The sequence below is a fragment of the Moschus berezovskii genome, chromosome X (genome assembly GCF_049115385.1).
Source record: "Moschus berezovskii isolate FMDL1 chromosome X, NW_MosBer_1.0, whole genome shotgun sequence".
NCBI classification, from domain to species: Eukaryota; Metazoa; Chordata; class Mammalia; order Artiodactyla; family Moschidae; genus Moschus; species Moschus berezovskii.
In genome coordinates this window covers 81,739,158-81,811,246 of record NC_142488.1, presented here as the reverse complement: position 1 = coordinate 81,811,246, position 72,089 = coordinate 81,739,158, and the positions used below count along the sequence as shown (strand labels likewise).

General features: G+C 37.5%; 1 non-coding gene and 1 pseudogene across 1 annotated transcript; one reads left to right on the top strand and one right to left on the bottom strand.

Moving 5' to 3' along the window:
* Positions 1 to 21,001: 21,001 nt before the first annotated feature.
* LOC129535381 (U6 spliceosomal RNA) lies at positions 21,002 to 21,109 on the bottom strand. Its single transcript, XR_008681643.2, has one exon. It is a non-coding gene; the product is annotated as a U6 spliceosomal RNA (small nuclear RNA).
* Positions 21,110 to 28,291: 7,182 nt separating this feature from the next.
* On the top strand, positions 28,292 to 29,505 carry LOC129564640 (UAP56-interacting factor pseudogene; annotated as a pseudogene).
* Positions 29,506 to 72,089: the final 42,584 nt, after the last annotated feature.

Genomic DNA, 72,089 nt, shown 5'->3' with positions numbered 1-72,089 from the left:
AAAGTGAAAGTTGCTCAGTTGTGTCCAACTCTGTGTAACACCATGGACTATACAGTCCATGAAATTCTCCAGGTCAGAATACCTGGAGTCGGTAGCCTATCCCTTCTCCAGGGAAACTTCCCAACTCAAGGATTGAACCCAAGTCTCTCACATTGCAGGCGGATTCTTTACCAGCTGAGCCACCAGGGAAGCCCAAGAATATTTTGGGGGGGATTTATTCATTTTCTTCTTACTAGTATTACCAGATTAATTAATCATCTGAAAAATCAGTATGTCTATTTGTTGCTGTGGTTGATCATATTCATTAGAAATAACCATGCAAAAAATAATTTTCTCCGAAAGCATATTTATATTGGAATCAGTGATACAATGTTTAGCTGGTGGTTTTATTTTATGTATGTATTGTTCTTTAACTGCAGCTCACATGTGCATTATGCCCATTGTCAATTGGTAGCAATTAATTAATTTTAAGCCAAATTTATTGTAGAAGCATCTAAAATGCAAAAGAAATTAAATCATAAACTTATTTGTTTCCCTAGAACCAAGTGACGGAGAAGGCAATGGCACCCAATTCTAGTACTCTTGCCTGGAAAATCCCATGGGTGGAGGAGCCTGGTGGGCTGCAGTCCATGGGGTTGCTAAGAGTCCGACACAACTGAGCGACTTCACTTTCATATTTCACATTCATGTATTGGAGACGGAAATGGCAACTCACTCCAGTGTTCTTGCCTGGAGAATCCCAGGGACGGGGCAGCCTGGTGGGCTGCTGTCTATGGGGTCACACAGAGTCAGACATGACTGATGAGACTTAGCAGCAGCAGCAGCGGCAGAACTAAGTGAACCATAAAAATATTGCTCAGATTGCTAAAAGTCTGCCAGACATCAACATTTAGAATTAAGCTCGACATTTCCGTCCTTTACTCATTAAATTTCTAGCCATGCATTTTATATGGAATAGACAGTGAGTCATTGTGAAGTATCAAGCCAAACATTAAAAGTGTAATAGTCTTCTGAAGTGAAGAAAATTCAATCTCCCATGGGAAAGAATAAAATAGGATGCCCCAAAAACAGATAAAGAAAAAGAGACCACAATAGATATTATAAATAATTTGGAGCTCTGCCAAGTTCAGTGAAGGAATTAATAGGAAAATATAAAAAATCCTAAAGTTAAAACAACTGTATAATAGATTGAGTTTATTCTAAAAGGTATGTCAAATAATTTAACTTCAAAAGAATAAAAATTTATGGATTAGGGTTTCAAATTGTGATTTTTATCTTCTATCATTAACTCTATTATTTTTCTAAATAATAATTTAGAATGAAAAGTATACTACTGGAATTTAATATTCACATTAAGAAAGTTTTTTTATGTAAAAACTATATTATTTACTAATTTTTCTATATTAATATAAGATTTCCCCCCTCAAAATCCAGGTTTGCTTGGTTGTGGTAGGGTCATTAATGATCAAAACAGTAAGTGTGCTGGAGACACTGCTATAGAAATGATCCCTGATATTCTCCATGCTTGTTCAGTTCAGTTCAGTTCAGTTCCATCGCTCAGTCGTGTCCGACTCTCCGCGACCCCATGAATCACAGCACGCCAGGCCTCCCTGTCCATCACCAGTCCCGGAGTTCACTCAAACTCATGTCCATCGAGTCGGTGATGCCATCCAGCCATATCATTCTCTGCCATCCCCTTCTCCCCCAACCCTCAGTCCTTCCCAGCATCAGAGTCTTTTCCAGTGAGTCAACTCGTCACATGAGGTGGCCAAAGTATTGGAGTTTCAGCTTTAGCATCAGTCCTTCCAATGAACACCCAGGATTGATCTCCTTTAGAATGGACTGGTTGGATCTCCTTGCAGTCCAAGGGACTCTCAAGAGTCTTCTGAAACACCAGTAATAAATACTTCTTTCTTCTGAAAAAAAAAAATCCTTAATCATTGAATATGTTGGAAAACACTTTCTTTTTTTTCTAGATTGGAATCTATTGCTGATGTAATTCAATGTCATAGATCGGATTAACGTCAAGACATTTGACAATCCTGTGAGGAAAATAAGCTTAATTTTGAATCAAGCTTTCCTCTGGCAAAGTGAATATTCTTTCATATGAGGTAAGACTTAAACAATAAATGTGAGTTTATTTCCATTCCCTTTGCCTAAAATAATATCAACTACCATAACCATCACTGTTACAGAAATAAGAAAGGTAAGCAGAGGTTAATCCTTCTATAGTGGCTAAGGTTGGTGTTATATACTTATTTATACATTTCCTAGATTTGGAAAATTGTCTCGCTGTAGGTACACACACAAAGGTTTTGGGAAGTCCCTTCAGTAAGTCACTATGAAAGTGCAGCTCTTATGGAAAGTCATATGTAATTTTCATTTCCCTAGCTTAAGTATAAGCTTTAGTGAAGATATGAAAAATGAAAATATCTAGTGAAGGAAGTTTCTGCTTTGGCAAATTATGTCACCCAGTGACAAGGAGCAAGGTAAATTTGCTATACAAAAAATGAAGAAGAAAGTAGTATAATGTCTATGATTTGTGGCAACTTTTAGACGTCTATTGTTAAATTAATGCAGTCTATCTTATATTTTAAAGTTCCATCTGTGGCAAATACTGAAAGATACAGAATAAAGGAGAGCAATGATGTTGACCTGTAGAATCAAAGCATGACTAATAAATCAATACAGTCATTTTTTCTTAGTGTATCATCTTAAATTGCACATTGAGTCATAGTAGCTGAGATATGATCCAACTCAGATGGTCAGACAGTCCAAAACACCAGATCAACAGATTCCTGAACCAGTATTGTTCATCATACAAGCATAGTCATTAGACCAATGAGACATGAAGCTTATATTTACAGAATGAAAAAAGTTCCAAATGAAAGCTGTAAGAATTTGATCTGACTCACAGATGTTTTGCTTATTTGACAGACATCTGGATATTTTAAACATCCAAATGATTATATTCTTTAGTTTCTTTGCTACTCTTCTGTGTCATATAAACAGTCTTAAGGCCTTCCTTAAGTTCAGACATCCCCTATAATTTACAAATATGCATGAATATAATACAGTAAAACAAGGAGCAGTATCTTCCAAGGGGAAATTTGGCAATGTCTGAAGATATTTTAGTAGTCATACTTGGAGGATGTTACTGGCTTCTAGTGCTGGAGGCAAGGGATGCTGCTAAATATCCTACAATGCACAGGACAGCTCCCCACAGCAAAGAATATTAGCTGAGAAGCCAGTTATTTTAAATTAATTGATAGTTTTAAATAAGTTTTCAGATTATAAATCAAAGTGCAAACAATAGAGAGCAAACTGTATTGTAGATTGCTGTTTGATAGCCACAGTATTAAACTAAACAGTTAGAAAAAAGTCAGCTGAATCAAAGGTCAAGTTGTACCTGGACTAGAATGAGTGATGAGCTGGAGTCAATTGGTATTGGCTAGTACTGTTGAATTTTCAGGAATTTTGCAAGCCAATTGATATCACATTGATATCATGAAATTGTCTCTCCACGTTGAGAATATTTCAATTCAGTTCAGTTAAGTCGCTCAGTCGTGTGTGACTCTTTGCGACCCCATGAATCACAGCACACCAGGCCTCCCTGTCCATCACCAACTCCCAGAGTTCACTCAAACTCATGTCCATTGAGTCGGTGATGCCATCCAACCATCTCATTCTCTGTCGTCCCCTTCTCCTCCTGCCCCCAATCCCTCCCAGCATCAGAGTCTTTTCCAGTGAGTCAACTCTTCCCATGAGGTGGCCAAAGGACTGGAGCTTCAGCTTTAGCATCATTCCTTCTAATGAACATCCAGGACTGATCTCCTTTAGAATGGACTGGTTGGATCTCCTTGCAGTCCAAGGGACTCTCAAGAGTCTTCTCCAGCACCACAGTTCAAAAGCATCAATTCTTCAGCGATCAGCTTTCTTCACAGTCCAACTGTCACATCCATACATGACCACGGGAAAAACCATAGCCTTGACTAAATGGACTTTTGTTGGCAAAGTAATGTCTCTGGTTTTTAATATGCTATCTCAGTTGGTCATAACTTTTCTTTCAAGGAGTAAGTGTCTTTTAACTTCCTGGCTGCAATCAGCATCCACAGTGATTTTGTAGCCCCCCAAAATAAAGTCTGACACTGTTTCCACTGTTTCCCCATCTATTTCCCATGAAGTGATGGGACCAGATGCCATGATCTTATTTTCTGAATGTTGAGCTTCAAGCCAACTTTTTCACTCTCCTCTTTCACTTTCATCAAGAGGTTTTTTAGTTCTTCTTCACTTTCTGCCATACGGGTGGTGTCATTACATGGGGGCAAATCAGCAAACACTTTAACCAGGACTTTCTTCACACCCCCCAGGGAGGTAGTTGTCAGTCATTTGCCAGCATACCAACAGTTTTGAATACAGAGCGTGATTGATGCCGTAATATTATTCACCATCTACTTAACTGTATGAAAAATCACTTTTTTACAAGGCCAATTAAAATATTATTAGTGTTTTTAGAATAATCTCTTCTACTCATGCTTTATATTTACATATAAAATATCAGTGTATTCCATTTGGCAATGCCAACCTCCCATTATACCATAAATCCTAACAGAAGCTTTAATTGATCACTTTTTGCAAAATAAGGCTAATGAAAGTGTTCTGCTTTTTAGTCAAAGGCTACTTGTATAAATGCATACCTTTAAATGACATGATCAGAGTCTTGGAAAAGTGAGGATGAATTTTAGTTAAGAAAAAAGATTACTATTAAAAAGCTCAAAGTTGACATATTCAAGAGATAAATGAGGTTTTGATGTAGCTAAATTAATTTTCTCCCTAAAGGAAAGGTCAGAAGCATTAGAATGACAAATTTACTCAAGAAATTAAAGCTCTATTTATCTGGTTTGGGGATGAATAGAGTAAAATCATAACTTTCTCTCCTAATGTGCCTTATTAGCTTCTTTTGTTTCAGGCAGATATTAATTACCAAATTTCATAACACATCTGTGAAATAGAAAGTCATCATTATTTAAAGAGATTTTATTAATTTCAGATAACTTTTTGAGAATTTGCTGCAGAGTAGTCACTTGATCATATAGCACATTTTAAAGAGTCAGACACGACTGAGTGACTGAACTGAACTGAGCCTAAAATATTTTGTGTTTTATGATTAACTTGGCACTTTGAGGTCAAAGAAACAATTGTGTAGTCATCTTCATTATTCTAATAGAATGTGAAATAAAAAAAGATTACCCTCATCAGTCTAACTTTTCACTCCTAGTGATTAAAAGTGAATAAAAAAAGCTTATTTTAAAATAAATTTCAAAATGTTAGTTGAAAGAGTTAAGGTGCTAGATAACTTATAAACTGTACAATTTTAACCCTCACCACTACCCACAAAACATAGAGCAACTCACTGACCCACTTGGGTTATGTCAGTCCTTGAAATGATAAACCACTATATAAATCATCAACAACTTCTGACAATCTTTGTGACAACATAGAAAATAATTTATTTTGTGGATTTACTTCTGTCAGCTCTAATAATAAATCTCAGTGTATCTAAGAGATCTCTTGGATCCTACACTGAATTCTATGTACAAAAGGTCAAAGACTGATCCAATTATATCATCGAGACCAGAGATGCTCAATTGGGAATCCTGAGAAGGTAGGCAGAGAGGTTAAGAATTTCTGTACAACTGATGTTCCTTTATTTTCTACCATAAAGGAAGAGTAACTGATATCAAAATTAGAAATCAAGCAAGGATATGGTCAGCAATATAGTATAGTGGTTCCATTCCGTCGCTCAGTCATGTCCAACTCTATGCGACCCTGTGGACTGTAGCCTACCAGGCTTCTCCATTCATGGGATTCTCCAGGAAAGAATTCTGGAGTGGGTTACTGTTTCCTTCTCCAGGGGATCTTCCCGACCCAGGGATCGAACCCGGGTCTCCCGCATTGGAGGCAGACACTTTAACCTCTGAGCCACCAGGGAAGTCTAGTGGGTTAGCAGTTTAAATTTCCATATTATATCTTCATGATTTTGAATATTATCTTTAGCCCCTCTCTAAGATGCTGCCCACTTCAAGATGCATCAATATTTCATGTACCACTAAGAAAGAAAGAAAGAAAATAGACAAGCATACTTGTTGGAAGCCAAAGACTTTAAAGATGTACCCCAATTTCAGAGATGTTAAAATATGTTTTTAAAATGGGGAAATTGACTAAGATGGTGGAGCAGAAGATCATGGAAATCGCTTCCTCTTATAAATACATTAAAAAAATACTTCTACTGATACATGTGGAAAAATTTTCACTGAAAACTAACTGGTAACTGACTCCTGTATAACGAAAACTGACACATGAATTGGGTAGTAAAGGAAGAAAAGCAGTTGGGTTAAGAACCTGTGACTCTCCTTGACCTAATTGCCTATGCCCTAATCTTCCAATACTGAAGCAAAAGCCATCATGCCAGAAGTAGAACTTTAGCCAGATTCAGAGTATGGAGACATTCCATAGATACTTGGGCCAATTATTGGCATTTCTAAGGTCATTCACTCCCAGGTGGCTCAGTGGAAAGAATACACTTGCCAATGCAGGAGACATGGGTTCGATACCTGGGTGAGGAAGATCCCTGAGTGAGGAAGATCCCCTGGAAAAGGAAATGGAAACCCACTCAAGTATTGTTGCCTGGAGAATCCCATGGACAGAAGCGCCACATGGTCTACAGTCCATGTGGTCACAAGACTTGGGGACTACTGAGCAACTGAGCACACAGCACAAGGTATTTCACTGTTTCAGTCTTACAAAATTGATTTTCCACTACCACTGGAAACCTACCTATTGTCCCATTTCCCTTGTGGAACTGCTATACTTCTGTAAGCTGAACATATTTTCAGATCTGTGGTTATCAAGTAGCTCCTTTTTTTGTTGTTGTTTTATGTCGTTAAAATAATCTGTTTTAGTGTGTTTTAGATTTCTTACATTCAAGGTGTTTTGTATGAAAATATGGACCTTTAGATGAAGAAACTTAGAGTTAGGTATTTTAAGAAATCTATTTTCATACAACGTTTTTAAAGAAATATTCATTTCATATTATTAATAGGTCAGGATTAAAAATGTCCTACAACTTTTTCTTTCAATCTAGGTATAGGGTGATAAGTTACCTAGTGAATATGATTATTTCAGTTGGCATTAAACAATTGATAGAGATTTACCCAAATCCAAGACTATCATTTGGTCAAATGCAACTGCAAATATACTTTGTTTTCATTTATTGGTTGATTAGTTATTATAGTTGGAGTTTTTACAGAAATTTTTGTAGTTGAATTTCCATATGAAATTTGTTCATTATAACATTTTTTGTAGTAGCAAAAGATTGTAAATAACTCAAGTATTTTTTAACCAAGTAAGAATTAAAGAAATTATGCTAAACCACACATTGCAGCACTATGAAGCTGTAAAAGTAGTAAAGGATATGTCAGTATACACTTAAGGAGCAATCTCCAGGATATAATGTTGTATTTTTATCTTATATATTTACTTTAATTGAGCATAGTTGATTTACAACATTGTGTTAATTTCTGTTGTACAGCAAAGTGATTCAGTTATACAGACACACACATGCACATTCTTTCTCAAATGCTTTTCCATTATAGATTATTACAAGATATTGAATGGACCATTAAGCCAGTACATGCTGTTTATCTATGTTATATATAACAGTGTGCATCTGTTAATCAAAAACTCCTAATTTAACCCCATTCCAACCTTTAGTGACCATAAATTTGCTTTCAATGCCTATGAATCTGCTTCTGTTTTGTAAATATTTTCAATTGTATCATTTTTTTAGATTCTTCATATAAGTGATATCATATAAAATTAATATTTGCCTTTAATTTACTTCAGCTAGTATGATAATCTCTAGGTCCATCCATGTTGCTGCAAAAGGTAATTTTCATTCTTGTTTATGACCAAGTATTACAATATTCATATATATACCACATCTTGTCCTCTGTTGATGGACACTTCAGTTGCTTCCATGTCTTGGCTATTGTAAGTAGTGCTTCTATGAACATTGTGATGAATATACCTTTTTTGAATTAGAGTTTTTATCTTTTCCTAATACATGCCCAGGAGTGGCATTATAGGATCATATGGTAAGTTTATCTTTAGATTTTTTATGGAATTTTCCTAAATTTACTTTCCAACCAATGATGTAGGAGGGTTCTTTTTTCTCCAGAGCCTCTCCAGCATTTTCCATTTGTAGACTTTTTGGTAATAGCCATTCTGAATGGTGTGAGGTAATATCCTCACTGTAGTTTTGATTTTCATTTTTAATTAGCAATGTTTAACATCTTTTCATGTGCCTGTTGGGCATCTGTGTTTCTTCTATGCAGCAATGTCTACTTAGGTCTTCTGCCCATCTAGGTGGCTCTAGTGGTAAAGAACTCACCTGCCAACACAGGAGACATAAGAGATGCTGTCTTGATCCCTGAGTTTGGAAGATCTCCCGGAGGAAGGCATGACAACCCAGTCCAATATTCATGCCTGGAGAATCCTATGGACAGAGGAGCCTAGTGGGCTACTATCCATAGGGTCACAAAGAGTCAGACACTACTGAAAATAATTAGCATGCCCATCTTTTTATTGGGTTGTTTGGGTTTTTTGATATTGATCTGTATGAACTATTTGTATATTTTGGAGATTAATCACTTGTCAGTCGCATCATTTGCTAATATTTTCTCCTAATGTGTAAGTTGTGTTTTTGCTTTGCTTCTAATTTCTTTCACTATGCAAAAGTTTATAAGATTGATTAGGTCCCATTTGTTTATTTTGGTGTCTCTCTCCATTTTTTTTTTTTTTTTGCTTTGGGAGAGTGATTTAAAAAAAATATTGCTATGATTTATATCAGAACTATTCTGCCTACGTTTTTTTCTAGGAGTTTTATGATGTAATATATTATGGGCTTTGCAGATGGTGCTAGTAGTAAAGAACCTGCCTGCTAATGCAGGAGATGTAAAGGACATGGGTTTGATCCCTGGGTCAGGAAGATGCCCTGGAGGAGGGAATGGCTCTTCACTCCAGTATTCTTGCCTGGAGAATTCAATGGACAGAGGAGCCTGGTGGGCTACAGTTCATGGGGTCACAAAGAGTTGGACATGACTTAGCGACTGAGTACACAATATGCTAATTAATATTTGCTCTTGATTTTATAAAATGTATTAATATATATGTAAAGAGGAAGAGACAGAGAGAACAAGCAAAGAGAGAACCCTAAAACAGCATCTTAATATAATTTCACTTAAAAAAACCAAAACTATGTTGAACATAGCTGCATTCCAGATATTTTTCTATATACTTGGGATATAATGATGATAAGTGAAAATACAAATCTTCATGGTGGTAGGGTTTTTGGTCTGTTTTGTCCCATGATATATTCCTAGTACCTACAATAGTACACAGAACATGGTAGTCACTCAATATAGATTTGTTCAAAATATAAACATAGCTCTTGCCTTCAAAGAGCTAGAAATAACTGTAGAAACAGAGAGGCAATCATGTTATCATACTGTATGATAATGAAAAGACACATGCTCCTTGGAAGAAAAGCTATGACCAACCTAGGCAGCATATAAAAAGCAGACACATTACTTTGCTGACAAAGGTTAGTCTGGTCAAAGCTGTGGCTTTTCCAGTAGTCACGTACGGATGTGAGTTGGACCATAAAGAAAGCTGAGTGCCTAAGGATTGATGCTTTTGAACTGTGGTGTTATATAAGACTCTTGAGAGTCCCCTGGACTGCAAGGAGATCAAACCAGTCCATTCTAAAGGAAATCAGTCCTGAATATTCATTGGAAGGACTGATGTTTAAGCTGAAACTCCAATATTTTGACCACCTCATGCGACGAGCTGACTCACTGGAAAAGACCGTAAAGCTGGGAAAGAATGAAGGCAGGAGGAAAAGGGGTTGACTGAGAGTGAGATGATTGGATGGCATCACCGACTCTATGGACATGAGTTTGAGCAAGCTCCGGAAGTTGGTGATGGGCAGGGAAGCCTAGCGTGCTGCAGTCCATGGTGTGGTAGAGTCGGGCATGACTGAGCAACTGAACTGAACTGATTGAAAGGAATTGTCTGTCTTCCAAACATAACAGAGATCGGTGTGGGTTAGAAACTGCCTATCTCATTTTTCTAAGTGGCTCTTTATTACTTGAGGTTCTTTAAAAAGAACCTTTGTTGATGAGGTAACACATGTGTTGGTTGATAACTTTTCCTATTAGCTTAAGGTTTCATCAAAAGAAATAGACCTTGTATATATGAGAAATATATATGACTTAGGTGTCTCTTTCTTAAAGTATACTTTAGGACACTATAAATAACCAAGAATAAAACATATGCACTTGAGTTGTAAATCACCAGAAATGAAAATAAGCATCAGTTCAGTTCAGTCACTCAGTCGTGTCCAACTCTTTGCGACCCCATGAATCACAGCACGCCAGGCCTCCCTGTCCATCACCAACTCCCGGAGATCACTCAAACTCATGTCCATAGAGTCGATGATGCCATCCTGCCATCTCATTCTTTGTCGCCCCCGTCCCCTCCCACCCCCAATTCTTCCTAGCATCAGACTCTTTTACAGTGAGTCAACTCGTCGCATGAGGTGGTCAAAGAATTGGAGTTTCAGCTTTAGCATCAGTCCTTCCAATGAACATCCAGGACTGATCTCCTTTAGAATGGACTGGTTGGATCTCCTTGCAGTCCAAGGGACTCTCAAGAGTCTTCTCCAGCACCACAGTTCAAAAGCATCAATTCTTCAGCGATCAGCTTTCTTCACAGTCCAACACTCACATCCATACATGACCACGGGAAAAACCATAGCCTTGACTAGATGGACCTTGGTTAGCAAAGTAATGTCTCTGCTTTTTAATATGCTATCTAGGCTGGTCATAACATTCCTTCCAAGGAGTAAGCGACATTTAATTTCATGGCTGCAATCAGAATCTGCAGAGATTTTGGAGCCCCAAAAAATAAAGTCTGACAATGTATCCACTGTTTCCTCATCTATTTCCCATGAAGTGATGGGACCAGATGCCATGATCTTTGTTTTCTGAATGTTGAGCTTCAAGCCAAACTTTTCACTCTCCTCTTTCACTTTCATCAAGAGGCGTTTTAGTTCCTCTTCACTTTCTGCCATAAGGGTGGTGTCATCTGCATATCTGAGGTTATTGATATATCTCCCTGCAATCTTGATTCCAGCTTATGCTTCTTCCAGCCCAGCGTTCCTCATGATGTACTCCGCATATAAGTTAAAAAAGCAGGGTGACAATATACAACCTTGACCTACTCCCTTTCCTATTTGGAACCAGTCTGTTGTTCCATGCCCAGTTCTAACTGTTGCTTCCTGACCTGCATACAGATTTCTCAAGAGGCAGGTCAGGTGGGCTGGTATTCCCATCTCTTTCAGAATTTTCCACATTTTATTGTGATCCACACAGTCAAAGGCTTTGGCATAGTCCATGAAGCAGAAGTAGATGTTTTTCTGGATCTCTCTTGCTTTCTCCATGATCCAGCGGATGTTTGCAATTTGATCTCTGGTGCCTCTGCCTTTTCTAAAACCTGCTTGAACATCTGGAAGTTCACAGTTCACATGTTGCTGAAGCCTGGCTTGGAGAATTTTGAGCATGACTTTAGTAGCGAGTGAGATGAGTGCAATTGTGCGGTAGTTTGAGCATTCTTTGGCATTGCCTTTCTTTGGGATTGGAATGAAGACTGACCTTTTCCAGTCCTGCGGCCACTGCTGAGTTTTCCAAATTTGCTGGCAGATTGAGTGCAGCACTTTCACAGCATCATCTTTCAGGATTTGAAATAGCTCAACTGGAATTCCATCACCTCCACTAGCTTTGTTCCTAGTGATGCTCTCTAAGACCCACTTGACTTCACATTCAAAGATGTCTGGCTCCATGTGAGTGATCACACCATCGTGATTATCTTCGTTGTGAAGATCTTTTTTGTACAGTTCTTCTGTGTATTCTTGCCACCTCTTCTTAATATCTTCTGCTTCTGTTATGTCCATACCATCTCTGTCCTTTATCGAGTCCATCTTTGCATGAAATGCTCCCTTGATATCTCTAATTTTCTTGAAAAAAATCTCTTGTTTTTCCTATTCTGTTGTTTTCCTCTTTTTCTTTGCCTTGATCGCTGAGGAAGGCTTTTTTATCTCTCCTTGCTATTCTTTGGAACTCTGCGCTACAGACGCCGGCTCCGACGGTTCAGACACGAGAGACTCCAGCTAGGCTCAACTGACCACACGGAATAGCATTGCAAAGAGAAGCTACCCCACGTCCAAGGTAAGGTACAGCGGCTGCGCTTTGCTGGAGCAGCTGTGAAGAGATATTCCACGACCAAAGTAAGAGAAACCCAAATAAGACAGTAGGTATTGCAACGGGGCATTTGAGCGCAGACACACTGAAATCATAATCCCATAAAACTAGTTGATCTGATCATATGGACCATAGCCCTGTCTAACTCAATGAAATTAAGCCATGCCATGTGGGGCCACCCAAGATGGCCGGGTCATGGTGGAGATGTCTGACAGAATGTTGTCCACTGGAGAAGGGAATGGCAAAACACTTCACTATACTTGCTTTGAGAACCCCATGAGCAGTATCAAAAGGCAAAGTGATAGAATACTGAATGAGGAATTCCCCAGGACGGTAGGTGCCCAGTATGCTACTGGAGATCAGTGGGAATTAACTCCAGAAAGAATGAAGGGATGGAGCCAAAGTGAAACAAATACCCAGTTGTGGATGTGACTTATGATAGAAGCAAGGTCCAATGCTGTAAAGAGCAATACTGCATAGGAACCTGGAATTTTAGGTCCATGAATCAAGGCAAATTGGAAGTGGTCAGACAGGAGTTGACAAGAGTGAGCATAGACATTCTAGGAATCAGTGAACTAAAATGGACTGGAATGGGTGAATTTAACTCAAATGACCATTATATCTACTACTGTGGGCAGAAATCCCTTAGAAGAAATGGAGTAGCCATTATGGTCAACAAAAGAGTCCGAAATGCAGTACTTGGATGGAAGTACTTAAAAACGACAGAATGATTTCTGTTCGTTTCCAAGGCAAACCATTCAATATTACAGTAATCCAAGTCTATGCTCCAACCAGTAATGCTGAAGAAGCCAAAGTTGAACAGTTCTATGAAGACCTACAAGACCTTTTAGAACTAACACCCAAAAAAGATGTCCTTTTCATTATAGGGGACTGGAATGCCAAAGTAGGAAATCAAGAAACACCTGGAGTAACAGGCAGATTTGGCCTTGGAGCACAGAATGAATCAGGACAAAGTCTAATAGAGTTTTGTCAAGAGAACTCACTGGTCATAGCAAACACCCTCTTCTAACAACACAGGAGAAGACTCTACACATGGACATCACCAGATGGTCAACACCGAAATCAGATTGAGTATATTCTTTGCAGCCAAAGATGGAGAAGCTCTATACAGTTAGCAAAAACAAGACTAGGTGCTGACTGTGGCTCAGATCATGAACTCCTTATTGCCAAATTCAGACTGAAATTGAAGAAAGTAGGGAAAACCACTAGACCATTCAGATATGACCTAAATCAAATCCCTCATGATTATACAGTGGAAGAAAGAAATAGATTTAAGGGTCTAGATCTGATAGATACAGTGCATGATGAACTCTGGATAGAGGTTCGTGACATTGTACAGGAGACAGGGACCAAGACCATCCCCATGGAAAATAAATGCAAAAAAGCAAAATGGCTGTCTGAGGAGGCCTTACAAATAGCTTTGAAAAGAAGAGAAGTGAAAATAAGCATACAGAATGTAAATAATCTGTTCCAGTGCTGGGATATAACTTAAAACTAATACGTTTTGTACCATCTGCCCCTGCATAATTCACTGTCCACCAGCAAGCTTATGAATTGAATCCTGAATTTGATCTTTCTCTTTTAAAGTGAAAAGACCTCCTAGCAGGGCTACCATGCATAGCCAATATGTAAATTAAGTCAAACATGTAAGAAACAAGAAAAAATGCATCCTTTTCCTTCACAATGGAATTTCTACAAATACACTGGTAAGAAAGGCTTTCATGTCATAAGGGAGATCCATAATTACTAATAATTTCTCAAGTCACTTATGAATTTTGGAATTATTTTAATTAAAATCATTATACCAAACAACAAAAGTGTAATTCGACAGTTCATCCTAGGCATTTAAGGAAAGTTTAAAACAAAACCTATAGATATGTGATAATTTAATATTTTGTTAGCAGAACAGAAGACACTTTCTTTTCAGTTTTAGTCTGGGCTAGCATATTTTGGAGATAGCAGGCTTTATTGTCTTTTCATGCTTTTGGAGGGAGGTGTGGGGCTGGGGAACAGCAAAGTATGGAGAATAATAATAATAACAAATCCACAGTCTTTACCCATATAACATAAGTAACATGACCCAGTATTTGAGCATAGAATTTCTTTCAACATTTTCATCAGGGTTTGGTCAGAAGGCATGCTATATAATAAATGTTTTCATAATAGAGAGAGTAATTACCAACTTATAACTTTCTTAGCTTATTAACTGCCAGTTTTCATTTTAACCATCCTCTTACTCACAAGGAACACCACCAAGTACACCACCACCTGCGGAATCAGATACTGCTTTGGTTATTTATTTTTCTCAAGTCCTTTAAAGTTATATTTTTATAGATTTGTTCACTTTTTATCTAAGATAAATGATATTTATGTTTGCCCACACAGAAACTTGTACATGAATATTTATACCATCATCATGCACAATAAGCAATTTTGGAAAAGACCAAAATGTCCATCAACTGATGAATGGGTAAGCAGAATATATACATACAACGATATGCTGTGAGACAATAAAAAGGAAATAAACACATATATGCTTACAACACTCATTAACCTTGTAAATTCTATGCTAAATTAAAACAGCCAAACACAAGAGGCCACATTTATTTAAAAAAAAAAATCTCAGAGAAATATGTAGGGACAATGAATATAGTAACGGCTATCTGGAGGCTGGAGGGGATGAGGAGTCGGAGAAATGATGGCTAAAGGGTACTCAATTTCTTTTTAAGATGATGAAATATTCTAAAAGTGATTGTGGACATGGCAGTCATTAAATTGTATAGTTTAAATGAGTGAATTGTATGATATATAAATATGTATCAATAAAACTTGCTACATGTATATATATATTTTTTTCTTGCTACATGTATATATATATATATATTTGTTTTTTTATTTTTAATTTTTATTTAATAAATGGTACAGAGCACAATGCCAAAAACATTAACACTTAAAATTTCACCAAATGAAAAAAATACTATAGAATACACAGTTGCAAAAAGCTACATTAAGTTATTTTAAAACTGCCTCAAGCTGCATAAAGAAAAAAAACCCAGTGCCATACCTAAGTTATACCTCTCTCAAAATAATGCCATTTATATTACAAACCACGAGCTCCCTATCAAAAACGGGAACTGCTTTTGTTAATTTATATATATATATATATATATAACTGTATCACTTTGCTATACACCTGAAACAAACACAACACTGTAAATAAAATATAGTACAATATAAAATAAAAATAAGTAACAGATCTTTGGGGCTTTACACTGAGTTAGAGTTCCTATCAGAGGGATAACAGCACCACAGCCTCACTGAATCCTCATGAAGGAGGCACACAAATGACTGGGTTACAAGAGTTACAGGAATGAGAGCTGCTCATTTCCCAGAAACGACAGCTCACAAAAAAGAAGGGGACGACCGAGGATGAGATGGCTGGATGGCATCACCGACTCTGTGGACTTTAGTCTGAGTGAACTCCGGGAGTTGGTGATGAACAGGGAGGCCTGGCGTGCTGTGATTCATGGGGTCATGGAGAGTCGGACACAACTGAGCGACTGAACTGAACTGAACAGCTCACAAAAAACCAACAAAGGCACGAGATACAGACCATTCACTTATGAATGTGTAAAACTCAAGAAAGTCCACATCACTCCTACAACATGTCGAAAGTGCCTCAGAATTCACACAATACCAACTTTCTCATGGTTCTGGTTAAATTATATATAACAGTTTATAACAAATGGCAAAATCTGTAACTCCGTTCAAAATTTTAAAAGATTACTTAAAAATAGTTTCTTGTATTTCTATGCCACCTTTATAGTTCTGGTTTCTCATTTCTTAATTAGTAAATTCAGCGTGCAGGTTCTGTCCCAGGTTAATTTATACACTTCCGGAAGGAGCGGCCTCTTAAATCCACAGAGTGTTGAGGTGGGGAGCCCCCAACCACATCAGATTCATTTCATATATGATAATATACATTTTTCAATTCATTCTCCCAAATTATCCCAACCTCGCCCTCTCCCACAGAGTTCAAAAGACTGCTCCACACATCCAAGTCTCTGCTGTTGTCTCATATACAGGGTTATCGTTATCCTTTTGCTATATTCCATAAATTTTTTGTAATCTCTAAAATATGCATGACACATAATCCATCAAATGGTTGTCAAATGCATTTCCATTTTTTAACAGTAAGTGTTTTGATCATCAGAATGTATTTATTGATGCTTTACTTCATTCTATAAGAACTTGAAGTAGCTTACTAGGTGAAGTCATAGAATAATGGTAAAATGTAAATATGAATAAGTAAAAAGTCAAAGCACTACACTACTCCAATAAATGTAACCATCAGCTCTCAGTCATATCATAATGAACCATTCAGCAGCTTTATTCCCTTTCATTATTTCTTCTTTCTTGGGATATTTTCTTCACTTGGCTTTTAGGACACTATTTTACTTCACTAGCCACTGTTGCCCTAGCCATTATTACACAGGTCACATTGACAGTTTCTTATACTCTCAATGGGAAAAATTAGGAATCTCTTCAAGACTTTGGAGAGATCAAGGGAGCATTTCATGGAAGGATAGGCATGATAAAGGACAGAAACAGTAAGGACCTAACAGAAATAGAAGAGATTAAGAAGTGGCAAGAATACACAGAAGAAGTACACAAATAATAATAATGTCTTAATGAACATGATAAACATGATGGTGTGGTCATTCACTTAGAGCTAGACATCCTGGAGTGTGAAGTCAAGTGGGTCTTAGGAAGCATTACTACGAACAAAGCTAGTGGAGGTGACAGAATTCCAGCTGAGCTACTTAAAATCCTAGAAGGTGATGCTAAGATTCTGCACGCGATTTGTCAGCAAATTTGAAATACTCAGCAATGGCCACAGGACTGAAAAAAGTCAGCTTTAATTTCAATACCAAAGAAGAGCAATTCCAAAGAATGTTCAAGCTACTTTACAATTGTGCTCATTTCACAAGCTAGCAAGTTTTTGTAAAAAATCTTTCAAGATAGGATTCAGCAGTATGTGAACCCAGAACTTCCATATGTACAAGCTGGGTTTAGAAAAGGCAGAAGAACCAGAAATTAAACTGAGAACGTTCACTGGACCATAGAGAAAGCAAGAGAATTTCAGGGGAAAAAAAATCTATTTCTGATTCATCGACTACGAGAATGCTTCTTTTGATTGTGTGGATAACCACAAATTATGAAAAATTATTTTTTTAATTTATTTTAATTGGAGGCTAATTACATTATGTATTGGTTTCACCATACATTGACATGAATCTGCCCCGGGTGTACATGTGTTCCCCATCTGGAACCCCCCTCCCTCCTCCCTCCCCATCCCATCCCTCTGGGTCATCCCTGTATACCAACCTCGAACATCCTGTATCATGCATGAACCTGGACTGGTGATTCGTTTCACATATGATAATATACATGTTTCAATGCCATTCTTCCATATCATCCCACCCTCTCCCTCTCCAACAGAGTTCAAAAGACTGTTCTATACATCTGTTTCTGTTTTGCTGTCTCGTATACAGGGTTATCGGTATCATCTTTCTAAATTCCATATATATGCGTTAGTATACTGTAGTCAGAGAAGGCAATGGCAAGCCACTCCAGTACTATTGCCTAGAAAATCCTATGCATGGAGGAGCCTGGTAGGCTGCAGTCCGTGGGGTCGCTAAGGGTCGGACACGACTGAGTGACTTCACTTTCACTTTTCACTTTCACACGTTGGAGAAGGAAATGGCAACCCACCCCAGTGTTCTTGCCTGGAGAATCCCAGGGATGGGGGAGCCTGGTGTGCTTCCGTCTATGGGGTCACACAGAGTCGGACATGACTGAAGTGACTTAGCAGTAGCAGTAGCAGTAGCATACTCTATTGGTATTTTTCTTTCTGGCTTACTTCACTCTGTATAATATGCTTCAGTTTCATCCACCTCATTAGAACTGATTCAAATGTATTCTTTTTAATGGCTGAGTAATACTCCATTGTGTATATACACCACAGCTTTCTTATCCATTCGTCTTCAGATGGACATCTAGGTTGCTTCCATGTCCTGGCTATTATAAACAGTGCTGCGATGAACATTGGAGTACATGTGTCTCTTTCAATTCTGGTTTCCTCGGTGTGTATGCCCAGGAGTGGGATTGCTGGGTCATATGGCAGTTCTATTTCCAGTTTTTTAAGGTATCTCCACACTGTTCTCCATAGTGGTTGTACTAGTTTGCATTCCCACCAACAGTGTAAGAGTGTTCCCTTTTCTCCACACCCTCTCCAGCATTTATTGCAGAGATGAGAGTACCACACCACCTTACCTGTCTCCTGAGAAACTTGTATGTGGGTCAAGAAGCAACAGTTAGAACCGGACATGGAACAATGGACTGGATCAAATTTGGGAAAGGAGTACAAAAAGGTTGTATATTTCACCTTGCTTATTTAACTAACATGCAGAGTACATGATATGAAAGGCCAGGCTCAATGAATCACAAGCTGAAATCAAGATTGCAAGGAGAAATATTAACAGTCTCAGATAGGCAGACACCACTCTAATAGCAAATGAAGAGGAACTATAGAACTTCTTGATGAGCATATAAGAGCAGAGTGAAAAAACTGTCTTGAAACTCAACATTAAGGAAACTAAGATCATGGCATCTGGTCCCATCACTTCATGCAAATTGACAGGGAAAAGGTAGAAGTAGTGACATTGTATTTTTTTGGACTCCAGTTTCACAGTGGATGGTTATTGCAGCAGTGAAATTTTAACTTGCTCCTTGGAAGGAGAGCTATGACAAACCTAGACAGTGTATTATTAATAAAAAGCAGAGACATCACTTTGCCAGCAAAGGTTAGTAGAGTCAAAGCTATGGTTTTACCAGTAGTTATGTGTGGATGTGTGGAGAAGGCAATGGCAAGCCACTCCGGTACTCTTGCCTAGAAAATCCCATGGATGGAGGAGCCTGGTAGGCTGCAGTCCGTGGGGTCGCTAAGGGTCGGATACTACTGAGCAACTTCACTTTCACTTTTCACTTTCACACATTGGAGAAGGAAACGGCAACCCACTCCAGTGTTCTTGCCTGGAGAATCCCAGGGATGGGGGAGCCTGGTGGGCTGCCGTCTATGGGGTCACACAGAGTCGGACACGACTGAAGTGACTTAGCAGCAGCAGCAGCATGTGTGGATGTGAGTTGGCCCATAAAGAAGACTGAGCACTGAAGAATTGATGCTTTCAAATTATGGTGCTGGAGAAGGTTCTTGAGAGTCCCTTGGACTGCAAAGAGATCAAGCTAATGAATCTTAAAATAAATCAACCCTGAATATTCATTGGAAGGACTGATGCTGAAGCTGAAGCTCCAATATTTGGCCACATGATGCAAACAGTCAACACATTGGAAAAGACCCTGATGCTGGGAAAGACTGAAGGCAAAACGAGAAGGGGGTGGCAGAGAATGAGATTGTTAGATAGCATCATGGGCTCGATGAACATGAATTTAAGCAAATTCCAGGAGAGAGTGAAGGACAGGGAAGTCTGGTGTGCTGCATTCCATGGGGTTGCAAAGAGTCAGACAGGTATTAGCTACTGAAGAACAACTACTTATTCCCAAACTAAAAATAATGAAGTGCCTCATGGCTCAGTACTGGGCCTCTTCTCTTCTCTACTCTGAGTACACTCATATTAATATAAGCAATTGCTTAGACAATACTAATACTTGAAACAAAATCTCCAAAGTTAAACTTTTAATTTCTGCCCTCTGCACTTCCAGTCAAAACTTGATTCTTGTCTGATTTTCCCTATCTTAGTAAATAACACCACCATTTGCTCAGTTTGTTGTTGTTCAATTGCTAGGTTGTGTCTGACTCTGAAACTCCATGGACAGACAGTACATGCAAGGCTCCTTTGTCCTCCATTATCTCCTGGAGTTTGCTGAAATTCATGTCCATTGAGCCCATGATGCTATCTAACCATCTTATCTTCTGCTGCCCCCTTCTCCTTTTGCCTTCAATCTTTCCCAGTATCAAGGTCTTTACCAATGAGTTGGCACTTTGCATCAGGTAGCCAAAGTATTGGAGCTTCAGCTTCAGCATCAATCCTTCCAATGAATATTTAGGACTGATTTCCTTTAGGATTGACTGATTTGATCTCTTTGTAATCCAACGGATTCTCAAGAGTCTTCTCCAGCATCACAGTTCAAAAGCATTGATTATTCAGTCCTCAGATTTCTTTATGGTCCAATTCTCACATCTGTACATGACTACTGGAAAAAAACATAGCTTTGACTATAGAGAACTTTGTTGGCAATGTGATGACTCTGCTATTTATTAATAATAAAGTCTAGGTTTGTCAGAGCTTTCCTTCCAAGGAGGAAGGGTCTTTTAATTTCATGACTGCAGTTACCATTCAGTGTTTTTGGAGCCCAAGAAAAAAAATCTATCACTACTTCCAATTTTTCCCCTTCTATTGGCTCGAAGAGATGGGACCGGATGCCATGATATTAGTTTCTTTATTTATTTATTTTTCTAATGTTTCTCTCTTTATTCTTTCTTTCTTTATTTTTTTATGTATAGTTTTTTTTTTTCTTTTAAAAATATGGAACGCTTCACGAATTTCCGTGTCATCCTTGCGCAGGGGCCATGCTAATCTTCTCTGTATCGTTCCAATTTTTAGTATATGTGCTGCCGAAGCGAGAACCTTAGTTTCTTTAATGTTGAGTTTCTAACCAGCTTTTTCATTCTCCTTTTCACCCTCATCAGAGTCTCTTTGGTTCCTCTTCACTGTTTGCCATTAGTGTGGTGTTGTCTGGATATCTGAGGTTGTTGATATTTCTCCCAGCAATATTGATTCCATCTCTTGTTTCATCCTGCCTGGCCTTTCACATAATATGTTCTTCATTTAAGTTAAATTAAAGGACTGATGTTAAAGCTGAAACTCCAATACTTTGGCCATCTCATGAGAAGAGTTGACTCACTGGAAAAGTCTCTGATGCTGGAAGTGATTGGGGGCAGGAGGAGAAGGGGACGACAGAGAATGAGATGGCTGGATTGCATCACCGACTCAATGGACATGAGTTTGAGTGAACTCCAGGAGTTGGTGATGGACAGGGAGGCCTGGCGTGCTGTGATTCATGGGGTCACAGAGAGTCGGACACGACTGAAAGACTGAACTGAACTGAACTGAATAGGATGATAATATACAACCTCGTGGTACTCCTTTCCCAACTTTGAATCAGCCCATTGTTCTATGTCCAGTTCTAACTGTTGCTTCTTGACCCACATGAACGCTTCTCAGAAGATAGGTAAGGTGGCCTGGTGCTTCCATCTCTTAAGGAATTTTACACTTTGTTGTGATCCACACATTCAATATTTTAGTATATTCAATGAAGCAAATGCAGATGTCTTTCAGGAGCTCCCTTGCTTTCTCCACCAGGGAAGTCTATATTTGGATGGCATCATCGACTCAATGGTCATGAATTTGAGCAAACTCTGGGAGACAGGAAAGGACATGGAAGCCTGGTGTGCTTCAGTCCATGGGATCACAAAGAGCCAGACATGACTGAGTAACTAAGGACCAACAACTTGCTTTCTCCATGATTCAAAGAATGTTGGCATTTTGATCTCTGGTTCCTCTGCCTTTTCTAAAGCTAGTTTGTACATCTGGAAGTTCTGGGTTCATGTACTGTTGAAGTCTAGCTTGAAGGATGAATTTGCTTAGTTGCTCAGACCTAAATCGTTAAAAGTTTTCCTTGATTTATTTCTTTCCCATCAATATTTATTAGTACTTCCTGCTGACTCTACCCTCAAACTCTTTTATTTTTTTTCAGGTTGTCTAATTCTATTTTTTAAATTTATTTATTTTAATTGGAGACTAATTACTTATATTATTGTATTGGTTTTGCCATACATTGACATGAATCTACCCAAGGTGTACATATGTTCCCCATCTTGAACCTCCCTCCCACCTCCCTCCCCATCCCATCCCTCTGGTTCATCCCAGTACACTAGTCCCAAGCATGCTGTATCATGCATCGAACCTGGACTGGAGATTCGTTTCACATATGATGATATACATGTTTCAATGCCATTCTCCCAAATCATCCCACCCTCGCCCTCTTCCACAGAGTCCAAAAGACTAAAGATGATACCCTCAAACTTTTTCTTAAATCTGAACACTACTCACCATCTTCACTATTACTACCCTGGCCTCAGTCGCTATTAGTTCTTGCATATATTTAGGCAACATCTCTGTTTCTACCATTATTTATTATTATTTGTTTTCTTTGCAGTAGCTAGAGTAGTCACAGAAGCTAAAGCCTCAGTTAGACATGCCACTTCTTGCATCAAAACATCCAAAGCTTTATTGTCATATATAAAGTGACACCCCGGGTTCTTGTCATGGACATCAAGTCCCTGTATACCTACCTCTCTGACCTCAGTTTAGTCTTCCCCACTTCTCACTCACTCAACTGTACTTGCTTGCTTTGTTGTTCCTGTAACATGCATGCAAGATCCTCCTTTAGTGTCTTTGTACTTGTCCTTCTCTATGTTTGGAAAACTCTATCCCAAAAGACCCTTGACTAGTTCCCTTAATTCATTTAAGTCTCTGCTCAAATATTGCCTCCTCAAATAGGACTTGGTTGACTATTCTATCTAAAATAGCACTCCTGTCCCTCTCTTTCCCTCTACCTTACTTCATATCCCATCATAACACTTGTTACTTACATTATACTACATATTTGCTTACTGTTTGCTCTCCACCAGAAATAAGTTCAGTGAGGACAGAGAGTTTATCTGTTATGGTCACTGCTATGACTCCATTGCCTACAATAGTACCTAGCACATAGTATGTACTCCAAAATATTTTTGAAAAAAATCAGTTAGGATACTGCAAACAGTTTGCTAGTTTTTAATAGCAGAGAATGTATTGATTATAAATAAAATACTGTCCCTATCATTTTCTTAGTAATTATGTTTTAATAACTTATGACAAAATCCTGCCATTTAACTTGTGTCCATTACTTATTCCTTCTTTTCTTGCAGCATTCTGCATTTCAAAAAGAAAGTTACTGGCAGATAACTTCAGGGACACCAGACCCAATTGCTGAGTTGCCTGATGGCAGTTGTGGCCATTTTGAAATTTTGCAAAAGAACACAAATGCAAGACAGTGATTAGGATATAAAACCTCTCCCTATTCCTCAAAAGATGGGGAAAAAGTTCTGGAGGTATTGGCCTATTGTGTTTCCCCTTTGTCTAGCAAGGAATAAAGCTACTCTTTTCTACTTTTTGCAAACTCTGTCCCTGTATTTCTGTTTGGCATCAGTGGACAGGGAGTGAAGATTTGGCATCACTTTCAATGTTAACATAAAGAAAACAAGATTTCAGAACTTTGCACTCATCATACTGTTGATACTACCTTAACTGTGCAGGAATATTAGGCTGGTGACAACAAAAACTATTAAAATTGGAACTGATAAACAGAAGCTTAGGAAACTTTTTCAGCAAATGATGTCTGATTCTAATGTTGATTACCTTCAGCTGTATGACTTAATGGACTACTAGATATGAAATTTCTAAAGAGAATATATGACTGTGATTTAGATAACCAACATCTAGATGTTCTATGTAAATATAGCTGAATGAATATTTCCTTGTCAGTTTCAATCCTGATAAATGAGGTAACCAATTTGAGTATTTTCAAGTGGTTCATTACAGCTCTACTGAAGACCTGAAATATATATACATATATATGTATATATTCACCTTCTAAGTCACTTCAGTTGTGTCGTTTTGTGCAACACTATGGACGATATTCAGAAAACGAAGATCATGGCATCTGGTCCCATCATTTCATGGGAAATAGATGGGGAAACAGTAGAAACAGTGTCAGACTTTATTTTTGGGGGCTCCAAAATCACTGCAGATGCTGATTGCAGCCAGGAAATTAAAAGACGCTTACTCTTTGGAAGGAAAGTTATGACCAACCTAGATAGCATATTAAGCAGAGACATTACTTTGCCAACCCAGGTCCGTTTAGTCAAGGCTATGGTTTTTTCCCGTGGTCATGTATGGATGTGAGAGTTGGACTGTGAAGAAAGCTGATTGCTGAAGAATTGATGCTTTTGAACTGTGGTGATGGAGAAGACTCTTGAGAGTCCCTTGCACTGCAAGGAGATCCAACCAGTCCATTCTAAAGGAGATCAATCCTGGGTGTTCATTGGAAGGACTGATGCTAAAGCTGAAACTCCAATACTTTGGCCACCTCATGGGACAAATTGACTCACTGGAAAAGACTCTGATGCTGGGAGGGATTGGGGGTGGGAGGAGACGGGATGACAGAGAATGAGATGGCTGGATGGCATCACCGACTTGATGGACATGAGTTTGAATGAACTCTGGGAGTTGGTGATGGACAGGGAGGCCTGGCGTGCTGTGATTCATGGGGTCGCAAAGAGTCAGACATAGATGAGCAACTAAACTGAACTGAATTGATGGACTGTAGCCCATCAGGCCCCTCTGTCCATGCGATTTTCCAGACAAGAATACTGCAGTGGGGGAGACAGGAAGATGGCGGAGGAATAGGACAGGGCAACCACTTTCTCCCCCCAGAATTCAGCAAAAGAACACTTGAACGCCGAGTAAATCCCACAAAACAACTTCGAATGCCGGCAGAGGACATCAGGCACCCAGAAAAGCAAACCATTGTCTTTGAGAGGAGGTAGAAAATAGTATAAAAGATAAAAAGAGAGACAAATGACGGAGGGACAGAGCCCCATCCCGGGAAGGGAGGCTTAAAAAAAAAAAAAAAAGAGAGAGAGAGAGAGAGAAGGTTCCAAACACCTGGAAACACTCACTGGCGAGTCTGTGGTGAGCAGTGGAACCTCAGAGGGCCACATAACAAGGGAGAAAAAAGAAATAAATAATTAAAACCCACACACTAAGTGCCCAGAGGTAACTCTCAGCGGAGAAGCCACACAGCTGCCTGTACCCCCACTAGCAAGCAATCCCCAGTGTAGCTGAGACATTGCGAGCACTCCCCACAGACGCCAGGGATATTTGTTAGCAGCGTTCCTCCCTCCCCACAGCATGACTGAACAGGTGAGCCTATAAAAGTGTCCCCACAACGCCCCCTTGTGTCAAGACAGGAATTAGACACTGAAGAGACCAGCAAACAGAAGAGCTTTAACAGAAGGAATTGCCTTGGAAGTGACAGATCGAGAAGTATTGAACCTACTGCAAGAATAAGACTGAAAACCAGAGGCAGAGGCTTAAGTCCAAAGCCTGAGAACACCAGAGATCTCCTGTTCCAGGGAACATTAATTGATAGGAGCTCAACAAATGCCTCCATACCTATACTGAAACCAGGCACCACCCAAGGGTCAACAAGTTTCAGAGAAAGACATACCATGCAAATTTGCCAGCAACACAGGAGAATAGCCCTGAACTTCAATATACAGGCTGCCCAAAGCCACTCCAAACTCACTGACATCTCAAACTCATTACTGGACACTTCATTTCACTCCAGAGAGAAGAAATCCAGCTCCACTCACAAGAACTCAGACACAAGCTTCCCTAATCAGGGATCCTTGACAAGCCACCCATTCAACCCCACACACAACGAGGTAACTACATAATAAAGAGAACTCCACAAACTGTCAGAAGTCGGAAAGACCACCCCAAGCACAACAATATAAGCGAGATGAAGAGGCAGAGAAATACCCAGAAAGTAAAGGAACAAGATAAATGCCCACCAACACAAACAAAAGAGGAAAATATAGGGAATCTACCTGATAAAAAATTTTGAATTTTAATGGTGAAAATGATTCAAAATTTTAAAAGCAAAATGGAGGTACAGATAAATAACCTGGAGAAAAGAATTGAAAAGATGCTAGAAAGGTTTAATAAGGATTTAGAGGAAATAAAAAAGAGTCAATATACAATGAATAATGCAATAGATGAGATAAAAAACACTCTGGAGGGAATAAACAGTAGAATAACAGAGGCAGAAGACAGGAAAAGCGACTTAGAAGATAGAATGGTAAAAATAAATGAAACAGAGAGGAAAAAAGAAAAACGAATTAAAAGAAATGAGTACAATATTAGAGACCACTGGGACAAGGTTAAACGAACCAACATTCAAATCATAGGAATCCCAGAAGAAGAAGACATAAAGAAAGACCATGAGAGAATACTTGAGGAGATAATAGTTGAAAACTTCCCTAAAATGGGGAAGGAAATAATCACCCAAGTCCAAGAAACCCAGAGAGTCCCAAACAGTATAAACCCAAGGCGAAATACTCCAAGACACATATTAATCAAATTAACAAAGATCAAACACAAAGATCAAATATTAAAAGCAGCAAGGGAAAAGCAACAAATAAAACGCAAGGGGATTCCCATAAGGATAACAGCTGATCTTTCAACAGAAATTCTTCAGGCCAAGAGGGAATGGCAAGCCGTACTTAGAGTGATGAAAGAAAATAACTTACAGCCCAGATTACTGTACCCAGCAAGGATCTCATTCAAACATGAAGGAGAAATCAAAAGCTTTACAGACAAGCAAAAGCTGAGAGAATTCAGCATCACCAAACCAGGTCTCCAACAAATGCTAAAGGATCTTCCCTAGACAGGAAACACAGAAAGCGTCTATAAACTTGAACCAAAAACAATAAAGAAAATGGCAATAGGATCATGCTTATCAATAATTACCTTAAACTTAAATGGGCTGAATGCCTCAACCAAAAGACAAAGGCTGGTTGAATGGATACAAAAACAAAACCCCCATATATGTTGTCTACAAGAGACCCACCTCAAAATGAGGGACACATGCAAACTGAAAGTGAAGGGCTGCAAAAAGATATTCCACTCAAATAGAGACCAAAAGAAAGCAGGAGTAGCAATACTCATATCAGATAAAATAGACTTTAAAACAAAGGCTGTGAAAAGAGACAAAGAAGGAAACTACATAATGATCAAAGGATCAATCCAAGAAAAAGATATAGCAATTATAAATATTTATGCACCCAACATAGGAGCACCGCAATATGTAAGGCAATTACTAACAAGTATGAAAGCGGAAATTAACAACAACGCAAAAATAGTGGGAGACTTTAATACCCCACTCACACTTATGGATAGATCAACCAAACAGAAAATTAAAGAAACACAAACGTTAAATGATACAATAGACCAGTTAGACCTAATAGATCTCTATAGGACATTTCACCCCAAAACAATGAATTTCACCTTTTTGTCAAGCACACATGGAAACTTTTCCAGGATAGATCACATTCTGGGCCATAAATCTAGCCTTGGTAAATTAAAAAAAAATTGAAATCGTTCCTAGCATATTTTGTGACAACAATGCAGTAAGATTAGATCTCAATTATAGGAGAAAAACTATTAAAAATGCCAATATATGGAGGCTGAACAACACACTGCTGAATAACGAACAAATCATAGAAGAAATCAAAAGATAAATCAAAATATGCATAGAAATGAATGAAAACGAAAACACAAAAACCCAAAGCCTCTGGCACACGGTAAAACAGTGCTAAAGGGAAGGTTCATAGCAAAAGAGGCACACCTCAAGAAACAAGAAAAAATTCAACTAAATAACCTAACTCTACACCTAAAGAAACTAGGAAAGGAAGCAATGAAGAACCCCAGGGTTAGTAAAAGAAAATAAATCTTAAAAATTAGGGCAGAAATAAATGCAAAAGTAACAAAAGAGACCATAGCAAAAATCAACAAAGCCAAAAGCTGGTTCTTTGAGAAGGTAAATAAAATTGACAAACCACTAGCCAGACTGATCAAGAAACAAAGGGAGCTCAGCCTCTGGCCTTTGCGTCTGACTGTTCTAGCTCGATGTCTCCAGCCATGAACCGGTTTAGTACCTGGTTAATGGGAGCCACCGCAACCCCGCCGCCTGCACCACCGAAAGCTCGGACCTGGACAAAATTGATATGTCTTTGGATGATATCATCAAATTGAATCGAAAGGAAGGAAGGAAGCAGAATTTCCCGAGATTAAATAGAAGACTTCAGCAAAGTGGTGCCAGGCAATTCAGGATGAAAGTAAGATGGGGTATTCAACAGAATTCTGGTTTTGGTAAGAATGATCTGAGCTGTAGAGGAAGAGTGATGCCTGGGAAGAGACGTCCTTATGGAGTACTGGCCTTGCAGCTAGGAAAGCAACTGGAATTCGAAAAGGAATTAGTCCTATGAATCGACCACCTCTAAGTGACAAGAATATAGAACGGTATTTTCCAGCATTAAAAAGGAAGGCAAACCTTCTGAGACAAAATGAAGTGCAGAGAAAACCAGTTGTAGCTCTCAAGAGACCTAACCAGTTAAATAGAAAAAATAACATTCCAAATAATTTTATCAGGAGTGGAAATAAATTAAGTCATCAGAAAGACACTCGTCAGGCAACTTTTCTTTTCAGAAGAGGCCTGAAGGTTCAGGCCCAGTTGAACTCAGAACAACTGCTAGACAATGTAGTAGCAAAGAGAACTCGTCATTGGCGAACTTCCACCAAAAATGGAGGAATTTTGACTATAGCCATTGATAATCCAGGAGCGGTGCAGTGCCCAGTAACTCAGAAACGACGATAAACTCGTACTGCTGTGCCCTCATTCTTGACAAAACGGGATCAGTCTGATGTAAAGAAAGTTCCTAAAGATGTCCCCCCCACAATTTGACATAAACAGTGTTGGCAAACAGACAAGGATGACTTTGAATGAGCAATTTGGGATCCTGATGGAACAGAGAGCCACTCTCACTTTCAACAAAGGAGGAAGCCGCTTTGTAACCGTGGGATATATCCCATGTCAAAGGAACTTTTCAGTGATGACTCTTAAAAATTTAATTGCTTGAAGAGTTCATCACAGAAATTCAAGAAACTTTATTTCAAAATATTCACAAGGCTAAATAACTCTTATTTTTATTTTTTAAGTTTTTTTAAACATGTATAAATAATGCCCTGAAAGAATAACAGGGAATATACCTATATGTTCTTAAAGATTTCATGGTTGGCCCAGACAGAACAATTCTCTATTTGACTTTTTTGATTCCTCATGCAGCAGAAAGAATGTGGAAAGAGAGAAATTAATTATTTTATGACAGTGGTGTTTGGGATCTCATTGCCTTTGTCCATTTTTTACACCTTGCCATGGTAAATCTTGGTCTCCAAGATTTGAAGTAGGTCCCTTTGTTGCTGTCACTCATACATTAATAGTGTTGGTGTAATAAATACAGTTGACTTTTCTTCATTAGGGATATAAAAAATTATTAGAATTTCAGTTTGGGGGTTTAAGATTTATGGGGATATCTGGAACTTGGTTCATTTTTCAAATAACGTTAGGTTAATCCTACAGAGTTGTAAATCTTTAATGCTGAACTTTTTTTTTAAACAAGAAATGTGACTCCAGGCATTAGCTTCTGTTTAAAATATTGGTGTTTAAAGGCTGTAAATGGGTGTTTACAAAGTTATCTGATAGAGCCTAATTGGAGAAAGTCCAGAGTAAAAATCTGGTAATTTGTGTGGAGAGAAAGTAGCAGGTGGAAGATGGTAACTGAGATGAAGACTTTAAAACTTAGGTCATAGGTGTACTGTTTGGATTTAGTATAGTTTTGAGTCTAGTGTGCACAAAGTATTCTTCAGATGATATTTGGAATAATTATAATTAAAATGCATTGAGTTCCGTAGATATTTTGATAGGAAAATTAGCCATAAAGTCCTGAACTTCTTATTTGAAAAAGTTAAATTTTAAGTTTACTAACTTGAACAGTATACATACAGCTCTTAAAAAAAATGTATATGTCACAAGGAAAAAGTGCAAAATTATAATAGAGTTAACATTATTACTACCTTGTTCTCTACTTTTGCTTCTGATATCTTGTGTAAAGTTCAGGCATTTGTGGTAAGAAAAGGATTTCTCCCCCTCACACTCTGGAGGGTTAGGAGGAGTTAATTTGTTGTGCCAAGCTAGTGCTGAAAGTCCTCAGATGGTTGTAAATTTTAAGTAATGATATAATACCAAAATGCAGCAAAATATTCAAACTACAGGTTACAAGTTTGTTTATTTTGAAGCTTAACTTTTTGATTTGCTGTAATGTTAAAACCTCTAAGTAGGTGTTAGTTTTACTTGCAGTGTATTATTTGTTTTTATTTTTCCTGTTAAAACACAAAACATTGTTATGGCTCCTGCCTGCATTGCAGGGTATACTAGACTTCATTGTTGTTTCTCATGGTCCTTTGGTTACTTGGTTTATACTAGCCACGGAAAGCTATCAAAAACAGTTTCATGCTTATACCAAAGAATTAAATCTGATCCTTAATATTTGGTATTTTGCTTGTAAGTCTACTCATAAGGGATTATTGGAAGCCAGTCATACAATTTGAAAGTAAACTCCAGTCTCTCTGTAGGCCAAGGACTCATTGAAAAACATTTTTGCAAGTATGAATGCTTAGATTTGATTCATGAACAATACATTTTAGACTGGTTTAGAGTTATTGATAACTTATTTTAAAACAAAGGAAAAACAACTGAGCACGAGTTTGCTGTCTTTAGAGCAGTTTGTGAAAATACAATGTAAAGATGTTTTCATTTTCTTGTTCTTTTAAATATTATTGTACAGACCTATTATTAATGTCTTCTTTTTAAATCTTAAAAATCGCTACAAATATTGATATCAAAGTGCATCAAACAAAATGTCTTTGGTATATTAAACTTTTGCTCTTCATGCAAAAAAAAAAAATAGAAACAAAGGGAGAAAAACCAAATCAATAAAATTAGAAATGAAAAGGGAGAGATCACAACTGACAACACAGAAGCACAAAGGATCATTAGAGAATACTATAAGCAATTAAATGGCAATAAAATGAAAAACTTGGAAGAAATGCACAAATTCTTAGAAAAGTACAACATTCCAAAACTGAGCCAGGAAGAAATAGAAAATCTTAATAGACCTATCACAAGCATGGAAATAGAAGATGTAATCAGAAATCTTCCAGCAAACAAAAGCCAAGGTCCAGATGGATTAACAGCTGAATTCTTCCAACAATTTAGAGAAGAGCTAACACCTATTCTCGGAGAAGGCAATGGCAAGCCACTCCAGTACTCTTGCCTAGAAAATCCCATGGATGGAGGAGCCTGGTAGGCTGCAGTCCGTGGGGTCGCTAAGGGTCGGGGACACGACTGAGCGACTTCACTTTCACTTTTCACTTTCCACTTTCACACATTGGAGAAGGAAATGGCAACCCACTCCAGTGTTCTTGCCTGGAGAATCCCAGGGAAGGGGGAGCCTGGTGGGCTTCCGTCTATGGGGTCACACAGAGTCGGACACGACTGAAGTGACCTAGCAGCAGCAGCAGCAGCAACACCTATTCTACTCAAACTCTTGCAGAAGATTGTTGAGGAAGATAAACTTCCTAACTCATTCTTTGAGGCCACCATCACCTTAATCCCCAAACCTGGTAAAGATCCCACAAAAAAAAAGAAAACTACAGACCAATATCACTGATGAACATAGATGCAAAAATCCTTAACAAAATTCTAGCAATCAGAATCCAACAACATATTAAGAAGATCATATATCACGACCAAGTGGGTTTTACTCCAGGAATGCAAGGATTCTTCAATATCCACAAATCAATCAATGTAATACACCACATTAACAAACTGAAAAAAAAATCATATGATTATCTCAATAGATGCAGAGAAAGCCTTTGACAAAATTCAATATCCATTTATGATAAAAACCCTCCAGAAGGCAGGAATAGAAGGATCATAACTCAACATAATAAAAGCTATATATGACAAAAATACAGCAAACTTTATCCTCAATAGTGAGAAATTGAAAGAGTTTCCCCTAAAGTCAGGAACAAGACAAGGGTGCCCACTCTCACCACTACTATTCAACATAGTTCTGGAAGTTTTGATCACAGCAGTCAGAGCAGAAAAAGACATATAAGGAATACAAATTGGAAAAGAAGAAGTAAAACTTTCACTGTTTGCTGATGACATGATCGTCTACACAGAAAACCCTAAAGACTCTACCAGAAAACTACTAGAGCTAATCAATGAATACAGTAAAGTTGCAGGATATAAAATCAACACACAGAAATCCTTTGCATTCCTATACACTAATAATGAGAAAATAGAGAAATTAAGGAAACTATTTCATTCACTGTTTCAACAAAAAGAATAAAATACTTAGGAATATATCTACCTAAAGAAACAAAAGAATTGTACATAGAAAACTATAAAACACAGGTGAACGTAATCAAAGAGGACACTCATACATGGAGAAATATATCATGTTCATGGATTGGAAGAATAACTATTGTGAAAATGAGTATACTATCCAAAGTAATTTATACATTCAATGTAATCCCTATCAAGCTACCAAAAAGAATGGAACTGGGGAATCAACCTGCCGGACTTCAGACTCTACTAAAAAGCCACAGTCATCAAGACAGTATGGTACTGGCATAAATACAGAAATATAGATCAATGGAACAAAATAGAAAGCCCAGAGATAAATCCACGCACCTATGGACACCTTATCTTTGACAAAGGAGGCAAGAATCTAAAATGGAGAAAAGACAGTCTCTTTAACAAGTGGTGCTGGGAAAACTGGTCAGCCACTTGTAAAAGAATGAAACTAGAACACTGCCTAACACCATACACCAAAATAAACTCAAAATGAATTAAAGATTTAAATGTAAGACCAGAAACTATAAAACTCCTAGAGGAGAACATAGGCAAAACACTCTCCATCATAAATCACAGCAGGATCCTCCATGATCCACCTCTCAGAATATTGGAAATAAAAGCAAAACTAAACAAATGGGACCTAATTAAAATAAAAACTTCTGCACAGCAAAGGAAATTATAAGCGAGGTGAAAAGACAGCCTTCAGAATGGGAGAAAATCATAGCAAATGAAACAACTGACAAAGAATTAATCTCAAAAATGTACAAGCAGCTCATGCAGCTCAATTCCAGAAAAATAAATAACCCAATCAAAAAATGGGTCAAAGAAAATAAACAGACATTTCTCCAAAGAAGACATACAGATGGCTAACAAACACATGAAATGATGCTCAACATCCCTCACAATCAGAGAAATGCAAATCAAAAGCACAATGAGATACCATTTCACACCAGTCAGAATGGCTTCTATCCAAAAGTCTACAAGCAATAAATGCTGGAGAGCGTGTGGATAAAAGGGAACCCTCTTTCACTGTTGGTGGGAATGTAAACTAGTACAGCCACTATGGAGAACAAGGTGGAGATTCCTTAAAAAACTGGAAATAGGACTGCCATATGATCCAACAATCGCACTCCTGTGCATACACACCGAGGAAACCAGAATTGAAAGAGACACATATACTCCAATGTTCATCGCAGCACTGTTTATAATAGCCAGGACATGGAAGCAACCTAGATGTCCATCTGCAGAAGAATGGATAAGAAAGCTTTGGTACATTTACACAATGGAGTATTACTCAGCCATTAAAAAGAATACATTTGAATCACTTCTAATGAGGTGGATGAAACTGGAGCCTATTATACAGAGTTAAGTAAGCCAGAAAGAAAAACAATACAGTATGCTAACACATATATTTGGAATTTAGAAAGATGCAAATGATAACCCTGTATACGAGACAGCAAAAGAGACACAGGTGTACAGAACAGTCTTTGGGACTCTGTGGGAGAGGGTGAGGGTGTGATGATTTGGGAGAATGGCATTGAAACATGTATATTATGATATGTGAAATGAATCAAGAGTCCAGGTTCGAGGCATGATACACGATGCTCGGGGCTGGTGCATGGGGATGACTCGGAGGGAGGATAAGGCAAGGAAGGAGGTGGGAAGGTGGTTCAAGAAGGGGAACACATGTACACCAGGGGTGGATTCATGTCAATGTATGGCAAAACCAACCAATATAATATTGTAAAGTAATTAGCCTCCAATAAAAAATTAAAAAAAAAATGCTGGAGTGGCTTGCCATACCATCCTCCAAGGGATCTTCCCTGACCTAGAGATCAAACCCGCATCTCTTATGTCTCCATCACTGGCAGATGTGTTCTTTACAACTATTTCCACCTGAGAAGCCCAAATATTACATATATATAACTTCCCACATTTCATATCCATGATATGAAACCTAAAGCAACTGTTTATGCAATAAGCACTGTGTATGTTCACTCATTTGCAGTTTCGTTTTTTTAAAACTAAAACAATGAATAATAGTTGCTAAGAGTCAAAGTATATTATTAGCATACTGTATACTGAAAAGCATTGCTTCAAGTTTAGAAACAAGCTATTGTGCTACAATAATAATTAAAAGACTTTCTGTTTGTCAGATAAATTGACAGACCAATGGCACTGATATGGGAGTACCAATACATACACTCACAGAAAACAAAACTTAGTTCAAATCAGTGGGGAAATTAACTTATAAATAATGCTAGCATAATTGTCTTACAACAGAGAAAACCAGATTGAGAACCATATTTTCTATCTGATATAAAACCAATCCCAAATAAAGAAAAGGTTACACTGTAAAAGACAATACTATGAAATTGTTAGTAGGAAATAAGTAAATATTTTTTAACATTGGCTTGGAAAATAATTTCTTAAATGAAATGTAAATACTTTGGCCACCTCATGCGACGAGTTGACTCACTGGAAAAGACTCTGATGCTGGGAAAGTTTGGGGGCGGGAGAAGAAGGGGACGACTGAAAATGAGATGGCTGGATGGCATCACCGACTCTGTGGACATGGGTTTGAGTGAGCTCCGGGAGTTGGTGATGGACAGGGAGGCCTGGTGTGCTGTGATTCATGGGGTTGTGAGAGTTGGACACGACTGAGTGACTGAACTGAACTGAACTGAAAGAATGGAAAACTTTATTGGGATACTTGGTTTATTTAACCGTATCAAAATTAAATGTTTGTTCAATGCAAAATACCATAAAACAAAGTCATTAAGCAGTTGAAAAAACTGGGAAAATATGTTATTAGAATATTTAGTAAACGAAAACATAATCTCTAGAATATATAAGGAGTGAATCAGCAAGGACAAGACCAGAATCCCAGTAAAATTGGGCAAGCAATATAAATAAGTAATTCCCATGAGGAGAAATCCAATGGCTAATAATGAAAAAGACTTGCATAATTTCACAAATGAACTAAGAAATGCAACTTAAAAAAAGGATAGAACACTATATGCGTGCATGTATGCTAAGTTGTTTCAGTTATTTCCAACTCTTTGTGACCCCATGGACTGTAGTCTACCAGGTTCCTCTGTCCATGGGGATTCTTCAGGCAAGAATACTGGAGTGGGTTGTCGTGCCCTCCTCCAGAGGATCTTCCCAACCCAGGAACAAATCCACATCTCTTGCCTTTCCTGCATTAGCAGGCAGGTTCTTTACCATTAACGCCACCTGGGAAGTCTCTCTCTATATATATAGTCCATATGTAAAAGAACAATAAAAATGTCAGATACTGTCAAGCATTTGCAAAAATGTGGAGGATAGGAATCTTCATGCCATGATGGTAGGCATATGAACTAATGTAGTCATTATGGGGAGCAGTCTGTAAATTTAGGGAAATTAAGCTTTCACATAACATTCCTGGGTATATCTCCAAGAAAAACTCTTATGTAAAGATACGTATAGAGGGTCATCAGTGAGGATGTTCACCATAGAACTGTTTGCAATAAATTACTAGCAACAACTAAATTATTAAATAACAACTAATAATTGTTAAAACATTTTGCTGCTTATTTCTTACAAACAATCCTGAGTAATAGCCTCTTGACCTTCTTGACTATCTTCTTCCTATATAGAACTTTGAAGAGCAACCTCTCACCTGTCTATCCATGTCTTTGATGAAAATCTTCAATAAAAATTTGTCTGACACACAACCCTAGTGTGTCCTGCAAGATTGTTACATTTCAAGCTGAAAAAGGCACTCCATTATAGGCATAGAAATATGCTTATGCTATGTTCTAGAAGTGCTTTGCAACAGCATAACTGTGTACTAATACATAACTACCACTATTTTCTAAATCAACAGAAATGGCAGACACACTTGCTGAAAAAGACTATTTTTTGCTTACTTGCTTTTGTGTTTGTTTGGCATGTTGATGACTCAGATTATTGTTGAAAAGGAGCCAAAGCACCTGTAGAGAGACCACAATTGGGGTACTTAACAAACCACTCCCAAACTCAGTATTTTAAAGCAAATATATATTTATTCCCATGGATCCAAAGTATCTAAGGGAATAGGATTTTGCTTCAAGCTGTAATGGCTAAAACAGTAATGCTGACCTTAGCTGAGCTCTCCATATATATGAATTGATTGGAAATTAGCAGATCTAGACTGTGACTGACTGGGCTCAGCAAGATGGCTCTCTAAGCTGCAGTTCACCAGGTCCACTGTACATCTCTTTACCATATATTCCTCACCTTCCTTGGATCAGTAGGTTAGGTGGGCAAGTTATCTTCATGGTGCTAAGAAAATATACAAATATATACTGACTAAATCATGCAAACACGTTCCAAATGTATTCTTGCATCATGCATCTAACATCAAAGCAAGTCACAAGGTCAAACCCAAAGTCAAGGGGCAAGGAAACACACAATAAAGTCATCGCCAAGATGTAGATTCAGGGGACAGGTGAATAACTGGGCCCAATAATTCAATCTGTTAATACCACAGCAACCTATATATGGCAAATCATAAGGTGATTTAAAAGCTGGAATAATATATAATGGCTACCAGTTCTGGAATAACATATGTTGAGCACATTATAAAAATGATTTATTTTAATGCATGCAAGGAACCTGCAAGGTAAACAATACCATATTCAGTTCATGTTGGGGTTTGAACCCAGGTCTATCTGACACCAAAATCCATGCATATTTTTCACTCTACCATACTGTCTTTAAATAAACAAAACTGTAATAGAACCCAAAACATGAATCCAATTGTTTGGAAGTATTATGATGTACAGGGAGCACCTATACTGCAGGGTATTTATTAGATGCATTTATCTGGGCTGAATGAATAGACAATTGATCTGCAAACCTTGCTAGGCCTCAAAATTACCTGGAATGGTATTTTTCTTTCTCATTCTTTCTTTTAAAACAGCATCCTGACCACACTGTGCTGCTACTGCTGCTGCTGCTGCTGCTAAGTCGCTTCAGTCGTGTCCGACTCTGTGCGACCCCATAGACGGAAGCCCACCAGGCTCCCCCGTCCCTGGGATTCTACAGGCAAGAACACTGGAGTGGGTTGCCATTTCCTTCTCCAATGCGTGAAAGTGAAAAGTGAAAGTGAGGTCGCTCAGTCGTGTCCGACTGAGTGACCCCATGGACTGCAGCCTACCAGGCCTCTCCATCCATGGGATTTTCTAGGCAAGAGTACTGGAGTGGCTTGCCATTGCCTTCTCTGGACCCCACTGTAGACATACTTAATTAAAATATCTGAGGCTGGAACCAGGAATGTATTTATAACAAGCTTCAGTTTTTTTTCAGGCAGACCTCTCAGCACTGCTATTTGAAAACAGCTGCAATTTCATTTTAAAATCAGAATTATATAAACAATGTTTGTGTGTACATCTACTCCATAACAAGAAGTAACCTCAAACAAGAAGCTAAATATTAGAGATACTCAGAGAGATACTCAGACAGATAATTTCTCAATAAATTTCCAGGGAATCAGGTGGGAAATATGTGTTAAAGATTTAGGACTTGATCATCAGATGAGAGAGAGGCCAAGGCCTAAGTAGCAATCCAAAAGAAATAATCAAATATGAAGAGACAAAATGGAATGTTGGACAGAGTGATGCTTTGGGTAAGAAGGAAAAATGATGAAAATTATAGAAAAAATAAATAAATATCACAAAAATATCACCTACTATTGTATTGGGCTTCCCTGGTAGCTCAGTGGTAAAGAATCTGCCTGCCAATGTTGGAGATGTGGGTTTAGTCCCTGGGTCAGGAAAACCCCCTGGAGAAGGACATGTCAATCCATTCTAGTATTCTTATCTGGGAAATCCCATGGACAGTGGAGCCTGATGGGGCTACAGTTCATGGGGTCACACAAGACTCAGGCACAACTTAGTGACTAAAAAAGAAAAAAACAAGTGATAAGTGTTTATCATGTGTGCATGCAATATCTCATTTTATTTCTTATAACCATCTTAGATTGCTAATTTTATCTTTAATATAAAAATAAAGAAACAGAGACTCATAAAGTTTCTGTAACAAGATCACACAATTAGAAAAAGCTGGAATTTGAAATAAGGTCCTTCTGTCTCTAAAGTTTGTGCACTTTAAAAAGTGGTTAAGGTCACTTAAAGAAAAAAAAGATGCAAATATTCAGGAGATGTGAGAGAAATAAACAGCATTATGTCAAGTAGCTGTTTCACTCAAATGTGATGGAAAACTTTTTCTCATAAATGTATCAATTATGCAAACATTAACTTTGTACTGGTATACTTTATAGCTATATTGAAATATAAATATTACCTTTGGCTCACTTTGAGACTATCTCATATGCTTAAATGGTTTCCTAAAGAATCATTTCTGAAAATAGAATTCAGTCTCTCTTATGACGTTACCTGCAGTGATTTATCCATGCATGCATTCAGTTACTCATTTATTTATGCATTCCAAAAAAAGTTAAGATAAAAAAAATCTATGATCACTTATTATGAACCAGACATTGGGATGCTAAATTTTTCTTAGCAATATATCAGATGGTAAAATAAAAATAACTTTGGTACCCTCTAAACTTTTCCAGATCTAGCAAGGCACACATTACTGAAATAAAGAACTTGAAGGTGCTCCCTCAAAATACTGACTATGACAGGTAAGAATAAAAGATGTTATAACACAGTGGAAACTATAATATGCAGTACTGAAATAACAGTATAAAATATTGATATGTACAGAATAAGATCATCAAAGTCAAGAAAGAGAAGCTAGAAGAAAATAAATAGTTTGACTTACAGAGGTATTTTAACTTAATCCTTTCTAAAATGTGTGCATATTTGTCTTATTTATACATATTTCTTCAAAGTTTGTCACATATGTCAACCTTCATTGCTCTTCTCTCCTTATACGAAAGTACTATCTTAAGATACTGAATGACTTTACAGTTTTTGTTTTTAAGAAGTGTGATGAGATTATGCCTTGAACTACCTTTTCAATGCAGTCTTTTTCATTATGTGGGGTAAACTATTTGGGGAATTTTTATAAGTTCTTCAGTAAACTAGTACAATCACTATGGAGAACAGTGTGGAGATTACTTAAAAAACTGGAAATAGAACTGCCATACGACCCAGCAATCACACTCCTGGGCATACACACCGAGGAAACCAGAATTGAAAGAGACACATGTATTCCAATGTTCATCGCAGCACTGTTTATAATAGCCAGGACATGGAAGCAACCTAGATGTCCATCTGCAGACGAATGGATAAGAAAGCTGTGGTATATATACACAATGGAGTATTACTCAGCCATTAAAAAGAATACACTTGAGTAAGTTCTAATGAGGTGGATGAAACTGGAGCCTATTTTACAGAGTGAAGTAAGCCAGAAAGAAAAACACCAATACAGTATGCTAACACATATATATGGAATTTAGAAAGATGATACTGATAACCCTGTATACGAGACAGCAAAAGAGACACAGATGTATAGAAGTCTTTTGGACTCTCTGGGAGAGGGCGAGGGTAGGATGATTTGGGAGAATGACATTGAAACATGTATATTATCATATGTGAAATGAATCGCCAGTCTAGGTTCAATGCATGATACAGGATGCTCAGGGCTGGTGTACTGGGATGACCCAGAGGGATGGGATGGGGAGGGAGGTGGGAGGGGGCTTCAAGATGGGGAACACATGTACACCCGGGGCAGATTCATGTCAATGTATGGCAAAACCAATATAATAATGTAAAGTAATTAGCCTCCAATTAAGATAAATAAGTTAAAAAAAATACGTTTAAACCAAATTGTGAATAGCAATCCCATGACTGAGATCTTAAATAAATTAAATCATGCCAGTGTGTGTGGGTGCTCTTAAAATTTAATATTTATCAATTTAATGTCTTTCTCTGGTCAATGGTGAATACATAAATGTGAGCTTATTTTACCTCAATAACATCTGATTTAAAGAATAAAGCAAGACAACTTTAAACAATAGTCAGCTAAAAATATGTGTTCTAAGCCATGTCTTCTGTTATCTTCTTTCAGAGTTGCTCAAGATTTTGGAGTCTTTTTCTTTGTCCATGCAAGCCATTTCTATTGGTATGATGTAGAGTAGTTCTGTGCCTTAGTTGAGTATAAAGAAATAAAAAAGTTCCATCACAAGCCAGTTCAAAATACAAGATGTAAATGATAGGGGATAGGGGAAAAGGAAGTGAGATCTGTGTTTTATAATCATTTTTTACTTAAAACTAAAACTGCTCCAAAATTTAAGTACATCAATTTTTAGAAGTAGAATAAAGTAGAGAGAATATATCAATGAAAGTTAAGAAGTCTTATTCATGTCATACTATCAAACTGTATGATCCTGGGCAAATACTACTCTCCATGAGTTTGTTTCATCATATCCCCAAAACAAAAGACTAATCTGAGATTTAAGTTCCCCAAAACCTAAAGTTATTATAAGTAAGAAAACAATAAAGATCAGAGCAAAAGCAATGAAATAGAGACTGGAAAAACAATACATATGATCCAGCAATCGCACTCCTGGGCATATACACCGAGGAAACCAGAATTGAAAGATACACGTGTACTCCAATGTTCATCGCAGAACTGTTTATAATAGTGAGGACATGGAAGCAACCTAGATGTCCATCTGCAGACGAATGGATAAGAAAGCTTTGGTACATATACACAATGGAGTATTATTCAGCCATTAAAAAGAATACATTTGAATCAGTTCTAATGAGGTGGATGAAACTGGAGCCTATTATACAGAGTGAAGTAAGCCAGAAAGAAAAACACCAATACAGTATACTAATGCATATATATGGAATTTAGAAAGTTGCAAATGATAACCCTGTATACGAGACAGCAAAAGAGACACGGATGTATAGAACAGTCTTTGGAACTCTATGGGAGAGGGTGAGGGTGGGATGATTTGGGAGAACGGCATTGAAACATGTATGTTGTCATATGTGAAACGAATCACTAGTTCAGGGTCAATGCATGTTATAGGATGCTCGGGGCTGGCATGCGGGGATGACCCAGAGGGAGGATAAAGGGAGGAGGGAGGTGGGAGGGGGGTTCAGGAGGGGGAACTTATGTAAACCCAGGGAGAATTCATGTCAATGTATGGCAAAACCAACCAATATAATATTGTAAAATAATTTGCCTCCAATAAAAAATAAATTAATTACCAAAAAAAAAAAAAAAAAGAAATGCACCACAAAAAAATAAAAATAAAAAAATAAAAACCAATGAAACTGAGAACTGGTTCTTTGAAAAGATAACAAAGCTGATAAACCTTTAGCCAGATACATTGAGAGGGAGACAGAGAGAGACAGAGAAAAAGAGCCCAAATAAATAAAATCAGAAATGAAAGAGGAGAACTTACACCAAAGCTACAGAAATACAAAGAATCATAAGAGATTACTATGAACAATTTTATGCCAATAAATTTGACAATCTAGAAGAAGTGGATAAGTTCCTAGGAACATGCAGCTTCCCAAGACTGAGTCAGGAAGAAACGTAAAATATGAATAGATCGATTATTAACAATGAAATTGAATCAGTAATAAAAAAAAAATCCCAAGAATCATAATTACAGGACTAAACTGCTTCACAGATACATTCTGCCTAACATTTAAAGAATTAATACCTGTAATCCTCAAACTATTCCAAAAATTGAAGGAGAAGTATTACTCCAAATTTATTCTATGAGGCCAGCATTACCCAAAACCAAAGACAAGGCAAAATACGAAAATTACAGGCCAATTTTCCTGATGAACGTAGATATAAAAACCCTCAACAAAATACTAGTGAACTGAATTCAGCAACATGTTACAAGGATCATATGCCGTAATCAACTGGGATTTATCCTGGGGGTGCAAAAATGGTTCAATATCTGCAATTCAATCAATATGATACACTGTGTTAACAAGACTAAAGATAAATATGATCGTTTCACTAGATGAAGAAAAATAATTTAACAAAACGCATCAACCATTTATGACCAGAAAAAAAAAAAAAAACAAACCTCTCTACAAAGTGGGTATGGAGGAAACATATATCAACATAATAAAGGTCATTTATGACAACCCACGACTAAGATCATACTCAATGGAGAAAAGCTGAAAACTTTTCCTCTTAAATCAGAAACAACACAAAGATGCCCACTCCTTCCACTTTTATTCAACATAGTATATGAAGATCTAGCCACAGCAATCAGACTAGAGAAAGAAACAAAGAACATACAAATTGGAAAAGAAGAAGTAAAGCTATTGTTATTTGCAAATATGATGCTGTTAAAAGAAAACCTTAAAGATACCAGCAAAAAAATTATTAGAACTAATAAATTCAATAAAGTTTCAGGAAACAAATTCATACAGTTGTCTGCTGCATTTCTACACATTGATAATGAACTATCAGAAAAAAATTAAAAACAATGCCAGTTTTAATTGAATAAAAAATGATAAAATACCTAGGAATAGATTTAACCAAGGAGGCAGAAAACCTGTACTCTTAAAAACTAGAAGACGTTGATGAAAGAAACTGCTGCTGCTAAGTCACTTCAGTCGTGTCCGACTCTGTGTGACCCCATAGACGGCAGCCCATCAGGCTCCCCCGTCCCTGGGATTCTCCAGGCAAGAACACTGGAGTGGGTTGCCATTTCCTTCCCCAATGTGTGAAAGTGAAAAGGGAAAGTGAAGTCGCTCAGTCATGTCTGACTCGTAGTGACCGCATGGACTGCAGCCTACCAGGCTCCTCCGTCCATGGGATTTTCTAGGCAAGAGTACTGGAGTGGCTTGCCGTTGCCTTCTCCGGAAGAAACTGAAGAAGACACAAATAAACAGAGAGGTATATTGTGCTCATGGATTGAAAGAATTAATATTGTTAAAACAACCATACTGCCCAAAGCAATACAGAGATTCAGTGCAATCCCTAACAAAATATCAATAACATTTTTCTCACAGAATCAGAACAAATAATCCTAAAATTCATACTGAACCACGATAGACCCTAAATAGCCAAAGCAATCGAGAAAAAACAAAACTGGAAATATCATGCTCTCTGATTACAATCAATATCACAAAGCTATAGTAATCAAGACAGTATGGTAATCATACAAATATAGACACATAGATCAATGGAACAGAATAGAGAGCCCAGAACTAAGCTTTTGCTTCTGTGATCAATTAATCTATGACAAAATAAGTAAGAATATAAAGTGAGAAAAAAGACAATCTCTTTAATAATGGGAAAACTGGACAGATATACACAAAAGAATAAATGTGGACCATTTTCTTATACAGTATATAAAAATAAATTCAAAATAGGTTAAAGACTTAAAATATAAGACCTGAAATCATAAAAGTCCTAGAAAAAACATAGGCAATAAACTCTTTGACATTGGTCTTAGCAATATCTTTTTGGATCTGTTGCCTCAAACAAGGGAAACAAAAGCCAAAATAAACAATAGTACTATATCAAGCTGAAAAATCTTTGCATAGCAAAGGAAACCCTTAATGAAATGAAAAAACAACTTACTAAGTGGAAGAAGATATATAAAAATGACATATCTGGTAAGGGGTTAATATGAACTCTTGAAACTCAATTTCAAAAAAGCAAGCAATCTGTTTAAAAATGGTCTGAAAACCTGAATAGACATTCTTGCAAAGAAGACACACACATGGTCAAAAGACACAAAAAAAGATTCTTAATGTCACTAATTATCAGGGAACTGCAAATTGAAACCATAATGAAATACCACCTCACACCTGTCAGAATGGTTATTATCAAAAAGACAACAAATAAGGTGTTGGTGTGCTTGTGGAGAAAAAGGAACCCTCGTATGTAAGTTGGTGTAGCCACTATAGAAAATGGTATGGAGTTTCCTTTAAAAATTAGAAGTAAAACTACTGTATGATCCAGCATTTCCACTCCTTGCAATGTATCTGAAGAAAACACACACTAATTTGAAGTGGCATTTGCATACCTTTGTTCATTTCAACATTATTTACAGCAGTCAAGATATGGAAGGAACCTAAGTGTCCATCAACAGATGAATAGATAAAGAAGATGTTGTTATATATATAAATATACATATATATATATATATATATTGATTTGTTGTTTAGTAGCTAAGTTGTGTCCGACTCTTGCAACCACATGGACTGTAGCCTGACTGGCTCCTCTGTCCATGGAATTCTCCAGGCAAGACTACTGGAATGGGTTGCCATTTCCTTCTCCAGGAATATATATTTGTATGTGTATATATACATAAGTATTTATATATTCATATATATAATATATATTTATATATATATTTCCTTTATATATAAAAACTATTCAGCCATGAAAAAAATGAAATCTTTCCACTTGCAACAACATGGATGGATATAGAGGGTATTATGATAGTGAAATAATCAGACACAGAGAGATAAATAAAATACTATTTCACTTACATGTAGAATCTAGAAAAAGCAAAAGAAATTAACAAACATAATAAAACAGAAACTGAGTCATAGATATAGAGAACAAACTGGTGGCTGCTAGAGGGGATGGTAATGGGGAAATAGAAGGGATTAAAATGTACAAACTTCCAGTCATAGAATAAATAAATCACAAGTTATGTAAGGTACAATATAGAGAATTTAGGCAACAATATAGTAACATTTTATAGTGACAGATGGTTACTATACATCACAGAGATGATTTCCTGTTGTATATAAATATTAAAATATCGTGTTATACACTCAAAATCAATATGGCATGTCACCTATGCTTCAATAAAATATAAAAAGCTCATATTTATTTTGCTATTAAAGGCAGGTTGTAATTATAATACTAGCTCAAATTTGCAATTAAAATTATTTTTATATGCATAGTAAAATATGTATAAACCTACATCAAAATGCTAATATTGTCTATATCTAGACTGAAAAATTTAAAGCTATTTTTATTTTCTTCTTAGTGATTTTATTACTTGTTAGTTTTCAATAATGTTCATGTAATATTTCCATAATCTGAAAATTTACACTTAACAAAAAAGAAAAAAAAATTGCATGGGAACTCTGTGATCTTTTGGATGAATGTTGTTTTTCTCAATGTTTTCTGCATTTATTTCACAGATTTTATTTGTGCCTTTTGTGTGCCCAACATCAGTGTATAAACACTTAGAAACAATATATAGGCAATAATTTCCCCACTTTCCTTCATTCCTCCCTCTTATTCTCACTTTCTTTCTTTTTTTTATCTCTTTTTTCCTTTCTTCCTAGCCAATGCCAGACACTGTGCAAGGTACTAGAAATACAAAAGATAATAACATTGAAGGTTCTGTTTGCTTATAAATCACAGCTGGTAACAAACACAAGTATTGATATTTATAATACACATGATATTTGAAAGTACTGTAGAGACTGACATTCTTCCAGTAATGAGTAATGAACTTGGAGAAGAAAGACAAGAACATGCATAAATAATTGCTGTTGTTGTTCAGTCATTAAGTAATGTCTGACTCTTTGTGATCCCATGAACTGCAGCATGCCGAGGGGTTCCTTATCTCCGGGAGCTCAAGCTCATGTCCATGGAGTCTGTGATGCCGTCCAACCATATCATCCTCTGTCACCGCTCTCTCCTCCTGCCCTCAATCTTTCCAGCATCAGGGACTTTTCCAATGAGTCAACTGTTTGCATCAAATGGCCAAAGAATTGGAGATTCAGCATCAGTCCTTTCAATGCATATACAGGATTGATTTCCTTAAGAATTGACTGATTTGATTTCCTGGCTGTCCAAGGGACTCTCAAGAGTTTTCTTCAGCACCACAGTTCAAAAGCAGCAATTCCTTGGCCCTCAGCCTTCTTTAGTATCCAACTCTCACATTCACTCACGACTACCAGAAAAACCGTAGCTTTGACTAGACGGACCTTTGCTGGCAAAGTGATGTCTCTGCTTTTTAATACGCTGTCTAAGTTTGTCATAGCTTTTCTTCCAAGGAGCAAATGTCTTTTAATTTTGTGGCTTCAGTCACCATCTCCAGTGATTTTGGCACCCAAGAATATAAAGTCTGTCACAGTTTCCATTGTTTTCCCATCTATTTGCCATAAAGTGATGGGACAGATGCCATGATCTTGGTTTTTTGAACGTTGAGCTTTAAGCCAGCATTTTCACTCTCATCTGCCATTAGAGTGGTGTCATCTGCATATCTTGATTCCAGTTTTTGATTAAGCCAGCCAGGAATTTTGCATGATGTACTTTGCATGTAAGTTACATAAGCAGGGTGACAATATACAACCTTGATGTACTCCTTTCCCAATTTTGAACCAGTCCATTTTTCCACGTCCGGTTCTAACTGTTGCTTCTTGACCTGCATACAGGTTTCTCAGGAAGCAGGTAAAATGATCTGGCATTTCCCATATCTACAAGAATTTTCCACAGTTTGTTGTGATCCATACAGTCAAAGGCTTTAGTGTAGTCGATGAAGCAGAAGTAGATGATTTCTGGAATCCCCTTGCTATTTCTATGATCCAATGGATGTTGGTATTTTAATCTCTTGTTCCTCTGCCTTTTCAAAATCTAGCTTGTACATCTGGAATTTCTTGGCTTATGTACTCTTGAGGCCTAGCTTGAAGGATTTTAAACATTACTTTGCTAGCATGTGAAATGACTGCAATTGTGCAGTAGTTTGAATATTCATTGGCATTGCCTTTCTTTGGGATTAGAATGAAAACCGACCTTTTCCAGTCCTGTGGCCATTTCTGAGTTTTCCATATTTGGTGGCATTTTGAGTGCAGCACTTTAACATCATGGTCATTGGTATTTTACATAGCTCAGCTGGAATTCCATAACCTCCATTAACCTTGTTTGTAGTAATGCTTCCTAAAGCCCACTTAACTTCACACTCTAGGATGTTTGGCTCTAGGAGAGTGACCACAACATCATGTCTATATGAGTCACTTTTTTATGCAATTCTTCTGTGTATTCTTGCCACCACTTCTTAATCTCTTTTCTGTCCATTAGGTCCGTGTCATTTCTGCTTTTTATTGTGCCCATTATTGCATGAAATATTCCGTTGGTATCTCCAATTTTCTTGAAGAGATTCTGGTGTTTTCCATTCTACTGTTTTTCGCTATTTCTTTGCATTGTTCACTTAAGAAGGCTTTCTTCTTTCTCTTCTCTGGAACTTCACATTCAGTTGGGTATATCTTTCCCCTTCTCCTTTGCCTTTCACTTATCTTCTTTTCTAACCTAATTGTAAGGTCTCCTCAGGCAACCATTTTTCCTTCTCTCACTTCTTTTTCTCTGGAATGGTTTTGAACACTATATCCTGTACAATAAATAATTGAGCACATCTATTCCACACCAAGTAATGTGCTAAATGCTGTAGCTGTATTTAACTGAAGCTTCTATCCACCTGATTCAAGACACCAGATTTTCTTTAATTCCTGTTTTCCTTATACTTCTCTCTTCTTTCCACACATCAAACTACCAACAACCCCATTAACCTGACTTCTAAAATATAACTCAAATCTATTCCCTTCTTTCACTGTCATAACTACCACTTTAGTCCAATGCGTCATCATCTTTCACCTGGGTAGCTACGGTATCTCCCATCTGTTCTCTTTGCACTCTTCACCCACCTCCAATTAATTCTCCATATAGTAGTCAGTCATCTCTTAAAATGCAAAGTAGATCATGTCCTTTACTGCTTGAAATCCCTCTAGTGACTTTCCATTATTCAATATGTTCTGGCCTTAACATACCTCTTCAACCTCAGCTACTTTCATTCACCATTTAGTTTATCCATCTCCAACTATATTGGCCTTCTTATTATTCCTTAGATAGTTTATCTCCACCCTAACTCCTTTGTGGTTGCTTTTAATGTTTTCCTGAAATGCTAAGACTGATGATTTTATCACATTATGCTTTTTTCTTCTTATTAAGGAACAGCTCAAATGTCACTCTCTTGTAAGGCCTTGTCTGATCTCCAATGCAAATATAAATTACTCAATCTCACAAGAGTAATTCTCTAGAATATTACCCTTTTTTTTTTCTTTATAGACCTTATTTAAGTCTGAACCTATACATTTGCCTGTTTAGTTTGTTTCTCCACTAGAATTTCCAAACTAGAATATAAATTCCTTGAGGGAACAGAAAGGTTAGATCAACCTTACCAGACACATTATCTTCAGTACCCAAAGAAAAGTATGGCACATAAGTATTCAATAAATAATTATTAAATAAATTAATAGATAAATATATTACTAACAAACGTTGGAGGTGGGTACTACTGAGTGCCATTTTGCAAATGAAGAAACAAAGGTCCAGAGAAGTTAAGTCACTTGCTCGAGCTTATCAAAGTTGTTAGTGACAGAGTCAAAATATTAACTCGGATTTGTCTTTATACTAATGACAAAGTGGTTGGAGGAATTGGAGGTTTCAAGAAAGAAGGATAAATAATTCACAAAGGCAGGAAAGATATTAGAAAATAGTGGTTTATTGAAAACCTAAGAGGAGAATAGAAGAGTTTAAAAAAGGAAAGTGAATAACAGTGTGGAATGTCACAGTAAAGTGAAGAATGGGAAAGAACTATATTATTCAGCATTTATTGAGCCAGGAATTATGTCAAGTCATGGGTATACATTGTCATATTTAATCTTTATGTCAACCCTACGAGGTCAGTCCAATTATTATCACCATTTTACAAAAATCAGCTGGATTGCCAAAGATAACACTAATGTATAATGGAACAGAATAAATCCACATGTCACTAGAGTCCAGTTCAGTTGCTGGGTCGTGTCCGTCTCTTTGTGAACCCACGAATCACAGCACACCAGGCCTCCCTGTTCATCACCAACTCCTGGAGTTCACTCAAAATCATGTTCACTGAGTCGGTGATGCCATCGAGCCATCTTTTTCCCTATCATCCCCTTCTCCTCCTGCCCTCAATCCCTCCCAGCATCAGAGTATTTTCCACTAAGCCAAGGCTTCGCATGAGGGGGCCAAAGTATTAGAGTTTCAGCTTTAGCATCAGTACTGAAAATGAACACCCAGGACTGATTTCCTTTATTTATGTTTGTTTGTTTGTTTCTATGTTTTATTTATCTGTCTTTTATTTTATTTGATCTCCTTTATAATGGACTGGTTGGATCTCCTTGCAGTCCAAGGGACTCTCAAGAGTCTTCTCCAACACCATGGCTCAAACGAATCAATGCTTCGATATATAAGACAATTACTAAAACATATGAAAGGGGAAATTAATAACAACACAATAGTGGGAGACTTTAATACCGCACTCACACCTATGGATGGATCAACTAAACAGAAAATTAGCAAGGAAACACAAACATTAAATGATACAATAGACCAGTTAGACCTAAGAGATCTCTATAGGACATTTCACCACAAAACAATGAATTTCACCTTTTTCTCAAGCGCACATGGAAATTTTTCCAGGGTATATCACATCCTGGGCCATAAATCTAGCCTTGGTAAATTTAAAAAAAAAAAATTGAAATCATTCCAAAAATCTTTTCTGACCACAATGCAGTAAGATTAGATCTCAATTACAGGAGAAAACTATTAAAAATGCCAACATATGGAGGCTGAACAACACGCTGCTGAATAATGAACAAATCATAGAAGAAATCAAAAGAGAAATCAAAATATGCATAGAAATGAATGAAAATGAAAACACAACAACCCAAAACCTCTGGGACACGGTAAAAGCAGTGCAAAGGGGAAGATTCATAGCAATACAGGCACACCTCAAGAAACAAGAAAAAAGTCAACTAAATAATTTAACTCTACATCTAAAGAAACTAGAAAAGGAAGAAATGAAGAACCCCAGGGTTAGTAGAAGGAAAGAAATCTTAAAAATTAAGGCAGAAATAAATGCAAGAGAAACAAAAGAGACCATAGCAAAAATCAACAAAGCCAAAAACTGGTTCTTTGACAGGGTAAATGAAATTGACAAACTACTAGCCAGACTCATCAAGAAACAAAGGGAGAAGAACCTAATCAAAGACATTAGAAATGAAAATGGAGAGATCACAACCGACAACACAGAAGTACAAACGATTATTAGAGAATACTGCCAACAATTATATGGCAATAAAATGGATAACTTGGAAGAAATGGACAAATTATTAGAAAAGTACAACTTACCAAAACTGAGCCAGGAAGAAATAGAAAATATTAATAGACCTATCACACGCATGGAAATAGATGATGTAATCAGAAATCTTCCAGCAAACAAAAGCCCAGGTCCAGACGGCTTCACAACTGAATTCTTCCAAAAATTTAGAGAAGAGCTAACACCTATTCTACTCAAACTCTCCCAGAAAATTGCTGAGGAAGGTAAATTTCCTAACTCATTCTATGAGGCCACCATCACCCTAATCCCAAAACATGGTAAAGATCTCACAAAAAAAGAAAACTACAGGCCAATATCACTGATGAACATAGATGCAAAATTCTTAACAAAATTCTAGCAATCAGAATGCAACAACACATTAAGAAGATCATACATCATGACCAAGTGGGTTTTACCCCAGGAATGCAAGGATTCTTCAATATCCACAAATCAATCAATATAATACACTACATTAACAAACTGAAAAATAAAAATCATATGATTATCTCAATAGATGCAGAGAAAGCCTTAGACAAAATTCAACATCCATTTATGAAAAAAACCCTCCAGAAGATGAGAATAGAAGGAACATATCTCAACATAATAAAAGCTATATATGAAAAACCCACAGCAAACATTATCCTCAATAGTGAGAAATTGAAAGAGTTTCCCCTAAAGTCAGGAATAAGACAAGGGTGCCCACTCTCACCACTACTATTCAACATAGTTCTGGAAGTTTTGGCCAGAGCAATCAGAGCAGAAAAAGACATAAAAGGAATACAAATTTGAAAAGAAGAACTAAAACTTTCACTGTTTGCTGATGACGTAATCCTCTACACAGAAAACCCTAAAGACTACCAGAAAACTACTAGAGCTAATCAATGAATACAGTAAAGTTGCAGGATATAAAATCAACACACAGAAATCCTTTGCATTCCTATACACTAATAATGAGAAAATAGAAAGAGAAACTAAGGAAACTATTCCATTCATTGTTTCAACAAAAAGAATAAAATACTTGGGAATATATCTACCTAAAGAAACAAAAGACCTGTACCTAGAAAACTATAAAACACAGGTGAACGTAATCAAAGTGGACACTCATAGATGGAGAAATATACCGTGTTCTTGGATTGGAATAATAAATATTGTGAAAATGCGTATACTAACCAAAGTAATTTATACATTCAATGCAATACGTATCAAGCTACCAATGATATTTTTCACAGAGGTAGAACAAATAATCTCACAATTTGTATGGAAATACAAAAAACCTTGAATAGGCAAAGCAATCTTGAGGAAGAAGAATGGAACTGGGGAATCAACCTGCCGGACTTCAAGCTCTACTACAAAGCCACAGTCATCAAGACAGTATGGTACTGGCATAAATACAGAAATATAGATCAATGGAACAAAATAGAAAGCCCAGAGATAAATCCACGCACCTATGGACACTTTATCTTTGACAAAGGAGGCAAGAATCTAAAATGGAGAAAAGACAGTCTCTTTAACAAGTGGTGCTGGGAAAACTGGTCAGCCACTTGTGAAAGAATGAAACTAGAACACTGCCTAACACCATACACCAAAATAAACTCAAAATCGATTAAAGATCTAAATGTAAGACCAGAAACTATAAAAGTCCTAGAGGAGAACATAGGCAAAACACTCTCCATCATAAATCACAGCAGGATCCTCCATGATCCACCTCTCAGAATATTGGAAATAAAAGCAAAACTAAACAAATGGGACCTAATTAAAATAAAAACTTCTGCACAGCAAAGGAAATTATAAGCGAGGTGAAAAGACAGCCTTCAGAATGGGAGAAAATCATAGCAAATGAAACAACTGACAAAGAATTAATCTCAAAAATGTACAAGCAGCTCATGCAGCTCAATTCCAGAAAAATAAATGACACAATCAAAAAATGGGTCAAAGAACTAAACAGACATTTCTCCAAAGAAGACATACAGATGGCTAACAAACACGTGAAAAAATGCTCAACATCCTTCATAATCAGAGAAATGCAAATCAAAACCACAATGAGATACCATTACACACCAGTCAGAATGGCTGCTATCCAAAAGTTTTCCTGCAATAAATGCTGGAGATGGTGTGGAGAAAAGGGAACCCTCTTACACTGTTGGTGGGAATGCAAACTAGTACAGCCACAATGGAGAACAGTGTGGAGATTCCTTAAAACACTGGTAATAGGACTGCCATACGATCGATCATTCCCATTCCTGGGCATACACACAGAGGAAACCAGAATTGAAAGAGACACATGTACTCCAATGTTCATCACAGCACTGTTTATAATAACCAGGACATGGAAGCAACATAGATGTCCACCTCCAGATGAATTGATAAGAAAGCTGTGGTACATATACACAAGGAGTATTACTCAGCCATTAAAAATAATACATTTGAATGAGTTCTAATGAGGTGGATGAAACTGGAGCCTATTATACAGAGTGAAGTAAGCCAGAAAGAAAAACACCAATACAGTATCAGTTCAGTCGCTCAGTCGTGTCCGACTCTCCGCGACCCCATGAATCACAGCACGCCAGGCCTCCCTGTCCATCACCAACTCCCGGAGTACACTGAAACTCATGTCCACAGAGTCAGTGATGCCATCCAGCCATCTCATTCTCTGTCGTCCCCTTCTCCTCCCGCCCCCAACCTTTCCCAGCATCAGAGTCTTTTCCAGTGAGTCAGCTCGTCTCATGAGGTGGCCAAAGTATTGGAGTTTCAGTTTTAGCATCAGTCCCTCCAATGAACATCCAGGATTGATCTCCTCTAGAATGGACTGGTTGGATCTCCTTGCAGTATAAGGGACTCTCAAGAGTCTTCTCCAACACCACAGTTCAAAAGCATCGATTCTTCGGCGATCAGCTTTCTTCACAGTCCAACTCTCACATCCATACATGACCACGGGAAAAACCATTGCCTTGACTAGACGGACCTTGGTCGGCAAAGTAATGTCTCTGCTTTTTAATATACTATCAAGGTTGGTCATAACTTTCCTTCCAAGGAGCAAGTGTCTTTTAATTTCATGGCTGCAATCAGCATCTGCAGTGATTTTGAAAGAGGCTAACGATAACCCTGTATACGAGACAGCAAAAGAGACACAGGTGTATAGAACAGTCTTTTGGACTCTGTGGGAGAGGACGAGAGTGGGATAATATGGGAGAATGGCATTAAAATATGTATATTATCATATGTGAAATGAATCGCCAGTCCAGGTTTGAAGCATGAGACAGGATGCTAGGGGCTGGTGCTGTGGGATGATCCAGAAGGATGGGATGGGGATGGAGGTGGGAGGGCGGTTCAAGATGTGGAATACATGTACACCCGGGCTGGATTCATGTCAATGTATGCCAAAACCAAATAATACAATATTGTAAAGTAATTAGCCTCCAATTAAAAAAAAATCAATGCTTCGGCGCTCATTTTTCTTCACAGTCCAACTCTCACATCCATACATGACCAATGGAAATATAATAGCCTTGTCTAGAAGGACCTCTGTTGGCAAAGTAATGTCTCTGCTTTTTTTTTAGTATAATTTATTTATTTTAATTGGAGGCAAATTGCTTTATATTATTGTTTTGTTTTTGCCATACATTGACAAGAATCTGCCCCGGCTTTTTAAAATGCTATCTAGGTTGGTCATAACTTTCCTTGCAAGGAGTAAGCGTCTTTTAATTTCTTGGCTGCAATCAGCATCCGCAGTGATTTTGGAGCCCAAAATAAAGTCTGACACTGTCTCCAATGTTTCCCCATCTATTAGCCATGAAGTGATGGGACCAGATGCCATGATATTTGTCTTCTGAATGTTGAGCTTCAAGCCAATTTTTTCACTCTCCTCTTTCACTTTTATCAAGAAGCTTTTTAGTTCCTCTTCACTTTGAACCGTAAAGGTGGTGTCATCTCCGTATCAGGGGTTACTGATATTTCTCCCAGCAATCTTGAATCCAGCTTGTGATTCTTCCAGCCCAGTGTTCCTCATGATGTACTCTGCATAGAAGTTAAATAAGCCGGGTGACAATATGCATCATTGACGTATTCCTTTTCCTATTTGGAACCAGTCTGTTGTTCCATGTCCAGTTCTAACTGTTGCTTCCTGACCTGCATACAGGTTTCTCAAGAGGCAGATCAAGTGGTCTGGGATTCCCATCTCTTTCAGAATGTTCCACAGTTTATTGTGATCCACAGAGTCAAAGCCTTTGGCATAGTCAATGAAGTAGAAATAGATGGTTTTCTGGAACTCTTGCTTTCTCCATGATCCAGTGGATGTTGGCAATTTGATCTCTGGTTCCTCTGCCTTTTCTAAAACCAGATTGAACACCTGGAAGTTCACAGTTCACGTATTGCTGAAGCCTCGCTTGGAGAATTTTGAGCATGACTTTACTAGGTGTGAGATGAGTGCAATTGTGCGGTATTTTGAGCATTCTTTGGCATTGCCTTTCTTTGGGATTATAATGAAGACTGACATTTTCCAGTCCTGAGGCCACCGCTGAGTTTTCCAAATTTGCTGGCATATTGAGTGCAGTACTTTCACAGCCTCATCTTTCAGGATATGAAATAACTCAACTGGAATTCCATCACCTCTACTAGCTTTGTTCGTAGTGATGCTTTCTAAGGCCCACTTGACTTCACATTCCAAGATGTCTGGCTCTAGGTGAGTGATCACACCATCTTGATTATCTTGGTCATGAAAATCTTTTTTGTATAGTTCTTCTGTGTATTTTTGCCACCTCTTCTTAATATCTTCTGCTTCTGTTAGGTTCATACAATTTCTGTCCTTTATCGAGCCATCTTTGCATGAAATTTTCCCTTGGCATCTCGAATTTTCTTGAAGATATCTCTAGTCTTTCCTATTATGCTGTTATCCTCTATTTCTTTGCATTGATCACTGAGCAAGGCTTTCTTATCTCTCCTTGCTATTCTTTGGAACTTTTCATTCAGATGCTTGCATCTTTCCTTTTCCCCATTGTTTCTCACTACTTTTCTTTTCAGAGCTATTTGTAAGGCCTCCCCAGACAGCCATTTTTCTTTTTTGCATTTCTTATCCATGGGAATGGTCTTGATCCCTGTCTCCTGCACAATGTCACAAACCTCCGTTCATAGTTCATCAGGCAGTCAATCTGTCACATCTAGTCCCTTAAATCTATTTACCTCCATTAAATAATCATAAGGGGTTTGATTTAGGTCATATCTGAATGGTCTGGTGGTTTTCCCTACTTTCTTCAATTTAATTCTGTATTTGGCAATAAGGAGTTCACGATCTGAGCCACAGTCAGCTCCTGATCTTGTTTTTGCTAACTGTATAGAGTTTCTCCATCTTTGCCTGCAAAGAATATGATCAATGTGATTTTGGTTTTGACCATCTGGTGATGTCCATAAGCACAATCTTCCCTTGTGTTGTTGAAAGTGGGTTTTGCTATTACCAGTGTGTTCTCTTGGCAAGACTCTATTAGCCTTTGCCGTGCTACATTCCATGCTCAAAGGCCAAATTTGCCTGTTAATCCAGGTGTTTCTTGACTTCCTACTTTTGCATTCCAGTCCCCTATAATGAAAAGGACATCTTTTTTGGGTGTTAGTTCTAAAAGGTCTCGAGGTTCTTCATAGAACCATTCAACTTCAGCTTCTTCAGCATTACTGGTTGGGGCATAGGCTTGAATTACTCTAATATTGAATGGTTTGCCTTGGAAACGAACAGAGATCATTCTGCTGTTTTTGAGATTACATCCAAGTACTTCATTTCGGACTCTTTTGTTGACCATGATGGCTACTCCATTTCTTCTAAGGGATCGTGCCCACAGTAGTAGATATAATGGTCATCTGAATTAAATTCACTCATTCCAGTCCATTATAGTTCACTGATTCATAGAATGTCAACATTCACTTTTGCCATCTCGTGTTTGACAATTTCCAATTTGCCTTGATTCATGGACCTAAGATTCCAGGTCCTTATGCAATATTGCTTTTTACATCACTGGACCTTGCTTCTTTCACCAGTCACATCCACAACTGGCTATTGTTTTTGCTTTGGCTCCATCCCTTCATTCTTTCTGGATATATTTCTCCACTGATCTCCAGTAGTATATTGGGCAGCTACCGACCTGGTGAATTCCTCTTTCAGTATCCTATCATTACACCTTTTCATATTGTTCACAGATCACAGCCTTGTCAATGAAACTAAGCTGTGACGTGTGGGGTCACCCAAGATGGATGGGTCATGGTGGAGAGGTCTGACAGAATGTGGTACACTGGAGAAGGGAATGGCAAACCACTTCCGTATGCTTGCCTTGAGAACCCCATGAACAGTATGAACAGTATGAAAAGCGTCACTTTAACTACCAATTAAATTATTATTGGTAAACTTTTTAGTAAGAGCAATTTCGTATTTGCAACAGCCAGACTGTAGTGGATTAAGGCATAGATGGTAAAAAGAAAGAAAATAAGTGCTGACAGCAGATTATATACTACTCTTCTTAGTTCATTGGTTTGAGGGAAAGGTAAAGTAACTGGAAACAAATACATGGTAAGAGTTTTTCTTTCATATGGAAGAACTTAGAGCATGACATGGTTAAGTCTAATGTGAGATTAAATTTCTTAATCTTACATTTTTTGTTGTTGATTTCACAGTTCGCTATTTGGTTTTTAATCTTCATAAGCTGTAAGAAGAGTAGTCAGTATTTTTATCATTAACAATCCAATCTAATCAATCTGAACCATCAAAGATTCCCCCCACTAAACATTCACTGGCTTTCATATTATGTGTGGTACAGGCTCGCCAAACAAGACAATGAAGAAACTCACTCCATCTGCCTTGGATACCCATCCTATGAAAAGGTAATTTTAAAAAGACATTTCATTGTCTGCTTACTTAGAGAAACCCAGGCATTGCTTTAGTTTTCCCGAGAGCACCATAATAAATGAAATTTAAGTAAAATAAAAACAAATCAAGACTTTAAATTATTTTTATTTAAGGAAATAAAATTAAGGAAATAATTAGTTGAAGTAAGAGATAGAGTATTAATGAGAATGCTCAACAAAATGTTACTTATTTGGGTTATCTGCCATATTTAGAGAAAACAGTCAACAAGATTTTCATACAGAAAAATAAACAACCTTAGGCTCATTTCTTGCCTCGCTGCCAAAGTCCATTAACTCTACTTTGTCCCAGGTTCTCAAATGACAACTTGGAGGGCAGGAGACTGGGGATACAGGATTTGGCAGACAAAGCAAAGGATAATGAATGTAATGTCTTTCTTGCAGTGTCCAAGAAAACCAAGAGTAGTTTAGTATATTGCTTCAGGGAAATATGAGATTAAGGACCTTTAAATTTTATAGCCTTGATCCAAATCCCTAGAGGAGAGAGACTATAATCTAGACAAGGAGAAAATGGGGAGTTGCTTTGGCAGCACTTAAGGCTTTCTGCTCAGTGGACAGAAATAAGTTGTGACATTCAGGTTTTCCTCTGGGTCATTCCAAACAGTTCACTACGAATGTAGAGTAGGAAATAGGATTAGTTCTGTTCATTCATGAATACCAAGGAAACCACAGTGAACACATTGGTCTTTATTTTTATCTGAAGAGATAATACACTATAGTATGTCAATCATGAAAGTAGGGTATTAAATGCATGGAGAATCTAAAAATCTTCCAGTTAGACAGTTAAGTTTGGTTCAATCCTCAGTCGTGTCGAACACTTGGTGACTAAATGAAGCACAGCACAACAAGCCACCCTGTCCATCACCAACACCCGGAGTCCACACAAACCCATGTCCACTGAGTCGGTGATGCCTTCTCATCCTCTGTCGTCACCTTCTCCACCTTTCTCCATCTTTCCTGGCATCAGGGTCTTTTCAAATGAGTCAGCTCTTCCTATCAAGTGACCAAAGTATTGGAGTTTCAGCTTCAACATCAGTCCTTCCAATGAACATCCAGGACTGATCTCCTTTAGGATGGACTGGTTGGATCTACTTGAAGTCCAAGGGACTCACAAGAGTCTTCACCAACACCACAGTTCAAAGGCATCAATTATTCGGCACTCAGCTTTTTTTATATTCCAACTTTCAAATCCATACATGACCACTGAAAAGACCATAGCTGTGACTAGATGGAACTTTGCTGACAAAGTAATGTTTCTGCTTTTTAATATGCTATCTAGGTTGATAATAGCTTTCCCTCCAAGGAGCAAGCGTCATTTAATTTCATGGCTGCAAACACCATCTGCACTGATTTTGGAGCCCAGAAAAATAAAGTCAGCCACTGTTTCCACTGTTTCCCCATCTATTTGCCATGAAGTGATGGGACTGGATGCCATGATCTTAGTTTTCTGAATGTTGGGCTTTAAGCCAACTTTCTCACTCTCCTCTTTCACTTTCATCAAGAGGCTTTTTAGTTCCTCTTCAGTTTCTGCAATAAGGGTGGTGTCATCTGCATATCTGAGGTTATTGATATTTCTCCCAGCAGTCTTGATTCAACCTTGTGCTTCTTCCAGCCCAGCGTTTCTCATGATGCAGTATGAATTTAATTTAAATAAGCAAGGGGAAAATATACAGCCTTAATGTACTCCTTTTCCTATTTGGAACCAGTCTGTTGTTCCATGTCCAGTTCTAGCTGTTGCTTCCTGACCTGCATACAGGTTTCTCAAGAGGCAGGTCAGGTGGCCTGGTATTTCCATCTCTTTCAGAATTTTCCACAGTTTATTGTGATCCACACAGTCAAAGGCATTGGCATAGTCAATGAAGCAGAAATAGATGTTTTTTTTAGAATTCTTTTGCTATTTCAATGATCCAGCAGATGTTAGCAATTTGATCTCTGGTTCCTATGCCTTTTCTAAATCCAGACTGAACATCTGGAATTTCACAGTTCATGTATTGCTGAAACCTGGCTTGGAGAATTTTAAGCATAATTTTACTGGTGTGTGAGATGAGAGCAATTGTGCAATAGTTGGAGCATTCTTTGACATTGCCTTTCTTTGGGATTAGAATGAAAACTGACCTTTTCAAGTCCTATGGCCAATGCTGAGTTTTCCAAATTTGATGGCATATTGAGTGCAGATTTTCACAGCATTATCTTTCAGGATTTGAAATAGCTCACCTGGAATTCTATCACCTCCACTAGCTTTATTCGTAGTGATGCTTCCTAAGGCCCACTTGACTTCCCCATTTCAGGATGTCTGGCTTTAGGTGAGTGATCACACCATTGTGATTATCTGGGTGGTGAAGATCTTTCTTGTACAGTTCCTCTGTGTATTCTTGCCACTTCTTCTTTATATTGCCAAAGAATGCTCAAACTACTGCACAATTGCACCCATCTCACATGCTAGTAAAATAATGCTCAAAGTTTTTTAAGCCAGGCTTCAGCAATATGTGAACCGTGAACTTCTAGATGTTCAAGCTGCTTTTAGAAAAGGCAGAGGAACGAGAGAGCAAATTGCCAACATCTGCTGGATCATCGAAAAAGCAAGAGAGTTCCAGAAAAACATCTATTTCTGCTTCATTGACTATGCCAAAGCCTTTGACTGTGTGGATCAAAATAAACTGTGGAAAATTCTAAAAGAGATTGTAATACCAGACCACCTGGCCTGTGTCTTGAGAAACCTGTGTACAGGTCAGGAAGCAACAGTTAGAACTGGATATAGAACAACAGACTGGTTCCAAATACGAAAAGGTGTACATCAAGTCTGTATATTGTCACCCTGCTTATTTAACTTGTATGCAGAGTACATCATGAGGAATTCTGGGCTGGAGGAAGCACAAGCTGGAATTAAGACTGACAGGAGAAATATCAATAACCTTAGGTATGCAGATGACACCACCCTTATAGCAGAAAGTGAAGAAGAACTAAAGAGACTCTTGATGAAAGTGAAAGAGGAGAGTGAAAAGTTTGGCTTGAAGCTCAACATTCAGAAAACAAAGATCATGGCATCTGATCCCATCACTTCATGGCCAATAGATGGGGAAGTAGTGGAATCCATAGCTGAGTTTATGTTTCTTGGCTCCAAAATCACTGCAGATGGTGATTGCAATCATGAAATTAAAAGGTGCTTGCCCCTTGGAAGGTAAGTTATGAGTAACATAGACAGCATATTAAAAAAAAGAGACATTATTTTGCCAACAAAGGTCCGTCTCGTCAAGTCTATTGTTTTTCCAGTGGTCAGGTATGGATGTGACATTTGGACTTTGAAGAAAGCTGAGTGCCAAAGAATTGATGCTTTTGAACTGTGGTGTTGGAGAAGACTCTTGAGAGTCCCTTGGACTGCAAGGAGATCCAACCAGTCCATCCTAAAGGAGATCAGTCCCGGGTGTTCTTTGGAAGGACTGATGTTGAGCTGAAACTCCAATACTTTGGATTCCTAATGAGGAGAGCTGACTCATTGGAAAAGACCCTGCTGCTAGGAAAGATTGAGTGCTGGAGGAGAAGGGGACGAAAGAAGATGAGATGTTTGGATGGCATCACAAGCTCAATGGACATGGTTTTGGGTAAATTCTGGGACTAGGTGATGGACAGGGAAGCCTGGCATACTGCGGTTCATGGGAGCAAAAAGACTGAGCGACTGAAGTGAACTAAACTGAATTTCTTAATATCTTCTGATTCTGTTAGGTACATCCCATTTCTGTCCTTTATCGAGCCCATCTTTTTTTGAAGTGTTCCCTTGGTATTTCTAATTTTCTGGACGCGATCTCTAGTCTTTCCCATTCTATTGCTTTCCTCTATTTCCTTGCATTGATCACTGAGGAAGGCTTTCTTATCTCTCCTTGCTATGCTTTGGAAATCTGCATTCAAATGGATATATCTTTCCTTTTTTCCTTTGCGTTTCACTTCTCTTCTTTTCATAGCTATTTGCAAGGCCTCCTCAGACAGCCGTTTTGCTTTTTTGAATTTATTTTTCTTTGGGATGGTCTTGAATCCTGTCTCCTGTACAATGTCATGAACCTCCACCCGTATTTCATCAGGCACTCTATCAAATCCAGTCCCTTAAATCTATTTCTCACTTCCAGTGTATAGTCATAAGTGATTTGATTTATGTCATACCTGAATGGTCTAGTAGTTTTCTCCACTTTCTTCAATTTCGGTCTGAATTTGGCAATAAGGTGTTCATGATCTGAGCCACAGTCAGCTCCCTGTCTTGCTTTTGCTGACTGTATAGCACTTATCCATCTTTGGCTGCAAAGAATATAATCAATCTGATTACGGTGTCAACCATTTAGTGATGTCCATGTGTAGAATCTTTTCTTGTGTTGTTGGAAGAGGGTGTTTGTTATGACCAGTGCATTCTCTTGGCAAAACTCTATTAGCCTTTGCCCTGCTTCATTCTGTACTGCAAGGCCAAATTTTCCTGTTATCCAGGTGTTTCTTGACTTCCTACTTTTGCATTCCAGTCCCCTATAATGAAAAGGACATCTTTTTTGTGTGTTCATTCCAGAAGGTCTTGTAGGTCTTCATAGAACTGTTCAATTTCGGCTTCTTCATCGTTACTGGTTGGGGCATAGGCTTGGATTACTGTAATATTGAATGGTTTGCCTTGGAAACGAACAGAAATCATTCTGTAGTTTTTGTGATTGCATCCAAGTACTGCATTTCGGACTCTTTTGTTGACCATAATGGCTACTCCATTTCTTCTAAGGGATTCCTGCCCACAGTAGTAGATATAATGGTCATCTGAGTTAAATTCACCCATTCCAGTCCATGTTAATTCGCTGATTCCTAGAACTTCTATGTTCACACTTGTCATCTGCTGTTTGACCACTTCCAATTTGCTTTGATTCTTGTACCTACCATTCGAGTTTCTTATGAAATATTGCTCTTTACAGCATCCAACCTTGCTTCAATCACCAGTCCCATCCACAACTTGGTGTTGTTTTTGCTTTGGATCCATCCCTTCATTCTTTCTGGAGTTATTTCTACACTGATCTCCAGTAGCATATTGGGCACCTACTGACCTGGGTAGTACATTTTTTCAGTGTCCTATCTTTTGGCCTTTTCATACTCTTCATGGTTCTCAAGGCAGTAACACTGAAGTGGTTTGCCACTCCCTTCTCCAGTGGACCACATTCTCTCAGACCTCTCCACCATGACCCTTCTGTCTTGGGTCGCCCCACACAGCATGGCTTAGTTTCATTGAGTTAGAGAAGGCTGTGGTCCATGTGATCAGATTGGCTAGTTGTCTGTGATTGTGATTTCATTCTGTCTGACCCCTGATGCCTTCTCTCACTGCCTACTGTCTTGCTTGGGTTTCTCTTACTGTGGACGTGGGATATCTCTTCATGGCTGCTTCAGCAAAAGACAGCCACTGCTCCTTACCTTGGACATGGTGTAGCTCCTCTCAACCGCCGCCTCTGGCCTTTGATGTGCATCAGGGGCAGCTGTGACAGTGCAGAAGCATGGTGGCTGCGACGGCCCAGAAGCGCGGTGGCCGCAAAGGTGCAGAAACACGGCTGAGAGGAGCTACCTCTCTTCCAAGGTCGGGGTGGTGGTTGAGAAGAGCTACCAGTTGGACAAGTTCATTTTAATATTGCTGCTGCTGCTGCTGTTAAGTTGCTTCAGTCGTGTCTGACTTTGTGTGACCCCATATTAATATTGAATAGTATATTAATATATAAAGAGTTGATATTCTTTTTCTCAAGTGTTTTTTTTTCACTTTCTATTGAAGTACCAAAAAGTCATATCACTAGTCATATCACTATTTGTTTAAAAAACAAAAAAGCAAAAGCTATAAATAGGCATAAGCAGTCTGTGATACACTAAAAATAGATTCTAGCTTTGAAAAAATTTGTGTAAATACATATGTGATATCAAAAAATGCAATACTATGAAAATACAATCCACCACAAAAGCGCTTAAAACTTCAATTACTTTAAAATGGTATTTAAAAATAAAAATCTATAACTATCTACCTGATTCTGAAATTTATTCTTCCACATTAATTTAAAAAGTGTACATAGTATATATAAAACATTATAAGATTCCAAATATTAATTTGAAGGGGATTGAAGCAATAACTGAACTAAAGAGCTAAATAATGTCAGCAACCTAGTTATTACTACATGTATCAATTATTAAAGCAAATATAGGATCTGTCACACCTTACATACTCACTAAGGTTGACACACACTCATTTAGAAGTGATACCTGCACCAAGTAAAACATGCATTGGAAATGAATTAACAGGAAATTATGGATATATGCACTCAGCTTTAACATGGAATTTTCTTTACCAAAATAAAGTATCTATTCAAAATTTTGCTTCTTCCATGTTGAGATTGGTATGCTTCTTCTTAATTCTAATTGGCAGTATTGGTCTCATCAAGTTCAGGCTGTTACCTGGTCTTCTCCACGTCATCATGGCTCAAGTGTGTATAGGCGAAAATGAATGAAACATAAAACTTAAAAATAAATATTTCAGAAATATGTCAATTACCAGGATCTAAGGCTGTCTGTGACCAAGTTTACAACTCTGTATCTACCTCCAAGGGCTGGAAACTCAGGCTTTGACCAGAGGCACAGTGAAGCTAACTAGCCCTCCTGGGGACTGAATTTTCAGCTTCAACTTCATTAAAACAAAACTCAAACTAAGTGAACTAAACAATTCCTGTAAAATGTTCAGTTTCAGTGAACAAATTAATTTTGCATTTGGAAAATGCTAGTAGTCAGTGTTATGAAATCCATGAAAGAAAGTGAAGTCATTCAGTCGTGCCTGATTCTTTGTGACTCCATGGACTGTAGCCTATCAGGATCTTCTCGCCATGGGGTTTTCCAGGCAAGAGTACTGGAGTGGGTTGCTATTTCTTTCTCCAGGGGATTTTCCCTACCCACGGATCGAACCTGGTTCTCCTGAATTGCAGGTAGATGCTTTACCATCTGAGCCTCCAGGGAAGCTGAAATCCAGAGATAAGTCTAGATGAAATCCATGCTGCCAAGTCACTTCAGTCGTGTCCGACTCTGTGTGACCCCATAGATGGAAGCCCACCAGGCTTCCCCGTCCCTGGGATTCTCCAGGCAAGAACACTGGAGTGGGTTGCCATTTCCTTCTCCAATGTGTAAAAGTGGAAAGTGAAAAGTGAAAGTGAAGTCGCTCAGCCACGTCCGACCCCTAGCGACCCCACGGACTGCAGCCTACCAGGCTCCTCCACCCATGGGATTTTCTAGGCAAGAGTACTGGAGTGGCTTGCCATTGCCTTCTCCGAGATGAAATCCATAGACAAGCCTAAATCAATGCTGTTCAGAATCAACCAAGACGGAATCTCAAAGGAGTCTGAGAGGTTAGAAAACTGTTCAGGGAATAACTAAAATTCATCCTGAACCAACATCTACAGACAGAGAAAATTTGGAAACAGGAAGCTTTTTGGAGAACAGAAAAATCCAGGGAGACCAAGAGGAAGGTTGTTTTTTTTTTTTTCCAGCTAATATGTAGAGATATGTTTGGGCTTGGGGCAGGCTCTATGTTTGGCAGTGAGCGTAAAGGATAGTACATTGGTCTGAGGGATTGAGAGATTCAAATGAAAGCAGATTTCATATTAAATTAAAAAAAATACTGCACTAGTAAATACAAAAAAAACTAAACCACCCACCCAAATTTTACTAATAATTTTGTCATTATTTTATCCATGCATGTTATAAAAAGAACAATAATGAATACTTGCTATATGCCAGTCACATCAATAATCTTTGCCTGGATTAAACTTCAAAACAATTCTGCAAGATAGGTACTATTTTAATCCCATTTTACTGATGGAACTGAAGCACAGAGAGATGAAACACAATGAAAAAGAAAGTAATTATCTTTTGTTGATATAAGCAAAGGTTTGCCATATCAGAACATTTATTCAATGTAGGTAAATTTACTCATTTAATATAAGAAATGAGTTCCTTAAATTTTTGTATCTACAAGGCCACTGAGAATTTCTGTGAATCCAAGCTTCCTTACCCATTAATTAATGATTATACTGAAAACATAAAAGCCTCCAAGGTAACTGAAATTGTCAAAGTTATCTTAAAGACAGAGAAGAAAAGAAGTCAAATGCAGATTCGGGTAACATGGTAGGGTTGTCTCACTCATGAGCATGACACTTCTTGTTGTCAAAAATAGAAAACTGAAACTTCTAAAAGTTCTTTCAATGCATGCCCTCTCCAGCTTATCCTCTGCCCATTGGACCTCCCATGGCACCTCTAAAGAGCACTATTCTGTCATTTAAAAAATATGACTTTGAGAAGTATTCAGCAAACTGAATAAATGAAAAATACGGCCCTCAAATTGTCACTCCAATCTGTGGACTTAATCACCATTTTATAACTTTTACAATAATCATAATACATTCTATTAGTTTAAAATTTTTCATGTTGCTGAAATGGAACACTGATTCTAGAAAAATACTAATAAAATATGAATACTGTATTTTAGCTACCTGTAAATATATGTTAATGGACAATTTTTCTGTAGGATGACAAAATTGCCAAGGATGATTTCGTTGAAATATGTTGAATACTGACAAGACACATTTTCTCTACAGGTTTACAGTATTCTTTTGTTTGAATGTAATGATATGGTATCCAGACTGTTTGACAAAATGAATGCAAAGATTATAACTGTCAAAATGTATTGATCTTCCCACAACTACTTAAGTTTAAGCATTCTACTTAATTATTCCTTAACTCAGTTATGACCTTTTTCATGGATCACAACTTTATCATACTGAAGGGGCTTTGTAACTCAGTGAAGCTATGAGCCATGCCACACAAAATGAACAGGACATAATGAAGTGTTCTGACAAAATGTGGCCCACTTGAGAAAGGAAATGGCAACCCACTCCAATTTTATTGCCAGGAAAACCCCATGGACAGTATGAAGAGACAGAAAGAGTGTATAAACTCGAACCAAAACAATAAAGTAAATGGCAACCGGATCATACTTATCAATAATTACCTGAAATGTAAATGGTTTGAATGCCCCAACCAAAAGACAAAGAATGGCTGAATGGATACAAAAACAAGATCCCTATATATGTTGCCTACAAGAGGCCCACCTCAAAACGAGCGACACACACAGATTGAAAGTGAAGGGCTGGAAATATATATTCCACACAAATAGAGAACAAAAGAAAGCAGGAGTAGCAACACTCATATCAGATAAAATAGATTTTAAAACAAAGGCTGTGAAAAGAGACAAAGAAGGAGACTACATAATGATCAAAGGACCAATCCAAGAAGAAGATATAATAATCATAAATATATATGCACCCAACATAGGGCCACCACAATATGGAAGACAAATGCTAACACGTATGAAAGGGGAAATTAATAATAGCACAATAATAGTGGGATAATTTAATATCCCACTCACACCTACGGATAGATCAACTAAACAGAAAATTAACAAGGAAAACATTAATGTTAAATTAAACAATAGACCAGTTAGAAATATTTGATATCTATAGGACATTTCACCCCAAAACAATGAATTTCACCTTTTTCTCAAGTGCACACGGAAAATTCTCCAGGAGAGATCACATCCTGGGCCATAAATCTAGCCTTCATATATTCAAAAAAATCGAAATCATTCAAGCATCTTTTCTGACCACAATGCAGCAAGACTAGGTATCAATTACAGGAGAAAAGCTATTAAAAATTCCAACATATGGAGGCTGGACAACACGCTGCTGAATAACCATCAAATCATAGAAGAAATCAAAAAAGAAATAAAAATATGCATAGAAACAAATGAAAATGAAAACACAACAACCCAAAACCTGTAGAACACTGTAAAAGCAATGCTAAGGTGAAGGTTCATAGCAATACAGTCATACCTTAAGAAACAAGAAAAAAGTCAACTAAGTAACTTAACTCTACACCTAAAGCCACTAGAAAAAGAAGAAATGAAGAACCCCAGGGTTAGCAGAAGGAAAGAAATCTTAAAAATTAGGGCAGAAATAAATGCAAAAGAAACAAAAAAGACCATAGCAAAAATCAACAAAGCCAAAAGCTGGTTCTTTGACAGGGTAAATAAAATTGACAAGCCACTAGTCAGACTTATCATGAAACAAAGGGAGAAAAACCAAATCAATAAAATTAGAAATGAAAAGGGAGAGATCACAGCAGACAACACAGAAATACAAAGGATCATAAGAGACTACTATCACCAATTATATGCCAATAAAATGGGAAACTTGGAAGAAATGGACAAATTCTTCGAAAAGTAAAACTTTCCAAAACCGCACCAGGAAGAAATAGAAAATCTTAACAGACACATCACAAGCATGGAAATTGAAACTGTAATCACAAATCTTCCAGCAAACAAAAGCCCAGGTCCAGATGGCTTGACAGCTGAATTCTACCAAAAATTTGAGAAGAGCTAACACCTATCCTACTCAAAATTTTCCAGAAAATTGCAGAGGCAGGTCAACTTCCAAACTCATTCTATGAAGCCACCATTACCATATTGCCAAAACCTGACAAAGCTGTCACAATAAAAGAAAACTACAGGCCAATATCACTGATTGACATAGATGTAAAAATCCTTAACAAAATTCTAGCAATGAGAATCCAGCAACACATTAAAAAAATCATACATCAGGACCAAGTGGGCTTCATTCCAGGGATGCAAGGATTCTTCAGTATCCGCAAATCAATCAATGTCATACACCACATTAACAAACTGAAAAATAAAAATCATATGATCATTTCAATAGATGCAGAGAAAGCCTTTGACAAAATCCAACATCCATTTACTATAAAAACCCTATAGAAGGCGGGAAAAGAATGAACATTCCTCAACATAATAGGAGCTGTATATGACAAACCCACAGCAAACATTATCCTCAATGGTGAAAAATTGAAAGTGTTTCCCCTAAAGTCAGGAACAAGACAAGGGTGCCCACTCTCACCACTATTATTCAACATAGTTTTGGAAGTTTTGGCCATAGCAATCAGAGCAGAAAAAGATATAAAATGAATCCAAATTGGAAAAGAAGAAGTCAAACACTCACTGTTTTCAGATGACATGATCCTCTACACAGAAAACCCTAAAGACTCCACCAGAAAATTACTAGAGCTAATCAATGAATATAGTAAAGTTGCAGGATATAAAACCAACACACAAAAATCCCTTGCATTCCTATACACAAATAGTGTATAGAAATAGAGAGAATACAAAGAGAAATTAAGGAAACAATTCCATTCACCATTGAAAGGAGAAGATAAAATACTTAGGAATATATCTACCTAAAGAAACAAAAGACCTATATATAGAAAACTATAAAACACTGGTGAAAGAAATCAGAGAAGAAACTAACAGATGGAGAAATATATCATGTTCATGGACTGGAAGAATAAATATTGTGAAAATGAATATATTACCCAAAGTAATTTATAGGTTCAATGCAATCCCTATCAAGGTACCAATGGTATTTTTCACAGAGCTAGAACAAATAATTTCACAATTTGTGTGGAAATACAGAAAATCTAGAATAGCCAAAGCAATCTTGAGAAAGAAGAATGGAACTGGGGGAATCAACCTGCCGGACTTCAGGCTCTACTGCAAAGCCACAGTCTTCAAGACAGTATGGTACTGGCATAAAGACAGAAATATAGATCAATGGAACAAAATAGAAAGCCCAGAGATAAATCCGTGCACCTATGGACACCTTATCTTTGACAAAGGAGGCAAGAATATTCAATGGAGAAAAGACAATCTCTTTAAAAAGTGGTGCTGAGAAAACTGGTCAACCACTTGTAAAAGAATGAAACTAGAACACTCCCTAACACCATAGACAAAAGTAAACACAAAATGGATTAAAGATCTAAATATAAGACCAGAAACTATAAAACTCCTAGAGGAGAACATAGGCAAAACACTCTCCGACATAAATCAGAGCAGGATCCTCCATGACCCACCTCTCAGAATATTGGAAATAAAAGCAAAAGTAAACAAATGGGACATAATGAAAATTAAAAGCTTCTGCACCCCAAAGGAAACTATAAGCAAGGTGAAAAGACAGCCTTCAGAATGGGAGAAAAAAGTAGCAAATGAAGCAATTGACAAAGTACTAATCTCAAAAATAAACAAGCAACTCCTGCAGCTCAATTCCAGAAAGGTAAACTACCTAATCAAAAAATGGGCTAAAGAACCAAACAGACATTTCTCCAAAGAAGACATACAAATGGCTCACAAACACGTGAAAAGATGGTCAACATCACTCATAATCAGAGAAATGCAAATCAATACCACAATGAGTTATCTTTTCACGCCAGTCAGAATGGCTTCCATCCAAACATCTACAAGTAATAAATGCTGGAGAGGGTGTGGAGAAAAGGGAACCCTCTTACACTGTTGGTGGGAAGGCAAACTAGTACAGCCACTATGGAGAACAGTGTGGAGATTCCTTAAAAAACTGGAAATAGAACTGCCATACGACCCAGCAATCGCACTCCTGGGCATACACACAGAGGAAACCAGAATTGAAAGAGACACATGTACTCCAATAATCATCGCCACACTGTTTACAATAGCCAGGACATGGAAGCAACCTAGATGTCCATCTGCAGACGAATGGAGAAGAAACTGGTACATATACACAATGGAGTATTACTCAGCAATTAAAAAGAATACATTTAAATCAGTTCTAATGAGGTGGTTGAAACTGGAGCCTATTATACAGAGTGAAGTAAGCCAGAAAGAAAATTACCAATACAGTATACTAACACATATATATGGAATTTAGAAAGATGATAACGATAACCCTGTATATGAGACAGCAAAAGAGAACCTGATGTATAGAACAGTCTTTTGGAGTCTGTGGGAGAGGGCGAGGGTGGGATTATTTGGGAGAATGGCATTGAAACATGTACATTATCATATGTGAAACGAATTGCCAGTCCAGGTTCGATGCATGATACAGGATGCTGGGGGCCGTGTACTGGGATGACCCACAGGGATGGGATGGGGGGAGGTGGAAGTGGTTTCAAGGTGGGGAACACATGTACACCCGAGGCAGATTCATGTCAATATATGGCAAAATCAATACAATAATATAAAGTAATTAGCCTTCGATTTAAATAAATATATTAAAATTAATAAATAAAATAAATGGAAATATTAATAGTATCAAATAGAAATATCATTATAGTTATATTTTCTAAAAAAAAAAAACAGAAAAACAATGCATAAACAGAGATGAATTTAAACTTTTCCAAAGCCTCAGAACTCAAGAATTAAGGTCAACAATTTACTATGTATGTATTAATTAAAATTTAAGGCCACCATTCAAGTGGCTCTGTATTTACTTTACCAAAGTATTTTCTTTTTGCTGGATTGTCCATTTTGCTTTATGTAATTTTCAACTTCTGCCTCATTACTAAGGAGGACAGAAAAGCTTCTTCAGGTGTCTACCAAAATTGTGCATATATTCTCTTCTTGTGTTTTTGTTAAGGATTCTATGTTTCAATTCTATACCAGAGGCTTGTGTTCCATATTCCTTTTTCATAACTTGTTAAACAGATGCATACTTCTAATGATATTATGACATTTCTCATGCAGGGTATCTCTTAAACAAATAGGTGCACAGGAGAACCTGAATTATTTCTCTAAATATCATTCTACTATTACCTGAATAATGTTCTATATTCCTCCCACACTTTCAGGTACTCTTTGAAACTTTCATGGCTGGCACTTTAGCTAGGCAAACTAACAAGCTCTATTTTATATATCATCAAAATAACCCATTCTACCTGGCCATGATTCTTTTTTTTTTTTCCCACTAAGATAGCTTTAATGATAATCTAGTTAGTCTAGGGTCAGCTTTAGCTCTTTTGGAGTATTATCCAATGTGATATTGATCACTGTAATTTAACTTAAGTGCCATTTTAATTTTTGATACTTTCTTGCTGGTCATATAGGCAGAATGCATAACACATTTAACACTTTCTAATTTATATTAATTACATTAGAAACCTAGTTTGGATTTGATATGTATCTCATTAGAACACAAAAGTGTGCATGAGGAAATGGATATCACATGAAGCCAAAACAAAGGAGCAAACAGAAAATCAGAATTACATGCAAATATCAAGTAAGTGCACAAGTATAAATTAAAATCAATGGTAGACACACTTTACAGAGAGTTCTGTATTTTCTCATTAGGTATCAGTAAAAATTCTAACATAAAACTTTATTAAATTTATCCATTTCTTCTAGATTATCCAGTTTATTGATGTATAATTGTTCATAGCACTCTCTTACATCTTTTGTGTTTGTGTGGTATTAGTTGTAATGTCTTTTGTTTCACTTACTATTTTAA